The sequence below is a fragment of the Helianthus annuus genome, chromosome 12, assembly GCF_002127325.2.
Source record: "Helianthus annuus cultivar XRQ/B chromosome 12, HanXRQr2.0-SUNRISE, whole genome shotgun sequence".
Lineage (NCBI taxonomy): Eukaryota > Viridiplantae > Streptophyta > Magnoliopsida > Asterales > Asteraceae > Helianthus > Helianthus annuus.
In genome coordinates this window covers 157,969,759-158,027,786 of record NC_035444.2, presented here as the reverse complement: position 1 = coordinate 158,027,786, position 58,028 = coordinate 157,969,759, and the positions used below count along the sequence as shown (strand labels likewise).

At 35.2% G+C, this 58,028-nt stretch overlaps 2 protein-coding genes and 2 long non-coding RNA genes across 18 annotated transcripts; 1 reads left to right on the top strand and 3 right to left on the bottom strand.

Annotated features, from left to right (window-relative positions):
- Positions 1–4,283: 4,283 nt before the first annotated feature.
- Positions 4,284–5,004, top strand: LOC110897179. Its single transcript, XR_002568512.2, has 2 exons — positions 4,284–4,570; positions 4,671–5,004. It is a non-coding gene; the product is annotated as an uncharacterized LOC110897179 (long non-coding RNA).
- Positions 5,005–16,148: 11,144 nt separating this feature from the next.
- On the bottom strand, positions 16,149–18,613 carry LOC110896075. Of its 2 annotated transcripts, none has more exons than XR_002567619.2 (2): positions 18,471–18,613; positions 16,149–17,704 (listed from the first exon to the last, which is right to left on the bottom strand). It is a non-coding gene; the product is annotated as an uncharacterized LOC110896075 (long non-coding RNA). The 2 variants fall into 2 exon arrangements; XR_002567620.2 differs by having other exon boundaries at positions 16,149–17,692.
- A 4,335-nt stretch (positions 18,614–22,948) lies between these two features.
- Positions 22,949–32,305, bottom strand: LOC110896074 (protein trichome birefringence-like 2). The gene is made up of 5 exons (XM_022143512.2): positions 31,320–32,305; positions 27,558–27,750; positions 24,362–24,552; positions 23,887–24,045; positions 22,949–23,466 (listed from the first exon to the last, which is right to left on the bottom strand). The coding sequence occupies exons 1-5, from the start codon at positions 31,979–31,981 to the stop codon at positions 23,124–23,126; spliced, it is 1,548 nt and encodes a 515-aa protein (XP_021999204.1). The 5' UTR covers positions 31,982–32,305; the 3' UTR covers positions 22,949–23,123.
- Positions 32,306–34,125: 1,820 nt separating this feature from the next.
- On the bottom strand, positions 34,126–52,217 carry LOC110896071 (protein NSP-INTERACTING KINASE 3). Of its 14 annotated transcripts, none has more exons than XM_022143508.2 (12): positions 51,907–52,217; positions 51,530–51,827; positions 49,232–49,364; positions 49,087–49,158; positions 48,390–48,533; positions 48,010–48,081; positions 38,921–38,980; positions 38,724–38,821; positions 37,523–37,669; positions 36,824–37,165; positions 35,589–35,983; positions 34,126–34,662 (listed from the first exon to the last, which is right to left on the bottom strand). In XM_022143508.2, exons 2-12 carry the CDS (start codon positions 51,630–51,632, stop codon positions 34,345–34,347), a joined length of 1,884 nt encoding a protein of 627 aa, XP_021999200.1. In that variant the 5' UTR covers positions 51,633–51,827; positions 51,907–52,217; the 3' UTR covers positions 34,126–34,344. The 14 variants fall into 14 exon arrangements, with proteins under 14 accessions (XP_021999200.1, XP_035836398.1, XP_021999194.1 ...); XM_035980505.1 differs by having other exon boundaries at positions 51,530–51,806; positions 51,907–52,194; XM_022143502.2 differs by having other exon boundaries at positions 37,487–37,672; positions 51,907–52,075.
- Between the last annotated feature and the right edge of the window lie 5,811 nt (positions 52,218–58,028).

Sequence of the window (58,028 nt, the reverse complement as noted above, 5' to 3'; positions counted from 1 at the left end):
TGTTAGTATCACCACACTATTCCTAAAAACCTACCACATTTGTTATTTTACATTAATTTACACAAAAAATAATGTGACAGTACACATTAATTCTCTAGAGGTCATGCTGCGTGACCCGTGACCCTAACTCACTTAAACCTCTCGAGCAAGGATCAAGGACAACTTTTTTCAACCCTAGATATCATTTTCATATGATGGTGTTAAGAATGTACATCTTTAAAGACTACAAAAGAAACAAATACTGAAGACATGTATAGCAAAAACATGTCAAGAAGATGGTAGATATGAATTGCTTAGGAAGATATGTGATCTTTAATATCATAACCGACTACTATTTATGTTGGAATCTATTTCAGATTTATGTTTACTACGATAGAACAAAGACGGGTATAAATTAACTAATGTGTGGCTAATACTTGTGTCAGAATCTATTTCAGAGTAGTGTTTATTAGGATAGAACAAAGACCCTGTATAAATTAACTAATGTGTGGCTAATATTTATGTGTCAATATGTCCTAAGCGAGCAACGTGCTAGACGAGTAAAAATACCATATATCACATAAGTTGAAAATATAAATGTAAAAAATTATTATTATTGAAAATATAAATGTAAAATTATTTTTGTTATTAGGTCATGGGGTGTACTCTAACATTTAGAATATTAACAATGACATGGCATATTAACTAACATTGCAAACTACTCCCTCATTATGTTAAAGTGCATTAAATGAGTTTTGTGTTAACATGTTAACACAATGTTAAGAGATTGAATTAATTATTATTTTCTTTTTTAGACAAAAACCACTAAAAGATAGATTAAAGTGCATTAAATGAGTTATGTGTTAACATGTTAAACCATTTCCTTAAAATGACAAAAAGGTGCTGTTTGTTTTTGCCTAAAACGTCTGCAAAGAGCCTATGTCTGCAGGCGGGCAGACATAAGGCCTTGAAGACTGTTTGTTTTTTTTTCTTTAAACAGATCTGAACTCAGCTTTTTTCATCTTAAAAAATAAGCTATGGATCCCCTGCTTAAAACATCTTCACAAGAACCAAAACAAAAACCCTAACACAAATAAAGACCCAGACCTTATACACAGACACAACACTCCCCTCATCCACCTCTCGATTCCCCTCTTCTCCCTCAGATCGAGTCGCCGGACTCCGGCGACGGTACCAGCCAACTCCGATCACCACACATCCACACGCTCGAAACCACCCCCCATTCGATCTGTGTACCGGCCGACCACTACCACCACCGTCTGGGGCACCTTCTCCAAACAAAATGATCAAAATCCCGCTGTTGACGTGTCAAACACTGCTAAAACAATACTATTTTTGTCCAGAGCTTGTTCCGTTGTCTTGCTGTTTGCTTACTTTGCTTATCTTGCATTTCAACTATGGACCCACAATGATATCTTTGAATCACAAGAGGTATACTGCTCATGTATTCATTCTTCATTGTTTACTTTACAACTAATTAAAGGTGTGTTTGGATATGCTTCTACTGTTTGAAGTTGTAACCACAAAGATAAATTCATACTTGATTAGTTGATCTGATAAATATATATATAAATAATATTATCAAATAACTATTTAAAAAAAACTAGTAAAATATACAAAATATATATTTTTTTTTTTGGGGGGGGGGGGGGTACACGTTCTAGTATTATGGTTTTTTTTATGTTATATTTTCAGCTTGCAGACCTTTAGACCACATCTTCAGTTGCAGACATAAAATCAACTGAAATCAGACTGCAGACAGTTTTTGTCTGCAAAAACAAACAGCACCAACGTGAAATGAGGAAAAAAATTGATGTATCACTTAGGTGGAGTTAAGATAGGTTAAAGTAGGGTCTGGTTATCCACACATCCCCTAAATTTATCCACACATCCCCTAACCCTATACACCCCTCATTGCCCTATACCTCTGAAAATGGACCCACCTGATAAGCCCCTCATTGCCCTATACGTTTACTTTTTGGTTACTTTTTCACACATCCTATTAATTGTCAATGATTGGGTGTCAGCCAATGATTGCCCAATCATTGGCTCTTTTGTGTAGAATAAATTTGAAGGGTATGGAGGGTTTTCAAGTGGGTGAAATATTATCTAAAAAAACTTTATATATATTTTTTAAATTATTGTTAAAATAAAAAAAAATATAAACATTTATATTTATTATTATTTATTGTTATAAAAGGAAGGTATATAAATGTCATTTTTTTATTTAATATATTTAGAAAAATGGCAACATTTTTATTAATTAATTATTATTATAAAACGTCAACATTTTTTTAATTAGTGTTATAAAACTTCTACATTTTTTATCAAGTGTTAGTATAAAACGTCAACATTTTTTTTAATTATTATTAAAAAACGTCAACATTTTTTTAAAATTAGTATTATAAAACTTCTAAATTTTTTATCAAGTGTTAGTATAAAACGTCAACATTTTTTTTAATTAGTAAACTTCTACATTTTTTTTTTATCAAGTGTTATTATAAAACGTCAAATTCTCTATAATCCATAACGCAAATGTAAGTGAACATTGTTTGATAAAATAATACAAAACACAACACTTTCATACAAAATGTAATACAATACATAGCCGAAACCCTAAACCCTACACACTAAATCGCTAACTATTACATATTATTACCTAGATTCACACGAACCCGTTGTGTATCTGAATCAGGTTCTCAAACAAACCGTGAAATCGAACAGTTTCTTCGTACAACTGTGGCTAATGGAAATGCATGAAAAATATGATGAAGAAATTGATTCTCGATTTGATGAACCCTTCATCAATTGAGATTTTAAATACAAGGCAATGTCGTAAGTTGGGAATAGAACCGGTTAGTTCATCACGCGTCTGAACCGGCTTTTAAACCGGATGGAATCTACGAAGAAGCTGTTCGATTTCACGGTTTGTTTGAGAACCTGATTCAGCTACGAAGAAGCTGTTCGATTTCACGGTTTGTTCGATTTCACGGTTTCTTTTGGTTACCAAAAGAATGCATACACAAATAGTTCTAGTGGACGAAGCAAAGAGACCGTTGTGTATCTGAATCAGGTTCTCAAACAAACCGTGAAATCGAACAGCTTCTTCGTAGATTCCGTCCGGTTTAAAAGCCGGTTCAGACGCGTAATGGTATATGGTGGTCACGGAACTACTAGGCGTCGGTAGATGCCGGTGACGGAACTGTCGCGCGTCGGTAGATGCTGTCAAGACTACACCGAGTGACCTGGCAATTGATGTTGGATGATGCATCCCCCACCGCCAAGCACCTCACCCTAGACCGACGTCCCGGTGCATGAATCTGAAATATGAACGCAGTGCACTTCTCCATAAAAATTACGTTTCCACCACCGTCAAAACACCGACTTTCGATATCCTGTTAAAAAACATAGAATTATAGTGTTAGACTCGATATTAGAAATTATATTATAAAATATAATAAACAAACAACACCACCACCACCACCACAGCCGACCACCCACCACCACCATAGCCGACCACCCACTACCACCATAGCCGACCACCCACTACCACCACAACCGACCACCCACCACCATAGCCGACCACCCACAACCTAACCACCACCAAAACCACCATCCCAACTACCACAACACACCACCACAACCTACCACCCTCAACCACCACAGCCTACCACCCACAACACAACACCACCTCACCACCGTCAACCACCACAACCTACCACCCTCAACCACCACAACCCACCACCTCAACCACCACATCCCACCACCTCACCACCGTCAACCTTAACAAACCAACAACAAAGCCCACCACCCACAAACACCACAGCCTACCACCCACAACACCATAACAGCCACCACTGACTACACAACACCACCACCACCACTGTCAACCACCACCTAACCACCCAAAACCACCACAGCCCACCACCCACAAAACAACACAACCGTCAACCACAAAAACCCACCAAAATCAGAGAAAAAATGAAAATTAAACATAAAAATACAGAATACGAACAAACCTTAAATACTCCAAGCGTATGAAGCGATACGAGAGCGATAACAATACGAGAGACAAAGAATCTGTGCGTGTGTATGTACTTCCGGATCTTCATCGTGTGGTCCAACGTTGGTCTCGTGTGGTCCAAGACCTTTTTGGGGATCTAGTTGGGTGAATATCTGTCAAAGCATGAGCCTTAACCTCCGTAAACAAGTTAAAGAAAGGGTAACCGGTTACTTTTTCTGAAAAGGTGTCAGTGTATACGACCGTATAGGTCAATGTGAGGCATATACACCACCTAACTTTTTTTATACGGACCTCATAGCACTATGTGAGGCATATGTATTTACTTTTTCTGAAAAAGTGGTTGGATTTTGTACTTTATACGCATCTCATTGTGCTATGAGTGGCGTATTGATTCTTTTTTTTTCTAATATTACGTACGAGAAAGTGTAATCCATATCCATTTTTACATTCACAATGGTTATGTGTAGATGTGGAAGGCAAGCTGGGATAAAAACATCTTGGACGGATATTAATCCTGGGCGTCAATTTTACACCTGCGTGCAATTGGTATGTACTTTAAAAACATCTTGATGCAATGGTTGTTGTAACTTATGCATTATGGTTTGTATAGTGGTAATGATATATATTAATTCGCCTTCGGTTTCAGCGTTCTCGGTGCAAATTCTTTGCGTGGATCGACCCTCCCATGTGTCCTCGGTCAGTTCAAGTCATCCGAGGTTTGATGGATACGAAATCACTACTTGAAAACGAAGTCAAGTTTTTGAGAGAGGAGGTTCGAATGTATAAAGAGCAAGTAGCAGAAATGGAAAATAAAAATCCAAGGGTCGTTCTTAATAGGGACACCTGTTTGATAATCTGTTGGATTTTGTTTTTTTTTGTCCGTATTTGTATTTGTCGTTAGCCGTATTTAAGTTTATGCAACTTATGTAAACGAATGTAATGACTCTCGTATTTTGGTTATTTAGCGGAATGTTATGTCTTGAGAGTTTATGCAACTTATAATAATAAAACATATGCACATTTAAAAAAACGATGTTATATCTTATGAAATGAATTTTGTGTATTATAAAATGTCAAATTTTTTATTTACCAATTATTATAATGTCTTTAATTATTGGGTACCCTAATTATTTTTCACTTGTCATTTATTAACCATAACGCAATAAATACACGAAACACCGTTTTATATTAATACACAAAACATGTCATTTAATACAAAATGTAACGACTAAACCATGAACCCTAAACCCTAAATCGCTAACTGTTACATATTATTAAATTCTTGCAAACTGTATCGGTTATTCAGATCTCTATTCGATCACCATATTGCTGCTATCAAGTTTAAGGACGCGTTCCATGGTAAACCTTCGACCTGATCTGGCACTCCCTCGTTGTTGCTGAAGAATTCTCAGTAACCGGTTCCACAACATGAAGAACCAATCCATACAGAAAGAGTTCTCCCTCGAGGTTGCTGACGCAGAAGCTTTGTCATTGGTGGAGGTGGAAGAACATTCCAGTTCACCCTCACAGTCACCGGTAAATATCTACTTCCACCGTCACAGACTGTGGGTGCAGAAGCATTGTCGTTGGTGGACGTTCCGGTGCATGAATCTGGAATACGAACGCAGTTGAGCGTTTGAATCTGAAATATGAACGCAGTGTACTTCTTCATAAGAATTACGTTACCACCACCGTCAAAACACCGACTTTCGATATCCTGTTAATAAAACATACAATTATAGCATTAGACCCGACATCCGAAAATATATTGTTAAAAATAATAAATATAATAATAAAAATAACATATGCACATTTAAAAAAACGATGATATAAGTCTAGACCCGACAAACGTGTCGGGCCGGGAGTCGGGTAGGGTTACGCTACCACCACAACCACCACCACCACAGCCGTCAATCACCACCACCACCACCACCACAGCCGTCAATCACCACAACCACCACAACCACCACCACCACCACCACCACAACCACCACCCCCACCACAACCACCACCACCACAACCATAAGCACTACCACTACCACCACCACCACAACCATAACCACTACCACCACCACCACAACTACCACCACCACCACAACTACCACCACCACAACCATAACCACTACCACCACCACCACCACAACCATCACCACCACCACAGCTGTCAATCACCACCACCACCACCACAGTCGTCAATCACCATAACCACCACCAGCACCACCACAACCACCACCACCACAACCATAACCACTACCACTACCACTACCACCACAACCACCACCACCACAACCATAACCACTACCACCACCACCACCACAACCATCACCACCACCACAACCGTCAACCACCACCACCACCACAACCACGACCATTCCCCACCACAGTCAATCCCCCACCTTCGTCAATCCCCACCGCCACCAATCACCCACCACCGTGAATCCCAACACCACCACAAACGGCGGAAATAAAACCAAAAGATAAAAAAAAGTTTGAAGATTAAGCAATAAAATTTGAAATACAAACTAACCTTCATCGTGTGGTCCAGAGTTTGTCTTGTGAAAATCGTGTGGTCCAGAGCGTTTGTGTGTGTGTGCGTTCTTGGTGTTTTAGTGTAAGTTTTCAAATTTTAGATCTAGTTTACCCCTTTATTGAAGTTGGGAAAGTGTTTGTGTTCAATGAGAGCCGTATGGTTCAATGAGCACCTTAAAGTGTATGAAGTGTATAAATGAAATACTATAACCAATTTATCAGCTCCTTACAGGAGGATAAACTGGTTAAGGCTTGTGTGTTCTATGCGAGGTGTGCGAGTTCGAAACCCATGGGAGGCCGGCCTGATACAGAAGGACCCCTCCCTTTTTTTTTATGTAATTCTAATTTTTCAAATCCAAGTGTATAAAGGATATACTATAACCAGGTTATCAACTCCTGTACAGGAGGATAAACTGGTTAAGGCTTGTGTGTTCTATGCGAGGTGTACGAGTTCGAATCCCATGGGAGGCCGGTCCGATACAGAAGGACCCCTCCCTTTTTTATTTGTGTAATTCTAATTTTTCAAATCCAGTCCCTGAGGTTTGTTTTGCACAAGAACAGTCCCTGCACAGTTATTAAAAACTAACTGTAATTCTAATTTTTCAAATCCAGTCCCTGAAATTCTTATAGCCGTTTATACCCCTTCTGCACATGCTTAGCATTTTTAAAAAAGACCAATATACCCCTTCGTTATAAGAATCCCAATACCTTTTAAAAAGACCAATATACCCCTTCGTTATAAGAATCCCAATACCTATTTGTTCGTACAACAACATTAAACCCTTTTTTATTTGTGTAATTCTAATTTTTCAAATCCAGTCCCTGAAATTCTTATAACCGTTTATACCCCTTATGCACATCCCAATACCTTTAAAAAAGACCAATATACCCCTTCGTTATAAGAATCCCAATACCTATTTGTTCGTACAACCACATTAAACCCAAAATACAACATAGATGCTGATAAAATATTAAACATGTTACCATCCATACATGCTAATAAAAGATTAAACGTTTATACAAAAACAACCGGGCATACAACTAAACATAAATAACAAAAGACGAATAAATATTTGTTCGTACAACCACATTAAACCCAAAATACAACCAAACGAAACAGATAAATACTACTCCTAAGCCATTTCCTCGTCACCGTCATCAGAACCACCATCATCAAAACATGTCAACTGCATCTGCGTGCCGGACGGGCTTGCCTGCGTGCCGGAAGGGCCTGCCTGCGTGCCGGACGGGCCGGCTTCCGTGCCGGACGGGCCGGCTTCCGAGCCGGACCCCGGATACACTCGTGGTTGTGGCGGGTCTCGAACCGGCAACCCCACCTCGCTACGCCTATCAGCCTCGCTAGCCATCATCCACTCCATCATATCCTCCATCCGGTCCATCCGCCGATCCTGCAGCGCCAACCTCCCCATCACAGCCGTCTGACCCGCCACAAGCCTCTCGAGGAGACGCTGAGTGGACTGAGGCAACCTCACCGCATGATAGACGCGCCGAGGATGCTGTGGCGGCTCCTGCGGATGCCCCTGCTCAACCTCAGGCTCGACGTCACCCTCTCCAATAGGCTCATCAACAACATGAGGCATATCCACCTCCGCAGCGTCCAGCAGATGTTGATGTACTAACGGCTGGGCTACGAAAATCTGATCGTTCTCACCGACAAGCCGATAACCAATGCCCGGAAAGTTCACCGCCAAGTTCATCCCTCTCATCGTCCTAATACCCAAATACTCGAAAGGGGCAGGCGGTGGCAACTCACCAATGAATGGAAAATACCGACCGCAATGCTGGGCAATACGCGTGATGAACGCCCCTCCGTGCAATCCGCCACGCTTCTGACGTCGGGAAAATGAGGCGAAATACTCCGCCAGGCAGCGATGGAGGGCGCACGGCGTCCCCGTGAATAAACAGTAAAGATAGAAGAGGTCGTTTTTCGTGACCCACTCGTTGCTTTTGCCACGCCCAGATATCGACGTGGCAATGCAACGGTGTATGTAGCGAACGAGTGGGTCAGTAATCAACGAGACACGGGCCTTATGACCGAAGGGTACATCACAGAGGGTGGGCCACCAAGCAAGCAACTGATCATCAGGCATAGATGTGATCATGGTGGTATATATATCCTGAACCAACTCCTCATCAGTGTAGAATCCGGTGGCCAAAGCAAACTGACGCCGCGACATATTCTGTCGCTCCCCGAATAAACAGAAAGTTACCTCGGCAGGGGGTGGTTCCACCATCGGATCGTCCATATCTGAGTTAGGCTGCTCAGCAGGCCGTGGTCGATAGATAAACGTGGAGAGGAACTCCACCATCATAGGCCTATAAGAAGGCCCAGCCGCATAAAAAAACATACGATCCCACGGGTTATTTTCCCTGATTATACCTCGGGCCCTCTGCTCCTCGTCACACTCCCGTAACGCGTCCCAACACAACGCCCTCTGCTGCCTCACTCTCATACCCCGGAACTTGGCAAAACGTCTGTATTCCATACTGCCTTGGGGGAAGTCTAAAAAATCGTACTGCTCACAATTACCCCCGGCCATCGGATTGAATACCGGACCACCATTTGGTGCCTGTTGTTCCTCATCTGACGACATATCTGAAACAATTAAAAGTTAATATTTTGTCAGAATATTAATAAAATTACGACAACCCACAAACACCACAGCCAACCCACAACCACCACAGCCCACCCACAACCACCGTCAAACCCTAACCCATAGATACAACCACCACCGTCCTAACCTCAACCACTCTAACAACCACCACCGTCCTAACCTTAACCACTCTAACAACCACCACCGTCAAACACCTCTACCACCAAACACCACAACCAAAATATTTCAGAATAAACAAAAAAAAAACCGTAAAAAAACAATAACAAAAAGGAAAGATGAAGATGTTACTAACCTCTTGTGGAAATTCGCATCGTATGGTTCGATACGGGATAGAAATGGTATACGGGAGAGAGTTGTGTGTGTTTTTGGTGTGTGTGTGTGTTTGAATTGATTTTGATCTAGTTTTCCCTCTTTAGTGAGCTGAAATGTTGTTTGTGTTGGTATACACTCCTCATTGGCCAATACGTGGCTTATAGATTGCTTACCAGCAGCCGCTTATTGTGCTATGAGCGGCATATAAAGGCTGGTATACACCTCTCATTGCCCAATATGCTGCATATGATGCCTTTCTTTTAATAAAAATAGTGATGTAAATAAGTGTTTTTACATTATAAAACAATGTAATTAACATTTTTTTTATAAATAAATGTTGCTTAAACTATATTCAAAAGATAATAGAATGTAAAATAAAAAAATAAAACATAATAATACAATTAAACAGTTTTACGTGTTACAACGAGAACCTACAACAAGTTAATAAAGTCTCTTCGTACACTTCTATTACTACGAAGTAACTTCTTACCCTCTGAAAGACGAGACATGTACATTGTCTCCCACTCCATAGCTTCAGTACTTCGATACATATTCCATAGTCCATTCGGTGGACGCATCGGACCATCATCCGTTAACTTAACCATGATGAAATGGCCATCTTCCACATAGGCAATCGAAAGAACAGAATGGCCCTCCGCCGGACCATCAAACATGGGAAAGTATGTTTGACAAACACCATTGCTTAAATGTTGAACAACCACACCAAATTTTTGAGCCACCAACAATCTGGCGTATGGCAAGAACATCCAGCATGCCATTGGTGCAGGTTCCACGTGCAACCAGTTTATTGATCGATATACTGTAGTGTAAAATCCCGGATCAAAAGAGTCAAGAAGAGGCAACCACCGGGCTTTGTTAATGAACATCTCATCCAGTAGCTCTTGGCGGACCCACATCCAAGCATTCTGGTCCAACCCCAAACCCATAGCCACCGATCGAAACCCACAGTTACCGTCAGGCTGGGCATCTTCCATATGTGTTATGTATCTTCGAAACATAGATGGAAGCCAGTCCTTAAAACGATCGATCATGTTTTTGTACCTGTAATTGTAAAATATATTGTGGAAAATCTTTATCAGTGAAAATGTATGTATGGAAGTACGTAGGATATTATATAGGTCAATGATTGTTGACGTACCTATCCCCCACCAACAGTGGAAAATCTTCATCTATAATTTCAACTGTCTTTTTAGCCTTATTTTTCTTTGAACGACTGCGTTGCACTGCTGGCTTTTGAGCGTCCTCGTCCTTCTTTTGGCTTTTGCCTTTTGCTTCGGACCGGGTATCTTTACGTCTCGCAACCTCCTCCTTCTTTTTTTGTTGTGCTTTAGAGGTTGGGCGCCCCCGAGTATCTTGTTGTACCTCAGCGGTTGATGGCCAGTCATACTTGGATTCACCACCTCCTTTATCTTCGACAACATACTTTTTAACACTATCGGTGGTTGCGCCTTCAGTTGTTGCATGACTCTGTCCATTTCCTCCCGAAGATTATTATCGTCTTCCTTAAGTTCTTCAGCATTGAAATCTAGTTTTGTCCAGAATTTGTCTACGGCGGCAAGAGGAATTTTGCAATCTGTATTTTAAAAACAATAGTTAGAAATGAGGGCGGGGGGTGGGTATTCATATGAAGTAGAATAAGCGGTTGAAGCCTGTTTTTATTACTTGTATTTTCCCACCACTCCATCCGACAAGCACATGGCAACCCATAACTCGTAAAAAGCACATGACCACAAGTCCCCCCTGCTGCGAGCAACGTACGTATCTTTTTCTTCTCCACAAGCAACAAATCTAGTGCTTTCAGGGAAACATTACCACGTAGGTTATCAAAGAATGATATCATGTGGTCCCCCATTTTCAAGGACCGGCTATCCTGAAAAGTGAGGTTTATTTGTATGCGTTGTGACTCTACAACTTTGTCAACAAGCCACACAAGTCTATGGAGCAAGCTGTTTGGCCCCTTAAGGTATCTCTTAAACTTAGCATGTTGGCTTTCAACTCTGTTGGTTGTATGTTGACCAAAGTTAGGGCTTGTGTTAGTCCAGGCTGAAACAAACTTTTCTTTATAGGGTAGTAGCCAGACAGTATACAAATAGTCCAAAACTCCTGAAAAAAAAAAACAGAATATAACGATTTGTAATGTTTGTATTGTAACACCCCAACCAAAGGCTGAAACAAAATTTTTCTGATAAATTAACTATTTTTAAATAATTAATTAAACAAATACAACTATGTAATTATTGGATTAAATTGGTTAAAAATCGAATTTTGGGAAAAATATCAATTTTATATTTTCGAACATCATTCTGATGTTAAAATAATTATATAAAAATTTTCAGGTTTTATAAAATTAGTTTACTATTTTTATTGAATTTAATAAGATTAAAACTAACCTAATTCATAATAATTAGATAAAACCGGAAATAATTATAGTTTATATTTTTAGTAAAACAGGTTTGATGTATATGAGTTTATAAAAATGTTAGTTTTTATAAAAGTGATAAAAAACGTACAAAATAAAATGTGTGTGCCCGGTTGGATTTTAAAAAGTGTATAAAATAACTAATGTTAGGGTATATATCAGCTCCTGGACAGGAGGATAAACTGGTAAAGAATGGGTGCTTTTACACGAGTGGTCCGGGTTCGATCCTTGCTAAGGGGCGGGTTATACAAGAAACCCCCCCTTTTTTGTTATTCTAATTAACGTAGTTAACTAAGTTAACTTCTTTTTTAAAGTATAAAACAACTAATGTTAGGGTATATATCAGCTCCTGGACAGGAGGATAAACTGGTAAAGAAGGGGTGCTTTTACACGAGTGGTCCGGGTTCGATCCTTGCTAAGGGGCGGGTTATACAAGAAACCCCCCTTTTTTGTTATTCTAACTAACATAGTTAACTAAGTTAATTTTTTTTTAAAGGATTTCTTATTCAACATTTAACTTGGTTAATATTTTAGAGTTAAAATAAGTTTCAAACAAGGCAATTTCAACCCTTATACTATAGATTTCAATAATTACATTTTATGCCTAAATACTTTGTAGTTTTAAATAATGTCAAAATAACCCCTAGACTATAACTTTCAATAAATGACAGTTTAGTCCCTGGACTTGGTTTTAACCATTTTTGTTATTCTAATTAACATAGTTAACTAAGTTAATTTTTTTTAAGGATTTCTTATTCAACATTTAACTTGGTTAAGATTTTAGAGTTAAAATAAGTTTCAAACAAGGCTATTTCAACCCTTTTACTTTAGATTTCAATAATTACATTTTATGCCCAATACTTTGTACTTTTAAATAATGTCAAAATAACCCCTAGACTATAACTTTCAATAAATGACAGTTTAGTCCCTGGACTTGGTTTTAACCATTTTTTAAGCAAGTTTCAAACAATGACAAACAAGTCCCTCAACGTATAGTTTCATAAAATGTCAAAATAGGCCCCTATAGTTTGTAATATAATACGTACCTGATCTATGGTCGTCAGTCAGTCGCGTAAATAGCCGCTCAAAGTTATAATTGTATAGCGTCTCAGTGGGAGAATTACACAATCGAGACCAAGAAAGCTTGAATATTTTCCATTCTTCAGCCGTTGCAAATTTTGCCTTGGTGTGTTTTAGAATATTTTGTGAGATGTGCCACCGACATAGCAATTTGGATGCTTTTGGGAATAGTTTATCGCAAGCATTCATCAAAGCTTTATCGCAATCTGTTACTATCACGCGCGGTTCCATACCCTCTTCCAACAATCCTTTGAGGTTCTGTAGGACCCACAAGAAGTTATCCTGTTTTTCTTTAGAGATAAAAGCATGAGCGGCACAAAACGACTTGTGTGTCGATGTCACACCCACAATTTGAACAAACGGAAGTCTATACTCATTAGTTTTGTAAGTGGTAAAGCACGCCACATATCGTACGAGTACCGATGAACAAAAAAAACCTCCTCGACCGCATTTGTTTCGGGATTCACCCGGGTGTGGTAAACATACCTTCCTTCATGCAACATTTGCTCCAATATCTGCATTGGAGTCCGATCACCGTACATTTTGACTTTAATCTTTTTTATCACGTTTTGTATGTCTCGTAGAATGCACACGCTCTGTGGGTTTTGTTTTCTTATGGTTAAATGTATGTTCGTAGGCTCCATGTTTTGAATATAAAGTCTCTCTACCAATAATTCTTCGTCTGGGGTCAACCTTCTTGCAAACGCGTGACCCTCGAGAAATACCGCAGGCTCATGGTTATGATCCTTTTGCTTCACCACTAAGCTCCAATTGCCACTACTTGCGTCTAGTTTCCCTATCATTTTAAAAGGACACCCAATCTTCTTGCTACCAGAACGCCGAACTGTTGCTTTACTTTTGCATGTGCCTCCACGGTCGCATTGCAACCATATCTTCACCGTCCTTGCTGACGAATCTTCACCTTTTGTTACCGTTCGTTGGGTCACAATGACGTAACCTTTCGCAATTTCTGTTTTGTAAACCCAATTCTTTAACTCGTGAAGTGTCGCAAATACCTGAAACAACGGTAATTTAAAACTATGTTTAAAACTATATTTGTTTAAAATCTAATAAACCTTATACATAACGAATAACACGTAAACAAAATCAACTTTTTCTAAATTCTAATAGGCACCCTTCTAATAAACCTATACATAACGAATAACACGTATACAAAATCAAAATTGTCTAAAATTTAATAAACATTATACATAACGAATAACACGTAAGTGACGGTAATGTTATACCTTTCCTTGTTTTTTCGGGTCATTAGCACCATCGTCCTTTTCACCACCATCGTCCCCGCCACCACCATCGTCCCAGCCACCACCATCGTCCCAGCCACCACCATCTTCCTCGTCTTGATCACTTTCCTCGAAGTGTGTAACACCTTTCTCGATTTCGTTCTCGTCTTCCTCGATGTCAAAAGCACCTTCCTCGGACTTTTTCTTGCGTTGTTTTTCCTGATGGGAATGGTAAGTCCCGTATGCATGTTTTTCCTGTTGCGGATAGCTTTGAGCCACGTAAGATGGTCCCGCCTCCTCTACGACCTGAAACAACTTAATGGTTATACTAAACTAACCAAAACGACAATATGAATTTTTTACCTGGTTCAAATCAGGCACCATGGACCGCACACTCCCTTCCTGATGCGAATGGTAAGTTCCGGCGTGTTGCGGATGCACGGAAACCACCTCCTCCTCACCTCGATCAACGCCGGGTAACCAAACGCTTTCGGAGACATATGACTCATTCGAAATTTCACCAAAAAAATATCCAAAGTCCCAATTTGACATCGTGATTCGAATCTAATTTAACCAGACCGTTTATTTGAAAATTTTTATCATTTTCATCAGTTTTTTGGGATTTTTGAACATTTGTATTACATAAATCCCGTAAGCTTGGGGTAAAAGGAAAAAATTCGAAACAATACGCAGCGTATAGGGCCATGAGCGCGTATATGCGGATCACCTTTTCAGCCTTTTCAGTCTGAACTCCGCTGTCATGTCAGCAATATACCTTAAATTCAGATATTATAGTACCAATGAGCAGTGTATAAAGCAATGAGAGGCGTATAGGGTTTAATGCTCCAACTACCACCTTTCTAATACAGCGCTCATAGGGCAATGAGGGTCGTATAACTTTACTTTTTCTGACATAATTAATGCACTCAAACCCTATACAACCCTCATTGCCTTATACGGGGCTGCTGGGGGGGTGTCATTACTTTTGGGGGATGTACCAATACCCTCACCATTAAAGTATACCTAAAGACCTTAAAGATAAGCATAAAAAGTTAAAGTAATTAATTATTTAGTAATTTTCTTTTCATTTATTTTAATCTGCAATGAAACAAGGAAAGTGCCTTATTCAATGGGAATGAAACATAAAAAATGTTATCTAATTTAATTCCAAAACAGACATCTTTTCTAAAAATTCCAAAACACAACCCGAAGATTCCGACGAACTAAACGAGTCGGACATAAATATACTAGAGTACTCTATATCCTCATAGGCATTTTTCTAAAAGGATAAAATATAAAAAGAGATAGGTTTTTTGAGAGATGAATTGGAGTGTATAAAATAAGGTAAAGAGTGTATAAAATGGATAAATGTATAGTGTAGGAGATTTTTTTATATAAAATGGATAAATGTATAGTGTAGGAGATTTTTTTATATAAAATGGATAAATGTATAGTGTAGGAGATTTTTCTATATCCCCAATGGTTGTATTACCATTTCCCAATGGATACATTCCACCATCACACCCTCCATCTACAGTACACTTCACGAGTTCTCTCTCATCACAAGTGATAGCACATTTGCGGTGGAGTACTCATAGCTATCATGAGACCACCCCGACCACCCAAAAAAGGAATGGTGGTAGAATTTGTGTGTAAAAAATAAGAATAAAATACATGTATTAATTTGTGTGTATAAAACCATGCATGATTATGGTTTTGCAACATGTGTGATTTAGGGTTTTTCTGTAACGCCCAAAATTCCTAATTCGAAAGTAATATTATCATGCTATAATTTCACAAAAATCGGGCATGACCCGTTCGTATTATGAACATTTCCCTGTAAGAATAACTTGTAATAACTTAAAAATACAACACAGCGGAAATATGAACCCAAAATTTCGTTCTTTAATAGACATAGTACTTACAGGAAAGTTCGAATACCAAATGTCATACACTCATTAAAAAGGATTTACCACGTTCCATTATATTAATACTTCGGACCTACATTTGTTAAACTATGTGACCGATCCTTCCCGTACAACCCTTGCTCTTGACTCGATCTTCGTCCGCTCATCTTCGTTAGTAGAAGAAGAAATCCGTATGGTACCTGTGAACATCACATACAACTTAATCATTAGTCATTGACAACCTCATACAACACTATTCTCACACAATTAACTTTCGTATAATATTCGACAATATAGCTTCGATTCATTCGACTATTCTCTCTAAGTCTCTTGTTCCGAGGTCGGCTTCAACTTCATAAGAATCCGACTTCTCATTCCTGCATTACATCCCAAACTCAAGGGCATTGTTAGTAACGTTAATTCTCAAATGCATCCAAATCATGCATTCGCACATACTTGCACACATACATACCTACATTCATACACATCTACATACCTATATACATTCAATCATACCTACAAACATGTATTCATACCTACGTGTTCCGTACGCATTCTTGTATACCATTTACATGTAATACATGTCCAACTTCATTACATACATCTATCATACTCTTATATAAATTACATGAGGCTTAGACTTGGGTTTACAACTTATAATCGTCAAGGGAACACTCGAAATCATGTTTGGGAGGCCCACCGTAGTCCACGGATAATATACCGAAGCCTACGATGCATAAATCACATAAATAATATTTTTGACAGAACCTTCACCCGGCCGTGTCAGCTCACCACCCGGCCGTGTCAGCTCTGCACTTTTCCTAGCCATTAATTCTTACCGAAACGGACATAACTCTCTCATTTTTCATCCGTTTTGCGTCACGTTTCTTCCTACATGATTGTAAATTAACATTCTATCATGTGAACTTGAAATCCAACATCCGGGTTAAGGAAATTCTTAACTTATACGTCTTTGGCTTATTATTCATCTACGAATTATTCGGCCCGCTCATGGTTTTTATCAACAACACATTCGATTTAGCCTAAAACTTACAAGAACTTTATAGCCATAAAACTTTTACATTATCCGTACTTCCACTTACCCATTAACGTGCTTATGCGCAATCCTACCCGTTACCCGGTTATCATACCGTAGACATTTCTTATTATTCATTCCATTATAACATCAAGACCTCATTTTTGACCCGTTACATCTACTTAGCGCAAATTATTGGTTTCATACAACCCATCCATTATTTGTCTCAATTATTATGCTTAATTAACTAGCACATAACTCTACGTAAACAACTAAGAAGTGATTGCGGAAATCACTTACTTAATACTACTCATTCGATATCTTATTCAATAACAAATTTCCAACATAACCTTTAACGATTATCATACAATTAATTCCATTACTATTAAAGATGGAATCCGGGAGTTTACTTACCTCGTGCGTCCGAATTTACACATAGCTTCCGTGTTTACCTTCGACCCGTAGCGCTTCCATATTTGTGCCTCTATTGACATGACTCATATCCATACATGTCATCATAATTGTAACACGGTTAGCTTACAAACATTCGTTCATTCGGCTTTCAAATCATACAATATTTGACTTTCGTTAGCTTATTAACGCATATAAGGGATATGTATCATCATACCTTATTATTACCGAACATAACACATCAACTAGCAAGTTCATAATGCAATAGTTTCTCGCATACAACTTTTACCTTTTTAACTTCAATCCTATACATAATCCACTCTCATTTAAACTATGCCATTCACTTACATAACTATTGCATTCACATATAGTTTGCATTCCATAACACTTTTTACAAAAGATCAATTCCATAATTTCCACATACAACACAAGACTTCCTAATTCATTCAAAATTTATAAAATTAACCATTCAAGCATTTAATCGAACACTTTGTGTGCATATAACAACCTTAGCACTAAGTACAAGTGTTTTATGCATAACTTCTCTAGTAGTCTTCACAACTTTTATCAATCAAAATCACATAATTCATTCATAGTAAAACCCTATGAGTTCATCATTTTACTAGTACTCATACATTCTTCATCACAATATTCAATCTATGGAACTACAAGATCACCAAACTACTAGATTAAGTGGGTTTTACTTGAAACCTTCAATACAAACGAAATTAAGCATAAAACATCTTCTAATGATGGTTCTAATACATACATCAATTCGATTTCTTCAATTTCACGAGTTGCTTAAAACCCTAGTTTCATGAATATGCATCAAATCACAACATTCAACTTACCTTGTGTTCAGTACACTTAGATTAGCAAGGAATTTACTTCATGCATTCGATTTTCTGGATCAATAGCACCTTAATTCCCTGAATTCTTGAAATTTTATGAAGGAAAAAGGGTTTTCCTTTCTCCACTGGTTCTTGGTCGCGACCCACACACACCCACTCTACTGGGTTTTTATTTTTTTTAATAAGTTATTAACATAATTACAAGTTTAACCCCTCAAGGTTGTTTAAGTTATCATTCTTGTATTTTTTTTCTAACTTTTAAACTTTTATTATTCATTTATAACTAACTAAACATTTAAAACAATTAAACATTCAAATAATCTTTTATAAAAATTTGGGGTGTTACATTTTCAACATGCATGATTAGGGTTTTCAGTTTTATAAGATGCGTAATTTCATATCGTACCATCACACGTTAAGGAATATTGTACGTTAACATTCACCCATTAATCGGCATATTCGAATAAGCTCGAATCCAAATTTTCAAATTCAAAATTTTTTGAATTCAAATATGGTGCAAGATAAATTAATTTTGAATAAGCCTTAATAATATAAACTACGGCTTAACCAACTCGATGAATACCCTAACTGCAATTCTAATACTCTAGTTAAACTAAAGTAAAAAAAGAAAAGAAAAAAAACTATATAACAAAATACCATGTTATAATGTATAAATGTGCATCTTAATACAGGACCAATTTGTTAATGTGTTAATATATGACCAATTTGTTAATGTGTGCACAATTTTATATGAAAAATAATAACAGCAACTCTCTTTTCATATCAGAAAACATCCATTCTCATAAATGGGCCTATTAAGTACCAGTTAAGAAGGCCCAAGCGAGACTCCAAGGAGACCATTTTTTGTAGTTAGTACACTGTCCCAATGTCCCAGTGATACAAGCCCATCATTGTCCAGGAATGGGCCACCAGTTAGGAAAACAAGTAAGAACTACTTACTGTTAACTTATTGGTTATATTTGTAATCAACAATAACAATTTGCTTTAGTTTTCCCCAAAGACATGGTATGGTGCCGAGGTGTCTCTTCTCTGTCCTAGAGGTGAAAAGTTCAAATACTGCAAGTAAGTTGCAGGTATTGGTGTTTTATAAGAGTAGATCAGAAGTAAATTAGTTTACTGTTAAAGAAAACCATTTTGCTTAGTTAAATGTTAGTTTTGTTTATAATTGCACGTTGTTACTTCGGATGCTATCATATGAAGGTTAACCCATTCTGGCATAAAAAAGAAAAAAAAAATAAACCGATAACCGATCTGACTGGTTACACATATCATCGGTATGTAGATCGAAAGCAGGTATAGAATGAGAATTTGTGGAATAAAACATGGAGTAGTGGGTAGCTGTTGTTTTGCTATAATAATTAATAATAAAGCTAAAGAAAAGATAACAAACAGAAAAAGATAACATGAGTGGGCTTAAGTGTTTCAATTGGGTGCATTTCTAAGGTGGAGATCACTCCATTTGGTTATATTCATCAAAATCCAGCACATTCTTATATTCATTATTGTAGATGTCAACTCTGGTATATTCATTATGAGTGGGCTAAATGTTTCTCACAAGTGTTTCATTATTGTTAGAAGATATTGAACTATTATATTTATAACTTTAATTCACAGTTTAAAATTTGACTGGATTAACTGTGAATTAAAGTTATAGGATCCGGATAAGATTAGTACATATGTGTTATTAAAGATGTGAATTAAAGTTATAGGATCCGGATCTATCTAAAGTTATTAAAGATATATCTAAAGTCATATGCAATAGTTTTTCATCATAATATATGATATTAGCCTTAAATTTTATGGGAATTAAAGTGCTTAAGATGAGTTTTGCTTTAGTGGAATCACTATTATATACCTAAGAGATAGAAAAGGCAGCATTAGTTATGAAGTTTTGCCAAATATTTTGTTGTATATTGACAAAAAAATAGCCTTCTAAACTCATCACTACACAACCATGGCCTTACATTTTAAATTAACATGAGCATTTAATATATCATATCTTTTTTTAATAACATTGCTTTATAAAATGCCAAAACAACAAATGACAAACAAACCGCAGGTAAACGGGCAACAAGTTGCGCCGCAACCCCCTTTTGAATTGCAGAACCGATCCTGCTAAAGACGAAGCGACTCTTAAGGGTCAAGAAATTACTGTTCATGACCCGCTAAAGCCTGTTCAGGAATTCCACGGCCTCCGGGCTAGAGAACCAAACGTATCAAAAACAAATGGGATAAACACGTCTTGATTCTCTAAACAGGCTTTCTTATGTTTAGCGACTTTGCTTGATTCCGCCTTCAACGTTGTCTGGCCAGCAACAAACACATTATCCCTGAGCCCAACAAGAAAGGACACCCCGGTAAGGTCCACACAAGTGTGTTTTCCCCTGCCCACTCAAAGACAAGAATGTCAGCTGGCCGAAGAGTAGACCTTCCATCAAGTGGATCCGTCAAAATGTTCACCGGAGCCTCCTTTCTAGCCGAAATCCCTGCCCGTTTTAGAACATCACAAAAAAATAGCCGAAATCCCTGCCCGTTTTAGAACATCACAAAAAAGAATATTGGTATCCAAGAAATGACTATTCAGAGATGACTGAGTTAATAATATTGGCATCCAAGAAAAGCATTTAGATATTGGAACAACAATTGTGAGTCATTTCATGGGATTAGGTCAAGGGCAAAACAGCCATTATCATGAACATTACTTGACATCCTGTAGTTATCAAACCAAAAAGCAAAAGTCAAGTTTGTCTATGGATAATTGTTGCAATTGTTTATATTTATATCATATAAAAATGAAAGTAAGTTTTACCCAAATCTGGATTTATCAAATCCAGAACAATATACAACTTCCATAGCATAAAATGAAGACATCAATGCATGTCACATCTAAATTTGACCAATTTAGATGTTAAAAAAGACTAAACCATAGTGAGAAAGTCTAAAATACCCTTTTCCCATTTCTTGGTTCTATTTAAGATCAACAAGCAAAGAGCCTAAAAGACTCCCACTTAAGCTTCTTATATGCTAAAACCTTTGGGATCATGCATTGTCATGCATGTATCTTGATAAGTAGGGCAAATGTGGAGGTATAGAAGATGAGTTACTCTTTGTTAGGCCATCTCTTTTCCTCTATTTTCAATTAGTTTGCTTTTGGCATCAACCGTTTTCGGATAATGTCAAAACAAACCGGCAAGTCACAAATCGGCAAAGGCTTCTTCTTGGTGTCTTACATATATATATGTCTATGGCTATATGCGATTAGGGGTGCTATTATACCAGCACTAATGTACCAGATTAGTTTATATGATTGGCGTTTTTTTGTATGAGAGAATGCAACAAAACGATCCATATATCGAAGTTTATTAGTTGTATATCAAGTGTTGTTGTATCTCACTGTCTTTTTGTTTGTGAAATGTGTGTCTCCTTTCATTTTGTTAAAGATAGCATAGATGTCATAATTTCAAAATTTATATCATGGTGGTCTTATTACTAACATGTGTTATGAGAAAAAAGAAAAAAGAACCATTATTTTTAAAATAGTTTTGCATATTTTTAGTGATTTGAGTGTGTCCTTAAACAATCTATTTCGCTGAAATTTACATATGATCGATGGATTTCAGGTTAAACTCTAGTATATGTTAGTACTCGTATAAGCATGGGCGGAGCTTTGTTTGGGCCAGGGGACCCCCTGTTTTTTCCCTTCATAGTCTATATTTTACCGAAATCTTTCAAAAAATTCATAGGTATTAAATCCCCCCATCTCCGCCATTGCGTATAAGCGGGTATACTTCCCGACAGAACGGATCACAATGATCGGGGGGGGGGGGGGGGGCCCTCTATGTGGTATGCATGGTAGTTGCCAATTGAAATACCTAATCTAGTAGTGTTCCAACCAAATTCAATAGTTTTTTTTTCCACCAACTGAATTAACTGTCCACTCAAGATAAGTGGTTTGCATGACAACACCACTAGAGTTTATAATGACAAGTGATTGCACATCACCTAATTTCATTTGTGAACTAAGACCACCCGTAGTGGGGCGTGATTTTTAAAAAAAATTGAAAAAAAAACGCCCCATAACGTCCCCCTTCCATTACACCAGGCGTTATAGGGCTTTAATTTTGAAAATTTTGCATGAAAGCGTTATAAAAAAAACGCCTAAGTGGTCTGATGAGGAGTACATGTGGCCAATGATTGGAAGAGAGAAGTTTGACTAGCCAATGAGCTAGTACTTTGTTTTTTTTTTTTCTTTTTTCTTGTTTAATGATTGGAAGGGCATTATTAGGCATTATACCCACTACGCCACTTTTGCAATAACGCCCCAAGCTGACTGGATTGCCACGTGTCGGATAATGCCCCATGGTGGGGGCATTATTTTTCTTCACCACTACACATGGTCTAATGGAGTGTGTACATTTATTTTTATTTGACTAGTAAATTTAGATGATAGCTTTTGATTTCCAAAAGATGCATATGGCACTTCTATATGGTCAACATAACAAAAGTTACATAACACCAAATATATATAAAACTACTTTAAAATTACATAATAAAAGTCAACTACAACTTCATAACTTACATATGGTCAACATAATTCTTTCAACCAAATAGAAAAACCTTCATGTATTTCCATTAGATTTTCCATGACCCCCTTCCCACTTTCAATAAAGATGCATATAGCAACTCATTCCAAGTATCCGGCACACCGGGCAAGCACCAATGGCTACAATCTTGGGACCGTACAGCTGCGATTTGTTCTTCAACCGACTTGTATTCCATCCTATAAATCGATGGATGTCCATCTTTTCGGTAATCTGTTAGTCTACTAATATTTAGATACATGACGGGATTTTTCATCTCTTTGAGCACGTTGTCGAAAGCCCTCATCTTTGTAGGGTATTTGGTTAGGTGACGCGTGTTGAAAATTGGCTCGGTTTCTTTGTGACATTTTCCACCCGAATTCCATTGCCCTCCTCTGTAATACAAATGTTTTTCCAAATGTGATCAGCAATCTATACAGTTAATGCGGTAAAATATCGGATATCTATCAAGGACCGATATTTGAGATATAGGTTATCTCAGTTAGATATCCGTGGGATATCGGTAATCTTAATATCATGCAGAATTTATATATATAGCAATTTAACACTAACAATTCAGTGATATACCGGTCAGTATCGCTGATAATATCGGTACTAATATTTGACACCGATATTTTACATGGGGACCGATAACCGATATATCACCGATATTAAATGCATAGTCAGCAAGTATCAAAAATCATTTAAAGTTTCAAGAATTGACCAGTTTGACCACAAAAGTCAAAAGGTACACAGAATTACAAAGTTATGAACATAGTAAGATGTGAACGGAACAAAAGACGAATTAAACTTACTTAAAATGGGTGACCGAGTAGCCTCTGAAGATAACCTGTGTTTTATTGATGTCGATGTTCTCATCTACCCATCGGGCCCACGTTGCAAGCGCCCTTTTGTATGCATCAAGAACCTTGAGCCTCGGGTACACATGATCACCTTCTTGGTAATAATTTTCTCTTTAAATTCAAAAAAAAAGTAGCGACGTTAAAAGTGTAAAGCGGGTAAAATATAAGAACCGCTAAAAACGAAAGAGGTCCAAAGACGCTCAAGGTAAACTTTTAGTGCATAAAACATCCTCGATTATTAATTCAAAATATCAAATTATTATTGGAATATATGATACACTAATTGCTTATAAAAGGTTTAAACTTCTGAACAAACAAAAAGTGTTTCTAGTCAACCCAACCCGACGGCGACTAGCAACAATAAGCAACTGTTTTGACCCGTTACAATACAAACACCTACGTTCCTAAAGCAAGATATCGTTCTCACCCTCGAGAGGTTTTCTCATGGGTCCACCAATGTCCCGTGTTGAATACCAAAACATCAGCATCATGGTACATTGAAGTTGTTTTGTCCATTAAATCTAATCTTAATGTCTCAATTGAACCGTTTTTGCCATTGATAGACGATTCTCTGACAAGAAATGGAGAGCCCACAAAATCAATCGTACAGTCGTAGTCCTACACAAACAGAATCAATGACACAACTTATTAGACAATTACCAATAAAAAAATTAAATAACATCATGACAAAATATCTAAGCAGTCAATAGCGGTGGGATAGCGATGGAATAGCGGTTATCGGGCTTTTCCAAAATAGCGGTGTCTAATAGCGTTCCAGAATAGCGGAATCGCTATTATCCGCGCTATTGACCGATATTTAACCAATATTTGACCGATACTGACCGTTATTTTGGATGCCTTGGTTGATGTGGACTCGGAGGAAGATTTCATGGCTTACGATTAGACATGTTTCAAATACTGGCACTTCTGAGTTTTGACTTTTGATATTACTATTGATAATATCATATACGTTCTACGTTTTATAAATGTATATATATAAAAATTCTGTATGATACAAAATTACCGATATCCCACTGCGATAACCTATATCTCAAATATCGGCCCTTTACCGCCAGTGGCGAAGCTTGAAAATTTCCACCGGGGGACCGGAAGTCACCGAACCTAAAAATTCTATATAAGTAAATTTTTTTTTATAAAACCGGGGGGTCGAAAACGTATATACCTAAAAAATTCTACACGAAACGTACATACATAACACTACTGAGCGAAAAGTTCGGGGGGTCAGGCGCCCCTCCCGGCCCCTTGAAAGCTACGCCCTTGTTGACCGCTATTTGATTTTGGACCGTTATAAATGCATCTATATATAATAAAGTAAACCATTTGAAGGACACATGGCGCTTTCTGGAGTGCTCTCAATTGTTTTTTCCCGCTTAAATAAATGGATAAACAAAAAATTAGAGATAAAGAATGACTCCTATATATCCTTTTAATCACATAAATTATATCTTTTCATCTTTTATTCTTTTGTTTTTTATATTCATATATCTTGATTTAAGTGTTAATCGATTAAAAAAAATAGAGATAAGGAAATTCTATAATAAAAAGACTCACGTTATATTAGATTATTATTTAAGATATATATACTACTACATAGTTTATTTAGAAATATACTAGGTTAGAACCCCGTGTATTATACGGGTTGAATAAATGTAATTTATATATTAAATAATAGAAAGTTACATATTTATGAACCCCGTATATTGTACGGATTAAATAAATGCAATTTTATATATCAAATAAAAAAAATTACAACTTTAAAAACAATGTGTATTACACAGATTAAATAAATGTAATTTTGTATACTAAATATTAAAAATGTCGTATCTTTAAAAAAAACTCGTGTGTATTCAGGTTGAATAAACCTACCAAATAAAAAAAAATACATCCTTAAAAACGCGTATGTTACACATGTTAAATAGATCTAAAAAGAGTTATATCTTTAAAAATCTATATATAATAAAGTAAACCATTTGAAGGACACATGGCGCTTTCTGGAGTGCTCTCAATTGTTTTTTCCCGCTTAAATAAATGGATAAACAAAAAATTAGAGATAAAGAATGACTCCTATATATCCTTTTAATCACATAAATTATATCTTTTCATCTTTTATTCTTTTGTTTTTTATATTCATATATCTTGATTTAAGTGTTAATCCATTAAAAAAAATAGAGATAAGGAAATTCTATAATAAAAAGACTCACGTTATATTAGATTATCATTTAAGATATATATACTACTACATAGTTTATTTAGAAATATACTAGGTTAGAACCCCGTGTATTATACGGGTTGAATAAATGTAATTTATATATTAAATAATAGAAAGTTACATATTTATGAACCCCGTATATTGTACGGATTAAATAAATGCAATTTTATATATCAAATAAAAAAAATTACAACTTTAAAAACAATGTGTATTACACAGATTAAATAAATGTAATTTTGTATACTAAATATTAAAAATGTCGTATCTTTAAAAAAACTCGTGTGTATTCAGGTTGAATAAACCTACCAAATAAAAAAAAATACATCCTTAAAAACGCGTATGTTACACATGTTAAATAGATCTAAAAAGAGTTATATCTTTAAAAATCATGTATATTGCACATATTAAGTTAATGTAATTTTGTATATTAAATACTAAAAACGTCGTATCTTTAAGAAAACTCGTGTATCCTTAAAAATCTATCAAATAATAAAAAAAAATGTATCCTTAAAAACCTCGTGTATTACACGTGTTGAATAAATGTAATTTTGTATAGTAAATAATAAAAGAAGTTATATTTTTAAAAACCCTAGGCTTTACACGAGTTGAATAAATATAATTTTGTACACCAAATAATAAAAAAAGTTATAGTTTTTATAAATTAGGATAACATTTAATGTTAATTTATTATTTATATATTTAATATAAGATAAGTAGGAAAGAGAGGTATTTGTTTTAAAAATTTATTAAATTAACAATTTAAATTTGAGGATAATATTTTATTAAAGTATTATAAGATTTAATATTAATTTATTATATTTATTTATTTAGTTAATATAAGATAAATATAAATTTGAGGATCTTCAATATGGGGGTTAGTTTTTAGTTAAGTGGATGAGTACATTTTTCCGAACTAATAAATTAAAAGACCACTATCATTTAAATAAAACCTGGGTTGTTAAATGTATGTTTACATGACTGTTAAAACTCGTGAGAAAGTCGACGATACAGTCTGTCTTCTAATTGATGGTTCAAATGCTTTCATATTTATAAACTTGACAAACATCATAAGATTTGATCATACATGACACAAAATTTTGTTTGGATATCAGAAAAGCGTCTTAAAAATATCGTTTTATAATTGTTAAGCCTTCGTTATTAACTATTTGATTTTTTATTTACTTAACCCGTGTAATACACGGGGTTATAACCTAGTAGCAAAATATTGATATTATTTTTTTTTTTTTTTGTTTTTCACAAGATTATCATTTCTTTTGTCATTATTCAGGGGTACTTCAAATACTTAACTAACAGTCAAAAATTGCATCTAAAACCTGTTTGACACACACAAATACCTAGAATGTTGTAAATATAACAAGTTTGGAAAGCTTGCCTCGAATCTGAAAGCATAAAATCCCTTTTTCTTGAACTCATGCCTACCAGATATCTCGTAAACTCTACTTTTGTTTGTGACAGACTCTCTTAATATGCAAACCAAAGACTCCCACATGTTGCGGTTTAACGAGTCCCCTACAAAAACCAACTTCTTCCCTCTCAGCCTCTCCAGAAAATCTGTTGCATTTAAACTGAAATTCACATAAAACATGATATGAATAAATTAAGAGTATTGTTATAGATTATTAAAGGTTATTTCAAGTAAGTAGCTATTGTGCAACGATATGGGTGCATGAAGCATGCATGACAAGAGACGATAAGAATCTGGGAGCATATAGTCTATTTGTGTGTATTACAAGTGTCAAAATGGGCAAGTTCGGGTGATGGGTCAAAAATAGGGGTGCAAATGAGCCGAGCTGCTCGCGAGCTACTCGAGATCGGCTCGAGAAAAAGCTCGAAACGAGCCGAGCCTTATCGAGCCCGAGCCGAGCTTGAGCCTAAAATAAAGCTCGTTTGTTTATCGAGCCCGAGCTCGAGCCTCGCATGTGAAGCTCGTTAGGCTCGTCGAGCCTTATTGAGCCTTAGTGTAAACGAGCCGGGCTTATTCAAACTTGTTTACAAGCCGACCTCGAACCTAAAAAATAAGTTTAATCAGTAAACGAGCCCGAGCTTCACTTACCGAGCTCGCGAGCCTAAAAAGTCTATTATTTATATTATTTTAATTTAATATATTGATTAATAGATAATAAACGAGCCGAGCCCGAGCTCGAGCTTGAGAAAATACAAACGAGCCGAGCTCGAGCCTTGAAAACAAAGCTCAAATCGAGCCGAGCTCGAGCCCGAGCTCTCATAAGTTAATCGAGCTCGAGCCTAGTCAAGCTCAGGCTCGACTCGGCTCGTTTGCACCCCTAGTCAAAAATAGTAATTATTAGAATGAGTCGGGCCGGGCCAAAAAAACACTTTTTGTCTTACCTTTTCAGTAACTTTATAAATAATTAATATTAACAATACAATATACAATGATTTTAGAGGTATCATTCATAATGCATACACTTTGGTTGACTTTTGACCCGTCCAATCTGTTTCATTTCCGCTATTTCTTTTAGCCTCGCCCTTTTGACTGATGAAATGCAAACTATAACTCAAAATAGACCAGTGTATGCATACATGGATCTAAACAGCCACCTCCAGACTTTGTTTTGGATTTTTCAGAAAAGGGTAATTTGGTCATTTTAATTTGGATCGAGTAGAAAACAATATATCCCCTTGTATCATAGACCGAGTCGTGGACGAGAAAATCTATGAAGCCTTAATATATAAATTGACTATAATAACCTTAGGGCACGAATATGATAGCTCTAAAGTTCACCTCCCTGTGTATCCTTCTATACGTAATGAATAATAATGGTAGGATGGTAAAGTCATGAAAAATGCCAGCGTTTGACTTCCGGGAGTCAAAACCTATTGCTTTTAGAACTCAATATAATATGCTCACTAACATCAACTAGTAGCATAAATTTGTGCGTTTAATAAACATAAGGATAGCAGGTAGACGAGCAACAAAGTGCGCCGCCATCCCTTATTTTGGAAAACTTAAAGATTATGTGATTAGTGGACGGGTATGGTATTATGCCGTACCCACTAGATTGTCCAAAACCAGTCCCGTGCCTATTTACTCGCATCAAACCCTTGGTTTTAAAATGCGCGCATCAAGAGTGCATAATGTGTGAAGCGCTGATGAGATCACATCAAGTCATGCGATGTCTTGCGATTCCATGATGCAAGGATGATGCTCTAAATCGCATAATGCACACATTTTTCTGAATTCGACCACTATACAGTAAAGTTGTACAATGAGCTTCATAAGCTTGTACAATGAGCTAAAGGCTTATTTTGGCTATATAGATTACTTGTACCTAGGGGTGCAAACGAGCCGAGCGGCTCGCGAGCTACTCGAGATCGGCTCGAGAAAAAGCTCGAAACGAGCCGAGCCTTATCGAACCCGAGCCGAGCTTGAGCCTAAAATAAAGCTCATTTGTTTATCGAGCCCGAGCTCGAGCCTTACATGTGAAGCTCGTTAGGCTCGTCGAGCCTTATCGAGCCTTAGTGTAAACGAGCCGAGTCGAGCCGAGCTTATTCAAACTTGTTTACAAGCCGACCTCGAACCTAAAAATAAGCTTATTTAGTAAACGAGCCCGAGCCCGAGCTCCACTTATCGAGCTCGCGAGTCTAAAAAGTCTATTATTTTTATTTAATATATTAATTAATAGATAACAAACGAGCCGAGCCCGAGCCGAGCTCGAGCTTGAGAAAATACAAACGAGCCGAGCTCGAGCCTTGAAAACAAAGCTCGAATCGAGCCGAGCTCTCATAAGTTAATCGAGCTCGAACTCGAGCCTGGTCAAGCTCGGGCTCGGCTCGGCTCGTTTGCACCCCTTGTACCTTTTGCATGGACTCCTTTAGTGGTACTAGAGCCTTTGTTGTATTTATTTAATTTATCTCTTATTTTTTAGTGTTTAAAAGTTAACAAGTTGAAATATTATTATCCACAAATATTTTTTTTAAATAACAAAAGCCTCACATACATGATGCGTGCGCATCAGGCGTCAGCTTTTGGGATCACAACGCATGGGAGCGCATTGCGCATTTTAAAACCAAGATCGAAACCGAATATATTAATTTTATACAACTTAAAAAATATAACAAATAGTATTTGAAATTGTTAGAAGCTAGAAGCAATTAAAAATATTGAACTATTGGACATGAAGTTGAGAATTTGATAGGTCAAGTTGGTTTTCAGGGTGAGTTTAAGATCAAGTTTTCTAGTAACGGAATCCCAGTGAATAACTTTTAACCACATAAGATCATAAACCGGCATACCCAATACCCGTGGGTAAACCCTACTAGGGTTGTAAACGAACCAAACGTTCGGCGAACAGTTTGTGAACTGTTCGGCTGGAAGTTCGTTTGTGTTCGTTCATTTATTAAACAAACGAACACGAATAAGAAATTTCGTTCGTTTAGCTAATTGAACAAACATGAACACAGGCCGCGTTCGTTCATTTATGTTCGTAAACGTTCGGTAACGTGTTTGTTTGTGTTCGATAGTTCATTAGTGTTTTGTTTTTATATTTTATTTAAATATTACAAGATCCCGGAAAATAAAATATTTAATAAGTGTTGGTGTATTATATGATCTATTCATGAACATGTGTTTGTGTTTGTTTCCATTTGTATCCGTCAATGTTTGTTTTCGTTCGTTGCCTAAAATTAACAAACAAACACAAACGAACACGAACAAGTTTATTTCCTTAACAAACGAACCCGAACATAAAATCTCGTTAAGTGTTCATGAACTGTTCGTGAACATATATATTATTTAACAAACGAACACGAACAAGGTCTCGTTCATGTTCGTTCGGTTCGTTTGCAGCCCTAAACCCTACGTTAAAATCAAGCCGGAAATAAGCAAATTATTGGTAGAAATAAGACAAATACTCGGTATAGCGTCTTAACATCCATCTTATTCCTGAAAGCTAACCTAAGCAAGATCATATAAAAAGACATTTGACTAAATATGCTGAGTCAAACAAAAAACTAATTGAATACTTCAATCTAATAAACTACAATAAGAAAATCTAGCAAACAATACTCAAATGCTAGTTTAAACTATTGACCATTCAAGATTACGCAATTACAAAACATATAAAATATCCAAATCCAATAATTCCATAACATAATTTCCAATTAATCATTTTACCTGGGGATCTCGCATCCAAATGGCTGCCATTTCCATTTCACATATTCATCATCTGGCCTCTTATTAAGATGACAATCAAAATCCCGATCGATATACGGGCACGACCCGGCCCGATATAGCGGTTTTGTGTCATCCCTAACCCATCTACCATTAAAAATATCACACTCTTCATAAGAACCACTATGATTCTTGAAAACCGCATCAAAGCTTCCATTTTTCACATCACTTGTGAAATTACTCAAATGGGTATCATTTAAATCAGTTTTTTTCTCAGAATTTGAATCAAAGCTTCCATTTTTCACATCATTAGTGAAATTGCTCAAATGGGTACCCTCAAAATCAACTTTTTTTCCACTAAAGTTACCATTTTTCACATCAATTATAGGTTTTTCAAGGGGGTTTTGAACAGAAGTGGAATTGATAGAGGGGATTCTAGCAAAAGAAAAGGACCAAGAAAACACAGAGGTCTCATTCTTAACACTCAACCCTTGAAACAAAGAGTTGTTTAGAATAGGATTCTTGAAAGAAACATTAAAGAAGACAACACATAAAAAAATAAAAAAGGACACAAATCCTAAACCAAATCCAGAAACTACCTTCTTTTTTGGAAATGAAAAGTATGGGAAGTGATCTGAGATTGGAACAAGTTTCTTCAAGTTCATGGTTATGCCTACAAATCTACAATAACACCATGTGGGTTGGATTAAATATGAGTTAAATCACACACAGTGAAGGTGTTTGTGTGTGTGTGAAGAAGATAGAGATGAAACTGTTGAAAGATTAGTAAAGAGATTGTGGAAAAGTTTGTATAGGGTTTGAAAAATGTAGTGTGAGAAGATAGATTTGTGAGAGTTTAGTTTAGTGTGTGAAGTGGTTTCTTTGGAAGACAAGATTAGCCACAGGCTCCTGCAGGGAACAGGGAGAGATGGGGAAGGAGGAAATTACGGAAATACCCTTTTGAAGTAACTAATACGCACCATCATTTGCGTTGTCAATGAATGCAGTCAACCAAAGAGTTTATAGTAAATTAGAGGGGATTTAAAGCTTTAGTAAATTGTAATTAGAGTTAAATGTCATTTCAGTTCATGTATTTTGAGCTATTTTGCTAATTTAGTAGAAATGTTTCATTTTTTACTTGTCGGTCAAAAAAGGTTTCACCGTTGTCATTTTAGTTGACTGGGTTAACTTCATCCATTTTTTATGTTAACGAGAAGGGCAATTCGGTCATTTTATATGTAATTCTGTTAATTAGAAAGACAATTGGGCCATATAAAATGACTGAAGTACCCCTCTTGTTAACAGAAAAAATAGATTAAGTTAACCCAGTAGACTAAAATGGCAACGATGAAACCTTTTTAGACCTACAGGCGAAAAATAAAACATTTGGACTAAACTGATAAAATGGCTTAAACCATAGAGACTAAAATCGTATTTAACCCTTGTACTTATTATGTTTAGTAAATTACAAAATAGTAGATGGGGAGGTGAAATCCAAGAATGCCTCATGTGGAAATGTCCGGACAATTTTAATTTGGTCAATAGAAAATTAAAGAAAAAAAAATAGAAATTAAATTAAGTATTTGGGTAATCATTGCAAGTGGCATTAGAGAGCCTTATACCACTACACCACTTTTTAACTTCAAGCTTTGTAATGCCCTTGCTGACTGGGATGTCACGTGTCGCATAACACGCATGTGAGAGGCTTGATCTTCAAACACCACTACGCATGGTCTCTTATAATATGATAATGTGGGATATGTAAATATATAAAATATTTGATAATAGAACCGGTGACTCTCGGCCCCCTGCGCTCTATCCTTCATTGCCTCTACCACTGAGACATGTCTATTATAATTTGATAACTAGTAATAAGCTTGCGCGCGTTGCGGCGCGGACACATCACAAATATCGAATGGATTAGTCCAAACGTTATGTGATGCGTTAATCATACGAAAACGTGTGTGTTCGACGAATTCGATTGAACTCGGTATAAGCTGTATAAGCATTGCGATTGGATCAAAACACAAAGTAAATCAAATTAATACCGTGTAATCATAATGTATTATATACATATTATATGGGATATATTAGAGGTTTAAAAAAAGGAAAAAAATACAATTTGACTCCACTCTTTCTGAACAAAATTTACGAAAACATACATAAAAATAAGCATGAAAACGTATTATATTTGACCTGACTTGTTTCCTAAAAAAGTTTACGTCGAAACGTAGACCAACTCAAATTAATACAGACACATACATAAAAATATGCACGTAAAAATGGTTTTAAACGAAAACGTATTATAGTAGACCTGACTTGTCTCAAAAAAAAATTACGTCAAAACATAGACACACTCAAATTTATATTGATACGTACATAAAAATATGCACGTAAAAAAAATTTAAAGTAAAAGAATGATAGAGAAAAACAAAAGAATTTAACAAACAAAATAAATTAGTAAAAAGATAGGGTTTAAAAACGTCAAATACCAAAGTAGAGGGGTAATAAGAACATAGGAGAAGGGAGTAAAATGAAAAGCTCCAAAAATAAAAGAAGAACCAAAGTCGGTGGGCGGTGGAAACCCACCGACTTTGGTTTTTAAGATATAGTATAATTTGTGAAGTCAAAATAATTGTTCAAAAAATACAATTACTGTTCATGGCCACTTGAAATTCATATGTATAATGTGGGATATGTAAATCAATAAAGTCGACACTCGAGTACTCGACGCCCTTCTAAGTTTACAAAAGTTTATTCGAAACATTAATCACTAACAAAATAATGAAGCCTAAAATACTCTATAAAAAAAACCAAACCAAACCAAATATTAATAAAAAAAAATACCACAACCATTATACACTACATTTTCTTTACTTTTTGTACATATGAGTTACATTAATTCATCAACTATGAACATCACCACAAGATCACAAATGGTAGATTGGTAGGTGTTTTATACAAATCATCTCTCCAAATCCAAACAAAGATTGAACAATGAGCCCAATAACATTGGGCCACTGGCCCACTATCGTGGGCCCGAAAGCTCCATTGCTTCAGAAACAAGTGAAGATTCTTCTATATAATCAGCATATCTTTGTGGGAAATTTTCTAAGGCACCAAATCTTGGTGTTTCAATATTATCTGAACCTTCCCATCTTTCCACTAGCCCTTCACCTTCCAACATTCTCAACACTTCTGACATTTTGGGCCGGTTTAGCGGGTTGAATTGGGTGCACAAAAGTGCAACTTGAACCATTTCTTCCAACTCGGCTGCGTCAAAATTGTTCTTTAGTGATTTATCGACCATTAGGTTGAGCTTCCCGTCTTGACGGAGCTTTTTCACCTGTCCCATTAAGCATTAACCACATCAGCGTCATCGGATTTCATACTGTCCGTAAAAAATATATATTTTTTGGATAACATGTGCTTCGGGTCAAACAAGGCCCGACCCGTTTCAGTCCATACTAAAAATTTACCATTTTGACCCGTTAGGCCGTTACACGACCTGCCATTTTACCATTTGTGGAGTTGTGTTCACATTAAATCTAAATTCATATATTTATATAGTAAGTCAACAATTAATTTAACATGCATGCTATATCTACAAGTAAAATAGTTGATAAACCAGTACTCTTGCAAAATTCAAGTTCGCCAAGGGGCACAAACGAGCCGAGCCAAGCCCAATCTCGACTAGGCTTGAGTTCGATTAACTTATGAGAGCTCGAACTCAAGCTTGACTCAGTTCAAGCTTTGTTTTCAAAGCTCAAGCTCAGTTCGTTGGTAGTTTCTCAAGCTTGAGCTCGGCTCGTTTATTATCTATTAATTAATATATTTAATAAAAATAATATAAATAATAGACTTGTTTAGGCTCGCGAGCTCGATAAATGAATCTCAGGCTCAGGCTCATTTACTAAACAAGTTTATTTTTAGGTTCAAGCTCGACTCGTAAACAACCAAACAAGTTTAAATAAGCTTGACTCGGCTCTTACTAGACAACTTTAAATAAGGGTAAATGTTATCAAATATTAACTAATATTACACTAAGGCTCGACGAGCCTAACAAGCTTCACATGGCCAGGCTTGAGCTCAGGCTCGATAAATAAACGAGCTTTATTTAAAACTCAAGCTCGGCTCGGGCTCGATAAGTCTAGAGCCTTTTCAAGCTTTTTCTTGAGCCGCTTGGCTCATCTGCACCCCTAGGCACCCACCATGGTTTATTAGCAAAAAAAAATTAATGAAAGTTTAAAATAAGGAAAGCAAGAAATATACCCAATCAAGCATAATCACTTTTTGGTTAGTAGATGTCCTTCCAAAATCTAACGCCCTTTGACCCGTAATTAGCTCCAAAAGCAAAATCCCAAACCCAAAAACATCGGTTTTTTCAGACGATTGACCCGTTGACAAATACTCAGGAGCAATATGGCCCACAGTCCCGCGAACCGCAGTGGTCACGTGAGAATCACCGTGGTCCAGTAACTTAGCCAGCCCGAAATCACCAACGACTGCCTCAAAGTCTTCATCCAATAATATATTGGCTGCTTTAACGTCCCGATGAATAATTTTGGGGTCACTTTGCTCGTGTAAATATAGTAATCCTCTTGCCGTTCCTAAAGCTATATTTTTCCTTCTTGACCAATCTAAAACTGGTTTACCATTTATTTGATCTGTAAAAAATCCACAATCAGATGTTATAAAAATTTAGTCAGTGTGATATGATTTTCGAGCTAACATGCATAAATAATAAAAAATATTGCAAATAAATTATCATTCTTATAAAAGGGAAGTACAGCAGTTTGAAACAGAGATGGCAATCCAGGGTATGTTTTATCTCTAACCGGCCAAACGAGTAAAGTCAATAAAAAGATTGACTAAAGAGGAAATGGGTCAAATGGTTTTGACCCGACAAAAAAAAAATTAGTTATTTGACCAGAAACTTTGATTTGATGTGACATCTTATGTGTCATTAGAGTGTATGTGACGATGCGTGAGTGAATTACCCATTTGCATAATTACGCACGTCATTTTTTCACTCCCCAACAAATACCTATATATAGTGAGTTTTAAATAGAAAAGGGTCTTAACGTGCGACGATGCGCGAGTGAAAAAATAACGTGCGTGATTAAGGTTTAACCCAACCCATGCGTAATTATGCAAAAAACGTGCATAATTCACTCACGCACCATCGCATGTTAAGGGGTTATTGTATGTTAACCTTCCCCTGTATATATATGCCATGTAGCATCTAACATTACAATTAACAATTATATACAATTATAAGTTTCAAAATTATCAGCTTTCAAACCTGTAAATAAACTCATTTTTTACTTTTTTTTTCACATAAGCATTAGTTGCTAAAATCAGTAATAAACTGAAATTTGGTTTTTATTTTATACCTAATTTAAAGATGGATGCTAAAATGAAGAAAAAAATAGTAAAATCTATTTCTATTTTATGCAGTTTCCCTTTTTATTTATTTAAAAAAATGTAACATAAACAATACAAACCTCTTAATTTAGAAGCAACGCTCCCGTTTGGCATAAAAGGGTAGACTAGAATCCGCTCATTTTCAGTTGAGCAAAATCCCCAAAGGCGTAAAAGATTACGATGAACAGCCAAACTTATGGTTTCGACTTCTGTTTGAAATTGGATTTCACCCCCAAAATTAATATCATCTTTCAACCTTTTAACCGCCACGATTGTGCCATCTGTCAGTTGCCCCTTGTAAACAATTCCATATCCACCTTTACCTAAAATGTTTTTCGCGTTGAAATGGTCGGTTGCAGCCCGCAGTTCCTTGAATGTAAATCTCCGTAAATGGCCCAAGCAAACCTCCGGATCATATTGTTCTGTTTAATAAATTAAAATATAAATAGATAAAAAATTAAAGAATTATTAGTATATGTAACATTGATAGGATCATGTTTTTGATAAAAATTGGGGAGTAAAATGCCATTTTCGTCCCTGAGGTTTGGTCAGTTTTGCGACTTTCGTCCAAAGGTTTGTTTTTCTGTATCTGGATCCAAAAGGATGGAGTTAAGAGCCGGATGAAAATGTTTTGGATCTAGATACGGAAAAACAAACTTTTGGATGAAAGTCGCAAAACTGGCCAAACCTCAGGGACGAAAATGGCATTTTACTCAAAATTGGACTTGATACTATTTGATTACCTAAAATTTTTGTAAAGAAGACACTAATGACTTTACCATTAACATCAAAGAAAATTTGCTGATTTTTACGATATCGCCACCAAATGAGCAACACGACAACTACGATTAGTAGTAACACAGCACCAAAGCTTGTGCCAAGGGCAATCGCTAAATGACGACTTTTATTCCCAGATGAAGATTCACCTGCTAAAGCAAATATTAGTATAAAAAAATGTCATATTTGTGTTGTAAATTACACAAATATAGCTACTATAAGCACACATAACATGCAAACTAATCAATTTTTTTTTAACAAAGCATTAAGTTCATTTATATGTTTCAGAATTCAGAGTTCATTTTAATCATATTTATCCTTTCAAGACCCTAAAATATCATAATACTAGGTTAGTTCCCCGTGTGTTACACGGGTTGAACAATTTAAACTATTTAATAAATATTTCGTGTAAATGCAAATCAAAGATGGAGATAATTATATACCAAATTGACATAAATGAGTTAATATAAAGATGATTTATGTTAGTATTATAAAATTTATCAAAGAAGCATGTAATCAAACTGTTGTTGAAAATAATATAAAAATAAATATATTATCTAATACTTATTATTGTATTTACTTATAAATGTCACGTAAACTGAGAGAATACCGTATTTGAGTTGAGAGTTGAACACGAAAATAAAAGTATATAACCAATAAACATTGATTAATGTTTTTGTTTACCCCTTATAAACATTTATGAAATAGGTTTTACCCTTAACTACTTTAGTTTAATAAAATAAATAAATTATTTATATTATATTAATTTATATTTAGTGTACGTCTTTTTTTAATTTCAGAATAAATAATTTTGAAATCTAATAAATATTTCAAAATATTATATTATCTCCTATACGAATTGTTTAAATTTATATTAAATTTAATTTTATAATTATCTTTTAATTAATACTGATTATCTATAATTAAGTAACTAAAAAATAGATGACTTCAATGAATGACACGTGTCCTCTTACTGGTTTCTTTTATTATATAGTATAGATAGAAGATTCCATAGTAAATAAAAATAATTTCAGTTACCTATAAAGGCCTGTTTTACTTGAATAACAAATAGGAAAACAGTTTATCATAAGTAATTGATTTAACTTTATATCCTACAGAATGGATAAATATGACATTTTTAGTGTTTTGAAAGGATGAAAATGATATTATAAATTCTAGTAAAATAAACACGTAAAACGAAACCTGTGATACCATCTGGAGGGAAAGAGAGTGGCTCAGGATTAACAACTGAACAATCATTTTCTGAATTATGTTCACATAGTAAAGGGTTTCCTGTAATTCTGAATTAAAAAAAACAACAAAATTTAGAATGAGGCATGATTTAGAGATGATTAAATTAAACAAAGATGATAACTTTAAAAGATGAAAAAAGAACTCACTTGAATGTTCTTGCTGATATTTTAGGCAACCGACCGCTAAGATTATTATACGAGACGTCTCTACATAAGAAAGTAACACAATTCAACTACAAGATAATTAAAACAAATCCATATGTTGTTATCTATGGGTACTCAGTGATTTCTTTTGTGTTTAAATTCATTGGTTTATCTTGTAATATGTATATAGGGTTAGGATAACATGAAAACTTCTAAGAGTTGTGAGAACTCAGCCAAAAAGAAGGCTTTTCAAAAAAAAACAAAAAAGAAAATTACAAAAAATCAACTTATAAAAAAAGTTTTTGTTGATTTACACTAGCGTAAAAAAAACCCTTACAATGGGTGTAAATGCTGATGTCAGCCTCTTTTTACAATGCTGTAAAAATTGCTTAAAACACCACTCAGGATTTTTTTACAAGAGTGTTTGTAACATATTCATCTACGTTTGTGCAAAAATTGGTGGCAAAACTCGAGGAGTTCTCTAAGTTCTCCCAACTCGGGGTGGGTTTCTCTTGATCTCTATCATATATATATATATATATAGAGAAAGTATAATGTACAAAAAGGCTTAACCTACATTAACGTACGCGACAAACATGATAACGTGCGTGATTTTTTTTTTAACCTTTATAACGTGCATTATTATACTTTTCCAAGCGTGATTATCACCCCATGCGTAATTATCACCAAAAAATGGATCCCATGCGTTATTTTTGTGTCTTATGCGTGATTAGGGTATTGATCCAACGGTTACGCGCGTCGCCTACGTTAATGTACGATAAGCCTTTTTGTATGTTAACCTTTCCCTATATATATATATATATAGAGAGAGAGAGAGAGAGAAAGTATAATGTACTTCACGCCTTAACGTACATTAACGTACTTCACGAAATATATAACATGCGTAATTATTTTTTTGACCAAAATAACGTGCGTGATTATGTGGTTCCATGCGTGATTATACCCCTGATCCAACGGTTACCATTGTCTCCTACGTGAAGTATGATAAGCCGTAAAGTATGTTAACCTTTCTCTCTATATATATATATAGGGTAGGTTTCCAGCGTGAACAACCTCCCAAGAGTGAACTGCGTGAACATATAGGGACCCTTGATTTCCTTTTTAGTTGTTAAGGGTAGGATTGTAATTATATAAAAAATTATATTTAAATCATTATTTTAATAATTGAATTAAGTTACATCTTTCCTAATTTAAATTCATTATCCACATTATGTTTATTTATTAATAAGATATTATCAAAACAAACAACAAATCACCAGATTTCAATTTTAATTTTTATTTCAGATTTGATCACTAGAATTCAAATTTTGATTTTTAAAATCCACGTAACCTTCATATTTCAACGGTATACACATGTGTACTTGGATATAAATAGAACAGTACACATGTGTACTCAGCATCGTACATATGTGTACAGTAATTCACAGGTGTACATCAACATCCACTACAAAAAAAAATTTCTGAGATATCACAAAAACAGACGATATACACATGTGTACATCACATTAAAAAGAGGGCAAAATCAGAATACACATGTGTACATCGCATTTAAACAAATAATTATTTTAATAATTGAATTAAGTTACATCTTTCCTAATCCTTGATTTGATTTGTGAGAGATTTATGCAATCAGTTTAAGATGATAATTGATTACTTGATTTGTGAGAGATTTATGCAATCAATTTAAGATTAAAATTACACATATACCCTTTTTGTATTTAATTAAATGGAAAAAATTCACCAAATAATTACCATCATGCCACTCACTTTAATCTCAAGATTATAAAAATCAAGGGCCCAGATCAGTTCACGCAGTTCACTCTTGGGATTTTGATCACGTTTGAACCTAATCCTATATATATATATAGGGGTTAGTTAACGTACAATTGGCCTAAACGTACGATGCGTACGCGATGAGAATTCCGCACGTTTTAAACCTCAAAAATGAAATCCCGCACATTGAAAAACCATAAACTCGGAATACTTGACAAACTCGGAACACAAAACATAATCACGCATGTTGACACAAAACATAAACTATTGACAAACTCGGAACACAAAACGTAATTTCACAGCACTCGCTCGTACGTTATGCAACATACGTGATTATGTTTTGTGTTCCGAGTTTGTCAATTGGCCTTAACGTACGATGCGTACGCGATTTGCATTCTGCATGTTATAATCCGCCAAAACGAAAAACCGCATGTTATAAACATAAAGCCGCATGTTATACAAACCCGGAAGGATCCCAAACCCGGAAGGATCATAAACTCGGAATCATTTTCCAACATGCGTACTCACAAACTCACAAACTCGGAATGTTTACAATGTGCGGACTCACAAACTAATGTATATATATATATATATATATTCAGGTCTTCATAATAAGGATCATAAACTCGGAATCATTTTCCAACATGCGTACTCACAAACTCACAAACTCGGACTCACAAACTCGGAATGTTTTCAATGTGCGGACTCACAAACTAATGTGTATATATATATATATATATATATATATATATATATATATATTCAGGTCTTCATAATATATCAGCTCCGAGTCGGAGGATAAACGAGTTCGAATCGAGTTTTTTAAACCCACACAACTCCACTCTCTCCTATAACACACTAGTTCGTGTGAGAATTAATACCCCGCGTATTAGTCCCTTTTAGTCGATAAATGATATAATTAATTTTTTAAAGACTCTAAAAAAATAATAATTTTTTTTCCATAAATGATATAATTAATTTATAAAAATTATAAATTAATTTAGATGGCCAAAAATGTATATATATATATTACGAGTCGGAGGATAAACGAGTTCGAATCCGACTAAGGCTGATTCTATCTAAAAAAAATAATAATAATAACTTTTTTTCCATAAATGATATAATTAATTTATAAAAATTATAAATTAATTTAGATGGCCAAAAATGTATATATATATTCAGGTCTTCATAATATATCAGCTCCGAGTCGGAGGATAAACGAGTTCGAATCGAGTTTTTTAAACCCACACAACTCCACTCTCTCCTATATCACACTAGTTCGTGTGAGAATTAATACCCCGCGTATTAGTCCCTTTTAGTCGATAAATGATATAATTAATTTTTAAAGACTCTAAAAAAATAAGGGTAATAACTTTTTTTCCATAAATGATATAATTAATTTATAAAAATTATAAATTAATTTAGATGGCCAAAAATGTATATATATATATTCCGAGTCGGAGGATAAACGAGTTCGAATCCCACTAAGGCTGATTCTATCTAAAAAAAATAATAATAATAATTTTTTTCCATAAATGATATAATTAATTTATAAAAATTATAAATTAATTTAGATGGCCAAAAATGTATATATATATTCAGGTCTTCATAATATATTAGCTCCGAGTCGGAGGATAAACGAGTTCGAATCGAGTTTTTTAAACCCACACAACTCCACTCTCTTCTATATCACACTAGTTTGTGTGAGCACTAATACCCTTTTAGTCGATATATATGTATGTTAGTAGAATAGTAAGTAAACTATCCGTACTCTTTCACTGACAAAGTAAGTAAACCCAGTGATGATTTGACCACACACAAGTTTTCGGATTTTACAAGTTATATTTTGTATGTTTGATATTTTTTAGAAAATTATAAATTTAGTACTTTATGTATACACTAGTTTTATACCCCGCATTTGCGGGGTAGCTTTGACAACGTTGTTCATTAATAAGCAGTTCCCGAGAATATATATATAATATCTAAATTTGAAAAGAAAAAACTTCGTCTAATTCTGTCGCCCCCATCAGAAAAAAGGGATGGAAAATCAAATTAAACCTAATGTTGACACATAGGATTTTAGATGGCAAAATGGTTCTCGTATCGACACATCATCACCAAATTTTGATGTATTATCCCTCGATCTGCGTTTGTGGGGTAGTGCTGACAATGTAGTTCGCTCATAAGCGGTTTCCGAGAATCCTACAAACGTGTTGGGTGCGAGACATGTAAAATGTCAATGTCGAATTTAAAAACACTAAATACAGATTTTTTTTACCAAGTTCAAAAACACTGTAAAACGTTAATTTTAAAACGCCATAAAAAGCGGTGAGTTGTTTTAGATGTTTTTATATAACAATATCATACTCATACTAAAGATAAAAAAAACGCTCCTTATTATGGTGCAATTTTTTTTAAAAAAAAATAATAATGTATGAAAGAGTTATGAACGTTCAAAAATGGAGGGGACTAACATAAAAAATATATTAAATTCATAAAATATACAATTTACATCACAATAACACGTAATACATATGTATCCGATGTCTTTTATTTGCTGTCAGAACTTGAACTCTCATCTGGCCCATCCCAAGCCTTTATCAACGATGATTTTACCTTAATTAGTTTATCATTCTTTGTTTGGCTGGTGATTTTATCAACCAACGCATCAATGCGTGTCAATACCTCTTTTTTTTCGTCTTCGTCTTCGTCTTTTTTTTTCTTCTTAATATAGCTTCTGTTTGAGGATTCTGTCAATAAATCATTAGCACCAAATGTTTGTTAATTCACATTATATTATTTAACAAATAAAATTAACAGACCTTTTAAGAATACATTCTTTAATAATCTCATTACCTTGAGAAGAAATAGCTTTGTGAGATATAGGCAAGCTGGGTTCATTGGAACGTCGATTACTTGACTCATCGGATAGAATCTCATTACATAAAATATACGAGTCGGGGTTCATAGTGAATTCAGCCTACAAAATCAATGCAAAGACTATGACTTTTAAGTGAAAGTTCCAATAGTTGAACTCTTAAATCGCTTAAAGCTGCAATATAAATTAATCACGTATTGGAGAAAGTATGAAGAATTGATAGACTGGCATTCTCTAATCCTTAAAAGCAAACTTATCTTGTGTCATATCTTCTACTCTTTCTTATCTCAAAAGGTCAAACATTGGGCACCAAACGGTCAACCGAAAAGGGTCGGGCCAGAACATAGAAATGTTAATTAACTGTGCTCTATCGGTGGTTAGGCATAATTTCAATTGATTTCCAGATTCTTTTACCTAATTGAAAACAAATTCAACTTCGGGAGCTAACGAATCTAACCTGGAGAGGGGAACAGACGAACGGTGGTCGCAAATCGTGGAACAACGTACGAACGGTGATGGACTGACGGTGGTCGGTGGCTGTGAATCGTGGAACGTGAACCGTCGGTGGCTGCGAAGGAGGCTGCGTCGCTGTAATTTTTTTAGGGTAAAGTTTATATTTAGGGGGAACGCAGGTGTAGGTAGGGATGATAGGGGTGTAGGGATGATAGGGGTGTAGGGGGTGTTGGGAACCTCCAAGTCAAATGGCGGGAACAGGAAAAAATCTTATGACAGATTTCTTTCGAACTTCAGAATTTTTTCAGATTTATCATCTTTGTAATTACTTTACTATAACATCTTATAAATAGGGATGGCAATGAAACCCGAATCCGATGGGAAAACCCGAAACCCGACATAAATGGGACGGGTAATACCCGACCCATTAGGGTTTGGGATGGGTTTGGGATTAGTTTTGAAATTTTTCGTGGGTTTGGGACGGGTTTGGGATTTCTACCGACCCGATTACCCGGATATATTACCCGGGTTTGGGTAATCGGGTCGGGTAATTGGGTATATTAGAAATCCCAAACCCGTCCCAAACCCACGAAAAATTTCAAAACTAATCCCAAACCCGTCCCAAACCCTAATGGGTCGGGTATTACCCGTCCCATTTATGTCGGGTTTCGGGTTTTCCCATCGGATTCGGGTTTCATTGCCATCCCTATTTATAAGATGTTATAGTAAAGTAATTACAAAGATGATAAATCTGAAAAAATTCTGAAGTTCAAAAGAAAGAAATCTGTCATAAGATTTTTTCCTGTTCCCGCCATTTGACTTGGAGGTTCCCAACACCCCCTACACCCCTATCATCCCTACACCCCTATCATCCCTACCTACACCTGCGTTCCCCCTAAATATAAACTTTACCCTAAAAAAATTACAGCGACGCAGCCTCCTTCGCAGCCACCGACGGTTCACGTTCCACGATTCACAGTCACCGACCACCGTCAGTCCATCACCGTTCGTACGTTGTTCCACGATTTGCGACCACCGTTCGTCTGTTCCCCTCTCCAGGTTAGATTCGTTAGCTCCCGAAGTTGAATTTGTTTTCAATTAGGTAAAAGAATCTGGAAATCAATTGAAATTATGCCTAACCACCGATAGAGCACAGTTAATTAACATTTCTATGTTCTGGCCCGACCCTTTTCGGTTGACCGTTTGGTGCCCAATGTTTGACCTTTTGAGATAAGAAAGAGTAGAAGATATGACACAAGATAAGTTTGCTTTTAAGGATTAGAGAATGCCAGTCTATCAATTCTTCATACTTTCTCCAATACGTGATTAATTTATATTGCAGCTTTAAGCGATTTAAGAGTTCAACTATTGGAACTTTCACTTAAAAGTCATAGTCTTTGCATTGATTTTGTAGGCTGAATTCACTATGAACCCCGACTCGTATATTTTATGTAATGAGATTCTATCCGATGAGTCAAGTAATCGACGTTCCAATGAACCCAGCTTGCCTATATCTCACAAAGCTATTTCTTCTCAAGGTAATGAGATTATTAAAGAATGTATTCTTAAAAGGTCTGTTAATTTTATTTGTTAAATAATATAATGTGAATTAACAAACATTTGGTGCTAATGATTTATTGACAGAATCCTCAAACAGAAGCTATATTAAGAAGAAAAAAAAAGACGAAGACGAAGACGAAAAAAAAGAGGTATTGACACGCATTGATGCGTTGGTTGATAAAATCACCAGCCAAACAAAGAAGGATAAACTAATTAAGGTAAAATCATCGTTGATAAAGGCTTGGGATGAGCCAGATGAGAGTTCAAGTTCTGATAGCAAATAAAAGACATCGGATACATATGTATTACGTGTTATTGTGATGTAAATTGTATATTTTATGAATTTAATATATTTTTTTATGTTAGTCCCCCTCCATTTTTGAACGTTCATAACTCTTTCATACATTATTATTTTTTTTAAAAAAAAATTGCACCATAATAAGGAGCGTTTTTTTATCTTTAGTATGAGTATGATATTGTTATATAAAAACATCTAAAAGAACTCACCGCTTTTTATGACGTTTTAAAATTAACGTTTTACAGTGTTTTTGAACTTGGTAAAAAAAATCTGTATTTAGTGTTTTTAAATTCGACATTGACATTTTACATGTCTCGCGCCCAACACGTTTGTAGGATTCTCGGAAACCGCTTATGAGCGAACTACATTGTCAGCACTACCCCACAAACGCAGATCGAGGGATAATACATCAAAATTTGGTGATGATGTGTCGATACGAGAACCATTTTGCCATCTAAAATCCTATGTGTCAACACTAGGTTTAATTTGACTTTCCATCCCTTTTTTCTGATTGGGGGCAAAGAGGGCGACAAAATTAGACGAAGTTTTTTCTTTTCAAATTTAGATATTATATATATATATATATTCTCGGGAACTGCTTATTAGTGAACAACGTTGTCAAAGCTACCTCGCAAATGCGGGGTAAAAAACTAGTGTACACATAAAGTACTAAATTTATAATTTTCTAAAAAATATCAAACATACAAAATATAACTTGTAAAATCCGAAAACTTGTGTGTGTGGTCAAATCATATATAACTTGTAAAATCCGAAAACTTGTGTGTGGTCAAATCATCACTGGGTTTACTTACTTTGTCAGTGAAAGAGTACGAATAGTTTACTTACTAGTCTACTAACAGACATATATATCGACTGAAAGGGTATTAGTGCTCACACAAACTAGTGTGATATAGGAGAGAGTGGAGTTGTGTGGGTTTAAAAAACTCGATTCGAACTCGTTTATCCTCCGACTCGGAGCTGATATATTATGAAGACCTGAATATATATATACATTTTTGGCCATCTAAATTAATTTATAATTTTTATAAATTAATTATATCATTTATGGAAAAAAAAATTATTATTATTTTTTTAGATAGAATCAGCCTTAGTGGGATTCGAACTCGTTTATCCTCCGACTCGGAATATATATATATACATTTTTGGCCATCTAAATTAATTTATAATTTTTATAAATTAATTATATCATTTATGGAAAAAAAGTTATTATTATTTTTTTAGAGTCTTTAAAAAATTAATTATATCATTTATCGACTAAAAGGGACTAATACGCGGGGTATTAATTCTCACACGAACTAGTGTGATATAGGAGAGAGTGGAGTTGTGTGGGTTTAAAAAACTCGATTCGAACTCGTTTATCCTCCGACTCGGAGCTGATATATTATGAAGACCTGAATATATATATATATATATATATATATATATATATATATATATATATATATATATATATATATATGCACACACATTATTGGCCATCTAAATTAATTTACAATTTTTATAAATTAATTATATCATTTATGGAAAAAATTATTATTATTATTATTATTTTTAGTGAAAATATATATGGGAGGAACAGCGTACAATGCAAATAATTAATTTTTTTAGTAAGATATATCTAAATTAATTATTATTATTATTATTTTTAGTGAAAATTATTATTATTATTTTTTAGTGAAAAATTAATAATAAGATATACAGAAATAAATAAATAAATAAATAAATAAATAAAGAGTTAATTACATAGTTAGTCCCTGTGGTTTGCACAAAGTAACATATTTAGGTACTAATAGTTTAAAATCACATTCTAGGGTATTAACTTTTCATTTTGTAACGTTTGGAGGTATTAACGTTATTTGTAGGTTTAAAATCACATTCTATTAGTAGCTAGGTATGTTATTTTGTGCAAAACACAGGGACTAACTATGTTAATACCCTAGAAGTTAATACCTCCAAATGTTACAAAATGAAAAGTTAATACCCTAGAAGGTGATTTTAAACTATTAGTATCTAAGTATGCTATTTTGTGCAAACCACAGGGACTAACTATGTAATTAACTCATAAATAAATAAGGCAAGTTGACGTACACAAGAGTGAGGCCTCCAACTTCAGATAATGACTCAGGAACAGGTCCAGTAAGACTATTGTTGTTTAGTCGCCTGATTTGAGCATAAATATGTTCTGTGATTAGGAAATTTAACAACAAATCTTAACTTACTGCATAGCGAGCTGGCAATTGCGGAGTGGAGTCAAACGGGGTTGAAAATCAAGCAAAGTGTATCTTTAACACATTAGTAACTCAAAAAAGCGTTTGCGAGTCAACCCATCTTGTTTCGAAATATGCTAAAAATGACCCATTTTTAACTAAACCCGGTGCAACCCATTACCCGACCCGCTTATCTTGCCCCCTCTATTACGTACGTTATGATCAAGACTGAATAAAAAATAAAAATAAATACAAACTTACAATAAATTCAAGTTCTTGAGATTCCCTAAAGAACTTGGCAGCTCACCACTGAACTTATTCCCCGAAAGATCAAGCGTTTGAAGGTTCCATAGCTTCCCAATTTTAACCGGAATTGGACCCGAAAACTCATTATTCTGTAACGTACTAATAAAACACAACAAAAGATCAACTGTAAGCACACAAATATCACCTGACTTTTTTGAAAACGGTCAAAAAGTTCGGTAAAAATGTAAAATAGAGTTAATTGCCAAAATCGCCCCTGAGGTTTGGGCACATTTGCCATTTTCGTCCAAATTGAAGGTTTTGTACCATTTTGCGCCCAACGTTTGTCATCTAAATACCTAACCAAGTTACTTTATACCATATTATGGGTATTTTTGAAATTTCTCATTAATAAGGGGGTAATTTGTAAATATACCATATAATAATAGAAGATAATTTACAAATTACCCCTTATAGTTGATAAATTTCAAAAATACCCCATAATAAGGTATAAAGTAACTTGGTTAGGTTCAAAAATGCCCATAATATGGTATAAAGTAAATTGGTTAGGTATTTGGATGAAAATGGCAAAAAGTTTCAAACGTTGGGGGCAAAATGGTACAAAACCTTCATTTTGGACGAAAATGGCAAATGTGCCCAAACCTCAGGGGCGATTTTGGCAATTAACTCTGTAAAATATGAGAAAGTTGATTACATAGATTGCAAGTTGCTAAGATTTCCAATAGCAGGCGATAAAGTCCCGGATATATTCTGACCAGGCATCCCTCTGATGATTGAAAAAGTTAACATTAAAAACTGCATTCGCGACACCTGAAAATATTATGTCGTAGAAAACTCACAGAGCGGAAACAGATCCATCAGAGGTGCAGGTAACCATCTTCCAACTACAAGGATCAACGGACGATAAATCCCAATTGTCGAGAACATTATGTGGATCCTTCACACCTTGCTTTATAGCCATTAGAGCCACAACTGCATCAATGGTAACATTTAATATCATGAATTTGACAAAATCATAAAAGCAAAAAACATTTTAGAAATGTGTTGTATTCAATAAGCAGTTTGAGATTACGTATATCAATTATCAAACGAACTATTCTAGGTAGATTCAAAATTTCAAGTTTACCCTTTCGGTTTGTGCTACCCTTGGAATCTTGGTTTTAAAAAGCACGAGTCAATAGGGTCCCTAGATCCGACTAGAGGTCCACGCATCAAGTACGCGAGGCTCCATGTGTTCATATAATATTTATCATTTGATCTAATATTTCCTATGACTATTAGTAATTGAACACCCAAAATTTAGATAGTAAAACCTCTATATACAATAATATATAAACTAGAATTAACCCCCCCCCCCAACCACACTGAAGTTGCGGCGTGTTAATGCGAAGAAATTAGACCGAAACGTAAAACGTATAAAAATTAACTAAGTCGATCTAGGACCCGCGCGTTGCGACGAACCTGTCAAATGGGAGAAATAGACGTAAACACGTTGAACCACACGTGCACGTTGAGGTGTTAACTCATTTGAACGAAACGTAAAACCATTAAACCACACATGCATGTTGCGCCGTGTTAACTCGCAAGATTTAATACGAGACGTAAAACGAAAATTGACGAAAGATGAAAAGTTTAGAGGACCAAAGTTAAAAGTAAAAAAGTTGTGAGGTTAAACTGCAAAATATTGAAAAGTTTTAGGTTAAAAGTAAAAAAAAAAAAACAATTTTGTGAGGTTAAAAGTAAAAATTAAAAAAAAAAATTGAAAACCACCCAAAGCATGTGGTATAACACCCTCATGCATACAAAAGTTACTAATTAAGAGTATGTAAATAACCACTGTGTGTCTGTGTCCACCATAGAAAGCTATATATACAATCTAAAGAAGCTCAACATCTGCCCATGCACTAGTCCGAAGCCATCGTATGGCGCCTCCTCCAAGTCGCGCACCTCATGTACGCCCATTGCATGTAGTAGCCAAAAGCGCAGATAACCTCGCCTAGACGCGCTTTTTAGAGCTAAGCTTGGAACAATCTCTAGGCATACAAACAGGCCCTTATGTTTGTTTTCAAATGTCAAAATTTTGCCTAATTTATCATAATTAAGTCTAAAGTTGCACATGATTGACTAAAACCAAACATTAAGCACATTTCAAGTTTTAGTTTGGTAGAACTTTCTATTTAAAGTTAAAATATACAAAGGGAGGGAACCCTTCAATCACAAGCTGCATTTTGATGGTCATTTTGGTAGGTATATACCCTTTACTCCTAAGATGATAATAAATACAAAGAGTAAATTACGTTTTTGGCCCCTGTGGTTATATCACTTTTACTATATTAGCCCAAAATAAGAATTTTTAACATATCTGCCCCCATGGTCTCTATAACTAACCATTTTGGCCCCTAAGTCTAGAGATCATGGGGCCAAAATGGTTAGTTATAGAGACCATTGGGGCTAAAATGGTTAGACTTAGGGGCCAAAATGGTTAGTTATAGAGATTATGGAGGCAGATATGTTAAAAATTCTTATTTTGGGCTAATATAGTAAAAGTGATATAACCACAGGGGCCCAAAACGTAATTTACTCTAAATACAAACAAAAAAAACAAAAATGGCAAAAAAGTAGGTGTTTTGGATTGCTTGTTTCAACAGCTTATTGTGTTTAACTTTTTAAAAGAAGCATTAAGAATGAAATAAGCTTAACAACTTGTTTTAGCCTTTAGGTTAGCTAATTAAAGGGGCTTATTAGCTTATTATATTATTAAAATATTTAAAATATAATATAAGTTTATCCAAACACTTCTTTCAAAGTGTTCTTTACACCTTATTATTAAAAGGTTAAAAAGGGTGTTTTGTAAACAAACCTTGCACCATTTTCAATAAGCTAACCAAAACATTCCCATTAATTAATAAACCATAAGCCATTAATAAGCATAAAATCCCTTGTGAATCAAAAAATTTACAACTTTACCCTTAAACTGAAATAATCAGTCTCCAATAAACTGATAAAGAGCTACTAGATCTACCATAACCACTAATAAACATCCCTAAATTAGCAAAAAAAAAAAAAATATTGACTTAATTACCTATAAACTACACTAAAAATAAGATTAAAAAAAAAAAAAAAAAAAACTTACTAACCTTCATAATTAACACCAGAAGGAGAAAGAGTTGCAGAGGAAACATTCAGCAAGATCATAAAAACTAACCCAATCACCCCAAACACATCTTCTCTCTTCTTCATGCTTGAAACAAAAAGCTTCAAACTTTGCTCACAAACGTATATAATAAATTCAACAACTTTGTTAAACAAAATTCGCCGTCATATTGGATACACCCTTCTTGCCCTTTTGAAGACCCAAAAGACAGAAATGAAATCAGAATCTTGTAAACAGTAGAACTCAAGAATGCACTCCACCTGTTCGACAAAATTCCCCAACTAAAAAAAATAAACTTTTAGCCTAAAAAGATGTCATGAGATCTTGGCAATCTTTAATGGGATATATTGATTGTGTAACCTTCAATTTTCTTCAATTATGATTCTTGGGTCGCTGTTGTATCTGGTAACATCAACATCTGTGAATCAATGTGCAAGTGAGAGAGTCTTTAATGGCGGATATAGGAAAGATACAAAAGGAATTGAATTAAATAATAATTGGGTTTTTTAATTATTATTATTTATATAATATGAAAAGGATCAAATAATTCTTTTATGCTTTTGATTCAGTGATTGGACTAAAAGGTGTGTGAGATAAAGAACACAGAGAAAGTTAAAAAAAGTTGCAGGTAAAATGTTGGCGTCTTGCAGATCACGTGCTCTTGCCTTGTAGAGAAAATATATGTAATATATGTAATATATAGGTTAATCAAAATATATTTTTGTATTTATAGAACTGTAATATATGTATTTATTTTACAGTAAAAGAAAATTATTCAAGATTTTGATAATAACTAGTAACAAGACCCGCGTCCGTTGCGGCGCGGGTACATCGCAAACGTCGAACGGATTAGTCCAATCGTTATGTGATGTGTTAATCATATAATAATGTGCGTTTCGACGTATTCGACTGAACTCAATGTAACCTATAGATGTGTTGCAATTAGATTAAAATGTAAAGCAAATCGAGTTTATACTGTACAATCATAACGTATAATATACGACTCGACTAACTCGAATTTATACCATCAAGTCAAAACGTATTATATGTGACCCGATTCATATGTAGGAAACATACAAAATAAAGGCCGAAAGCGTATACCAAATTTACGTCAAAATGTAAAAAAGCAAAGTTTAAAAGTTGAGGGGTCGGTATAAAGCATATGTGCCAAAAACGTAAATTACCAAAGTATAGTTAAAAAATGAAAGTTACCAAAGTAAAGAGTAAAAAAAAAAAAAAAAAAAAAATTCTATATGCAAAAAATATGAATCACAAAACTATAAGCTAAAAGTGGAAATTTTGAAAGTCAAAGAGTGGTGGTTTCACCGACTTTGTACTTTAAGTAATATAGAAATTAGTAAAAAGCTAGGGGCTAAAAATGTCAATTGTTAAAATAGAAGAATGGTAAAGTTAGATAAGGGACTAAAATTGATTACTCCAAAAGTGGAGGGGTCGTAGCAAAGCTGAGGGGCTTCAAATGAAATATTGTAAAAGTTTAGAGGGTAGCAAAGCTGAGGGGCTTGAAATGCAAAATTGTAAAAGTTTAGGGGGGGTAAGGTAAAGCCCGTGGGGGACTAAAATTGATTACTTCAAAAGTGAAGGGACCGTAGCAAAACTGATGGGGTTGAAATACAATATTATAAAAGTTTAGGGGTAGCAAAGCTGAGGGGCTAGAAACGTAAAATTTTAAAAGTTAAGGGGGTTTAAGGCAAAGCCGGTGGGTCACCCCACCGACTTTGTCTTTTAAGATATAGTAGAATGTCGGTAAAAGACATGGTTATTCATAAACAGTGTTAATAAAGTCACACCTTAAAATTTTATTTTTATAGCCTTTACTTTATACGGGCCGTATAAGGTTATACGGTTCGTATAGAATAATCTGACATGATAAATATTGGGTCATATAATGCTATACGGCTCGTATAGATGAAGAAAATATTAGGTCATATAATATTCTATACAGGTCGTATAACATTATATGAGGTTTGAGTCATATAACATTCTATACGGGTCGTATACATGGAGAAAAAATAAATATTCTCTGATAATTTTTTGTGCAACATGCTCCTATACGACTCGTATAACTCTATACGCGTCGTATAGATATAGAGTAGTGTTTTATATGCAGGAATGAGAGGCGTAATGGAATGGAGCATTACGAGGGAATTAAGAAAAAGGTGTTTGGTTGGGCAATGGAATGGAATCACTTATTCCATAAGGCATTTCATTCCCTCAAAATCATTTCATCCACACCTCGTGTTTTTGTTTTCATTCCATTCTCTCTTGTACCATTCATTAACAACACCACAACCCACCACCTTCGCCCCCACCCACCACCGTTGCTACCCGCCGCCGCCACCAACCACCATCGCATCCAATGCCGCTCGCCGCAGCCTCTAACCACCACCACGGTCGCCGCCGCTGCCACCCCCGTCCCTGCCACCCATCGTCGCTGTCACCGCCACTCGCAGCCACCACCATCGATCGCCACCACCACCGCCACCTATCACCACCCACAATCACTGCCACCGACCCCATCACTCACTGCCTATTTTATTCCTTCGTTTTTTTTTTTGCATACCAAAAAATACACGATAATAATTCATTTCATTTCCACATGATAATTGGACAAGACATGGAATGGTAATGATCCTTTGCATTCCCTATAACTTTATAATCTATGTAAATTCATATGGGATAATGAAATGGGCAAAGGAATATAATGGATGAGGTAATGAAATTAACGAAATAATAGAATAGAACTACGTATTTAGATGATCTAAAGTCTAAATAGATATATTCGTCTACCTGTAACTTTATAATCTATGTAAATTCATATGGGGAAACAATAAACATCGCTATTACAAGTATATAAAAGTAAAAGCAAATGGTTGACATTATTATAAATATTTTTCTATGGTTGTTCACTTGCTTCCACCTTATATTCCAACAAATCTTTCACAATAATTTATATTTATATTCCAACAAATCTTTCACAATAATTAATCATCTTCCTCATATTCAATTGGTAGCGCTCTATGTAACTAAATGTAAGCTAAGAACATATGTAATACAATAGAGAATGCTTCTATATATAGTAATTTGTATGTCAAGAAGCATGGTTTTTAACTCAAACACAACAAGATTTACCCCCAACCGTTTTATTGAGACTCCTAACACACATGGATGTCTAATGCTAGCAATGGGTTAAGATCACGTGAGAAGCACTAGACTAATTAAGAAACTTGAGAAGCATTCTGGACCACACAATTTCTCTAAGCTTTTCGTAATATACATATATGTATAGTTTAAGATTGACTACATACATATGTGTATAATTCAAGATTTGACAATATACATATATGTATATATTCAGTTTTATACTATACGTATGTGTATATTACGAAAAGCTTAGGGAAAATGTGTGATCCAGAATGCTTCTCAAGTTTCTTAAATAGGATGGACTTCTCTTAGGATCCCTACCCTATTATCAATCTTCTCGAAAAATTGAGATAAGATAGACGAATACAAGCATAGAGTTTTTTTTATTAATAGGATCATAGTAAAAGCCCTAAACTATTGAATGATTAAACCAAGAAGATGAAACGTAGGACTGTCTAAACAAGATATAAGAGACGTGCTGTTCAGTTAATCAATCTTGCCCTAATCCGTACGCGAGTATATATCTGAGCCTTTCACTTAACGAACACAACAACAATCAGTTTAACTTTCCCAGTTAGCACCTTCAGTCCCTCAACATAAGTTAAGTGATTAAATGGGATCACCACTGAAACTAATCAAACTTGGCTTTTTTATAGTTATTATCATAAAATATGATGTAAAAATATAATATAAAGTTTTATAAAATTTCGAATATACCGTTGTGACATGCTTATTTTTTATAATGTTCCGATCAAAATTTTTTTTTTAAATTGAACGGATCAAATATAAATGATTTTTTGTTCTGCCATGACGAACCGAACCGAACCAATTCTAAGCGAATAACACCAATACCAGTACATGTATTCGTTTTTATGTTCTTTGATTGATTTAAAAGAAGTGTCGATATCGTCTTGGACATATATCTTCTGTGAGCTATATTGAGCCCCGATATCATACCGATGTTATAACAAAATGAATCGATACTGACTTCATTTCCGTCGCCACATCTGAGAATCCCAGTAATTATTATATATTATATATTATATAATATAAATAATTTATCAAGTCCTTAGCTACAGTGTCTTTTTTGAATTTTAATTTTGTCCACCAAATTTGTTTGGTGGTCAAGTTTGACACCTCCGTATTTTTTGTCTTTTATTGAATTATTTTTTTTCCCTTTTTAATCAAGTTTCATTGTTGTCACTTTTGCCCTACGTTTTTTTAAAAAGTTTATACAATATCTCATTGTCACTCTTCTTTTTATATTACGTGTCGGTATAAGTTTGAGTTCGAACACCAAATTTTATTTGATTGTCACATTTGGCCCCTCGAGTTTCAAATTTGTCACTTTTATATTACGTGTCGGTATAAGTTTGAGTTCGAACACCAAATTTTGTTTAATAGTCACATTTGGCCCCTCAAGTTTTTTTTTACTGAAAGAGTTTTCTCCTTTCCTCGAGTTTCAAATTTGTCACTTTTGCCCTCCGCTTTTTAGAAATTTTATACATTATCTATTTGACCCCCACGACTTGTTAATACGTGTCGGTATAAGTTTGACATCGTCTACATTTTACATCGCGTGAGTCACTTGGTGTTATTAATTCGTGTTACGGTTTTATAATTTTTCTCAGTTTAGGTCATGTTGCTGCAACGCAGCGAGATCAATTCTGGTTATTACTAATTTTGTTATAAATGAATGAATATATTAAAAAAATGAAGGTGGTGGAGCGCCAAAATGAGCAGGGTGTGTTGGTGGGAGAGAGAATTGTCTTGTCCTGTGAAGTCTTTGTTACTGCCCTTTGTCCATTCCCTTGTTTGGGGGTTAATATTCTGTTGGGTAACGTGAACAACTTGTGACCACAGGAAGGATTATATCACTTCATCTATTCTTTCTTTTAATAAATAAACTAGCACCAAAAAATAATAAAGAAGCAGTACAATACATATACTATTTTTTATGCAATTTAATATAAAATATATTAGAAAAAAAAACTTATACTATTTTTAACGGCCAACAGATAAATGTTTGGCTAGCCAGGGTAACTAAATGATAAAAGACGATCTCATACGCCCGCGATTGCAGATAGTGCTAGGTAGCTTAAACTCACTATCATTAGTTTCAGGGAAAACTCGTCGTCTTAAAGGCGAAGGCCCATTGTAGTAAAACCCGGTTGTGATCGGATTTGAACTTTAGACTTATGATCTCAAACTCAAATCTTCACTTCCCCTCCAATTTCAGTTAAACTATAAGTCACTGAGAGGAAAAAAAAAGAAGAAACAAAAAAGAAAGGAAAAAAAAACTTATACCCATAATTTAGTTTGAATACATATTCAATAAATATAGCTTGTAAAAAATAATAAAACATAATAACCTTTTAAGCATGTGAAGGAAAAAATATATATTGGAAAAACGTCACATATACAGGTGTTTGATTTCTGATTAGGATTCCTTTTTTTTCCTTTTCAATCTACATCTAATGATATCTGTAACTATCCTATTAGAAATAAAAATTATATGTACTTATAAGAGGACATCTAATATATAACTTTTTTAAGTAAAAAACTTGTGAAACCCATACAAACATTTGCACATGGATGGGGAAAGTGAGATAGTTAAAAACTCGTTTTATATATCACATTTAAATCAATAAGCATAAATTGCGGTTCTCATAGTTGATAAATAAGGATTATTTATTTAAAATCCTTTTATACTTTTGGATATTTTTTCTAATTATATAAAAATCTAAGGTTTGTTTAAAAAAAAAAACCCTATATGTGAAGTTGAAGAGGTATGGTCCCAATTCCCTGCCTACATGGCAGGGACCACACCACTTTTTGTGCACACAAGGCATCCATGTCACCAAGACCTTCTAGAAGCTTCCAGAAGATGTCTAGGCGGTCCATAGCTGGCATCAAAGATGCTTCGTCCAACATAAAGGACAACACGTGTCACCATTGAGAGAAGGCCACATAGGCCTGCGACAATCCAGGGAGCAAGTCTGACGCAACCAGTACGAGGTATCCAGCGTAAGCGAATAAAAGGACGCCACGTGTACCACTACACCCTTCGCGACAGAGCAGACCAAGAGGATATTCCCCTTGGTCGGACAGCTGGCGCACACCCACAGCTGGCACAGCTGCTTCCTCCTTCTTCACCATCCGGCTATAAATAGGACCCTTCATCATTCAGGTTAAGGATCTTGGCTCTCTTTACTCACTCTATACACACACTGTTTTATTCATCTCAGAGCAGTACTTATTCTCACGCCGGAGCCTGGTTAAGAGGGAAAACCCCCCCTTTCCCCTCTTAACGAGACTAA

Excerpts from the sequence above, each read along its gene's own strand:
- LOC110896074 (XM_022143512.2), bottom strand. The coding sequence starts at position 31,981 with ATGAACTTGAAGAAACTTGTTCCAATCTCAGATCACTTCCCATACTTT. Across the intron at positions 24,553-27,557 it reads TTTATGCTTTCAGATTCGAG|GACTACGACTGTACGATTGA; the intron begins GCAAGCTTTCCA and ends CTGTTTGTGTAG. Across the intron at positions 23,467-23,886 it reads TACTCGGTCACCCATTTTAA|AGGAGGGCAATGGAATTCGG; the intron begins GTAAGTTTAATT and ends TTTGTATTACAG.
- LOC110896071 (XM_035980499.1), bottom strand. The coding sequence starts at position 51,632 with ATGAAGAAGAGAGAAGATGTGTTTGGGGTGATTGGGTTAGTTTTTATG. Across the intron at positions 49,365-51,529 it reads TTCTGGTGTTAATTATGAAG|TTGTGGCTCTAATGGCTATA; the intron begins GTTAGTAAGTTT and ends CCATTGATGCAG. Across the intron at positions 49,159-49,231 it reads GATGGATCTGTTTCCGCTCT|AGGGATGCCTGGTCAGAATA; the intron begins GTGAGTTTTCTA and ends TTCAATCATCAG.